This window comes from Falco punctatus (genome assembly GCF_963210335.1).
Source record: "Falco punctatus genome assembly, chromosome: 1".
NCBI classification, from domain to species: domain Eukaryota; kingdom Metazoa; phylum Chordata; class Aves; order Falconiformes; family Falconidae; genus Falco; species Falco punctatus.
In genome coordinates, this window is record NC_137580.1 from 58,748,565 (window position 1) to 58,820,653 (window position 72,089).

The following is a 72,089-nucleotide window of genomic DNA, read 5'->3' on the forward strand; positions in this document are numbered from 1 at the left end:
CTCTGTCCTTTGGCTGGATTCACTCTGTGGTCAGGCAGCTGCTTTGCTAGCACAAAAACCCATGCAGCATCGTGTGAGGGTGAAGCCTGAGGGTCCTGAGGAAAGGTTGGGCAGTTTCTTCTCGTGATGTTGCCACCTTATGTCAGACTAGGTGTCAGAGAACACTGGGCTGATCTATACTGAAAGTATATATACTGCAAATATAGCTCATGAGATGAAAGGTGCCTGAAATACACCTTGGGGATTTTACACAAAAGAAAGTCATGATATTTAAGCTCTGATAAACGGACACATGCCCAGACCTAAAGAAACGTTCTTTAAAAAGTAAAAACCTCTGTAATGAAAATAGAATGCACTTCATCAATTCAGACGAGAAATCTGTCAAGATACTTCTGTGACAGACATTTCTCCACCTTAGATCACCTTAAATCAGTGAATTTTTAATGGGTGTTTACAGCAGGGTGATTTGAATATACATTTTTATATGAATATATCAATTTGCTTGAAAGCTATGTAGTGGTCAGGAATTTTAATGACGTTTAGAAGTCAGAATAAGGGGAAGATTTTAAACATACAACAATGATTTTCTGTAGTCTACTTGTAGAACTGTCACTTGAATGCAAAGATTCAAGACTGAAGACAGATTTTTCAATCTTCTCTTCAATGTCTAAGGTATCTAGCTCATCATGCAAAGACTAATTCCAGCAGAATTATAAAGATTCCTCCTTAAATTGACTTCAGAGCTGGTCCCATAACAGACTTAACAAACTGTATATCCATTAACGGGCTCTACATTATACAATATTGATTTCTCTAATATCCATATAATTATACTGAGATGCAATTGCTAATAAAACTTAATAATCCTCCTGAAAAATTAGGAACATTAGCCTGAAAGCAGGCTTGAAATGCCTAAAGCTATTGTTTTGATAGCATTACCGAACCATACGTTAATAATCATATCGCTTTAGCTGCACGCTCCCTGCCGTTTTAGTACTTAACTAAACCGTAACGTTAAATAGTTGTTGCCAGTTTAAGACATTTATCAGACAATATAAAGATGTCTTTGTGATTGTAATTTAAAACTACACATAAGTGCACCCAGAAAGTTCCCCTTGTGAAGTTATCTCCTAAGGGCTCTGTTTATGGGTATTACCCAGAGTTTAAAGAGAGTTTTTATACCCTCAAGTCTTAACTCGGTAAGTAACTGATAAGATAGGCCCTGCTTTCACTCTGTTCTGCTACTTGGTGGTGGTAAACGGTGCCCCTTTTTATGCTACATTTGAGCCATCCAGCCTCTGCTTTCTGCGTCTTATCCCTCCCCGCAGCCAGGCCGGAGCCAGCGCAAACAGCCTGGGAACGGGCGACACTGCATGCACAGGAGGCAAGTCCAGCCCAGCCCCTGGAAACATGTCACCGGCCAAAAATAGCAATGCCGAGGAGATGCCAGCAGAGTCAGTCAGATCTTGACATTGACGGATGTTTGCCGATGCTGTGGTACATCCGTCATGCAAATCAGTTGACATAATGCCATCCTCTGCTGACTGTCCCACACCCTCCTTCCTCCTGACGGAAGCGGGGTATCTTGTGGAGACCTGCTTGGGAATCACGCCAGGCAGATGTCACCTTCTCACCGAGGGATCCTATTTGCAGGTTAGGGGAGATGCAAACAGATTTTGCTATGGGAGAGGAATATTCTGACTTGAAATAGAAGGACTGAGGGGATAGCTGTCCATAAAATCCTAAATAAGACAGAGAAAACAAGTAAGGAATACTTGGTCAATGTACTGGAAAACAGAGTGGGACATCAAGTGAAAATCTGCATGCAAGAAGTCCTTGCTGCAGGATGTTGCAGATGCTAAGGGTTTTACATGGGTTTAAAAAGCAAGCGGAAAATCCTTTAAAGGTTATTAACCATAAGGGTACGTTGCTGGTTCAAATGCCTTGCCAAACTGATCAGCTCTTAAATCATATGGCCTGAACATAGTGAACAGGGTAATAAACAGTGCACTCTGCAAGTGTGCAAGGGAAACTCTAGAAAACTTTAGGGATAAAGGGGTCCTATTTCTGCATGAAATATGCACTGCAAAGCAGCCTCCAGATGACTAGCAGCAAGCAGGGCTGGTCTGCCAGTCCGACAGTGCAACCTGATGGACTCTAATGAGCAAACCCCCTTTTCTCTTCCTTGGTTCCTGGTGCTGAAGTACAACTCTACAACTCTCCAGTATAAGGACCTATGCATATTTGAAAAGGACTTAAAATTATTAAAACCTTTTCCAACCTTTTGCTCCTCTCCCCTGCTCCGTGACAATGCAGCACTACTGAGTCCAGGCAGAGTGTCAGTCCCAACCTAAGGCCACTGCTGCCTGCTGGTCCCCATCGGCTGCAGGGTTAGAGAGGGTCCACGGAGCTGGGGTCTGGTACACCAGGAAGAGGTGGTGGAAAACAGACTGCAACCTCCAACCTCAACTGAGTCTGGGAAGAGATTGTAAGAATGACATTCTGAAACCAAAGAAATGAAACATCACAGATAATCTTTGCCACCATGGTGCGTGACATGGAAATGATCACGGGTTAGTGCAGTTCACCCAGAAGTGCAAGAAACTCTGATAACCAAACATGACTTGCATCCCTGCAGTTATTCCTAAATGTGGATGCACTGCAGTTGAAGTTGTGACTTGGCCACATACAGAGGTTATCCTGCGGCCAACTTTCTGCTAGTGAGCTTGGTGCCAGCAGCAATGGGCAACGCTACGCCAAGCAGAAGTCCAGGCTGCTGAGCCCTCATTGGTGCTTCTGCTTAGTCTGGCAGGATGAATACTACCTTATGTCTAGCTAGAACATGTTGCAATCATGCTTCTGACTGTAGTGTAAAAACAGAGTAAGACAAATAGAAGTAGCTACGTTCCCACTCCTGTGAAACCTTTGCTAATGATGCTACTGAACGTGACTATACTGAGGGAGAAGCATGAAACTCAGAGAAACAGCTCTGTGGGATGCTGAACAGCTTTGGCTCCCCCTTGGAAAACAGAATTAAACCTCAGTTCACATATTCCACCTTTTAAGAACGTCTTTTTTGACCAAGACATAGGAAACCACATGGCACTGCCATTTTTCCTGGCACCACAGGCTGTGTCTGACACTACAGCTGCGTCTGGAAATTGAATTCACTTGCTCCACCCCACCCCCCCCGAAACTCACAGAGCAGCCATCATTCACCATAACACGTCATCCTAACAAGCTGCAAGGGAGAGATACTTCACATTTGAACCAACTGGTGGCAGGTAGCGAATAACATCTATGTAACCAGAACACCCTTCATCATGAACCTGATATGTTTAACAGCTAATGAAACCTGTGTAGGGATTAGGCTTTACATTGTACAGTTTTATGGCAACAAAACCTGAGCTTCCTGAGATTACATTGACCAGCTTCTTATCTCTGATGCTGAGATGTTTATCAGCACCATATGTTACAAGCTCCCACTATGTTTCCCAATGACCTTCTAGGACTTAATCAGCCTGTATGTCAGGGGTTGAGAAGCTGAGGACGTATATTACGACACAGAAAGCAATACTCAGCCAGGCAGAATGAAAATCCAGGGCTAAAGTCCAAAAAAAGGTCTTTGTTGGTTAACTTCTGTCCCTAATAAATTTGTCAATTAGGAAGAACAAACGTTAACTTTGTTTTCCTTGCCTTTGCTGTTGCTTTGTGAGGTCCCATACTGTGAGGTAACACAGGGTGTGTACTCAAGTATCAGCTATGAGGGGAAGCCTCAGATGATTCATGGTTTGGGAATGTTTCACATAAAAATAGCAAATTCCAGCTTTATATCTGGAGGCTGTCCATGCTACCCAACCATGTTTTCAAGCCTTAGAACCATCAAAAAGAGATGCAATTAGCAGGAAATTTTAGTCCCTAATTTCAGCAGCTCTGTGATTGTAGTCTTTTTTAAGTCACAAGCTGCTTTTAGAATTAACAAGCACTCTGTCCCAAAAGTCCCCAGGCATGGTGCCTGGGGACGATCACATCAGAAGAAGACATGGAGGGACCATCATAACACTTTTTATGCTTGTGTGAAATACAGTTGCTTGTGATTGGAGATGTGTTAATAAAAGCTTAGGCAAGGACTTGATTTGCCAAGACATTGCCATGCAAAGAATGAGATACATTTTACAGTATCTTTTGCAGGGAGAAAGACCTATCTACCATGCTTGAATGACCTGTGCATTCTTCAGATGGGCTGTGTTTACACTGATAAGAGCTGACATGAGCCATCTTTGAGCCCTGAAACTGCCTGTTTCAGGCATGGTTCTGACTGATTCCCCACGTCCAAACCCATCAGCAATTACAGTTCGTTCTGGCAGTTCTTCTGAACAAGAGAATTCAACCCCATCACTGCTTCTCCCCACTCCTACCCAGGTGCTCACCGTGATATGTTTGGATGCCTAATCTCATGAGTGTCCCTTCTGTTTGCAGCTCACTGGGCTCAGATCCAGGCTGGATTTCATGGATAAGGATGCTGATCCAAAGGCTGACACTTTGCTGCATGGCTGCAGAATGGAGATAAAGCCAGGACTGGTTTGCAAAGTATTTGTATACCTGTGCACTACATGCCTGTTGTTTAATTGAGAATATCCTTTTTGAAATTTAAAGCATCTACTGAGACAGATGTGGCCTGACTGGGGTTTAGCTGCATGTACTGTGTTCAGTATGCAACAAAAAGTCCAGGTGTTTTAAAGGATGTAATGGCCATGGTCTAAGAAAAGAATTGTATTACTGGATGCCAAGTATATGAACCCATTTATAGAAACTTTGCTTGCTCCTGAAGCTGAATATATGGGGATTTTGGGGTTGTTGGTTATTTGGGTTTGTTTTTTAAGACGCTAATCCCCTTTCCTAAAGCAGATGTGTGCTAGTTCCCACATTACCCAGGCATATTTAAAATGATTTGGGCCCACAAGAGAGTTTCATTGGCTGACAAAGATTATAGGTGAGAACTCATTAGCTGAAAAGGCTGTTTTGCAACTTCATCAGTGTGCATTATGGTGGATGACTGTTTTAGAGATACTACAAACACATGAGGAAGCATCTGACTACAGGTATGTAGCACATGTTGTGTGTTACACCAAGTTTGAGAGGAAAAAAACCCTACAAAATGAGATGTCTAAACTGAACATTCTAAACCTTGGGGAGCTCCAGATCTAGGACAGATATCAATGACAGATCTCCATCTCCACCTCCGTCAGGGCTCTCCCAATATGTGGCTCAGCAGGGTACCCACGAAGCTTCTGCCAGTGCCAGTATTTTACATTGTATAATTGTATAATTATATAATTGTATAATAATTATAATACATACATAATAATACATAGAAGAACATTTTCATTGAAGAATATTGGGGAAGGAGTATGTTAAAGAATGAGGCATTGTCTGTTGAGCATACCCTACTGGCTAGACTCTTCCTTGGGAAGCAAGATAAATGTCAAATACATGCATGAAAATACAAGTCTTTCCTAGAATCCCTTACAGTAGGTCTAGGAAGCCACAAAGCCTCTCCTTTCTTTTTCTACCTGACCTCCCAGCTCCTGCTTTCCTGGCTGTAAAATGCTTTAGATTCAGGGAGAGAAATGGAGAAACATTGAAGCTTGACCTCCCACAGCCTTGTAGTTGGGGCATGCATGCATTGTGTAGAAGGAATTACGTCCCATATTCAGCCTGAGAAGAGTTTAGCGATGAGATCTCCCACGTCCTACAAAAGTGCTCTCACTACGCAGTAGCCCACGAAGGTCTCATTTCAAACTGCTATGAAGAGTTGAATTAAAGTCTGCAGTTTGTGGTTCAACTTCCCTTGCCTTTTTTTTAGCATAAGCTGTTATGATTCTTTGAGACCTGATACCCCAAGGATGGCCAGCCTTGCACTGAGAACGAAGGCCTACAGAGTACAGAAGAGAAAGCAAGAAAGTGGACAACAGAGTGAAAATGTGGGAGCTTGAAGTACAGAATTAAAAAAAGGAAGACATGGCTACACAAGAGCAGGGAAAACATTTCAGCTATTAGAAGTAAGATGGAAGAGATGCAAGTGGGAAAAGCTGAATAAAGCTTTGAGGGAAACTGCTCCTCCAAGGCAAAAGCCACAGTTCAATTAGATCAGCCATTCCCGAACTGAACATAATAAACTCTTTCAGAGGAGATTCAGTCTGTACGATCAGTCTGTTCCTCTGACCATATCTCTAAAGGCACTTACTGCGAACTGCTAAAAATCACTGAAGTTTACTATAAGTACCCACAGAAATGTTCATAGACCTGTACAGTGGTATAAATAACTAGTTATTTATGCAATTACTTCAAATAAGTAGCACATGATAAGCTTCCCTGTCAACAGAAAGGATATAAGAAAATACATGCAAGAAAAGCAAATAGATCCACTTGTAGCCCCCACCTCTAAATTTCCAGTCCCTTTTAATAAAGCAAAGTTTTAGCTATTAAAAATTGTGACCCTTGTAATGCTACAGAACACTGATACAAAATGTGAATAGTACAATATCCATTATATAATATATATATTTGTATTTTAATATATTACATTTATTTCTACATAAAGAGGCTATAAATACTGTATATGCCTTATATTCATGGTTCCCAGCATTTGACATTATAGTAAGTACAAACAAAAAAATAATAATTATAAAAATACAAAAAAGAACTCAGTAGAAATAGCTTTACATTTTCAAATCTTGTAGCCTGTGCTGTGTCTATCAATAGAGCTCTGGGACTACAAGAACACAGGTAAGAAGTTGTCCAACAACTAGGCACAATCTCACCACTCCGAGAAGATCAGAGCTGCCATGAAACCAGTCACGGATTCCCAAGAACACATCAACGGAGATCTCTGCCATTGCAAACAGACTTTGAGTTTGCAAAGTGAAAGAGTCAGACCTACATCTGAGGGAGGGGGATGAGATGAGAAGGTAGGGTGCCCTTAGGATGTCCCACCAGGACCACAGGGCTCCCCGTAGTCCTAAGGTAGATTACATTGCCTTTTCTACCTGTTGTAGAGGCTGCCCCAGTGGTGATTCAGAGCAGGGGTGTATTTTCTGCAGCCGTTTCAGGCTAGCTCAGAAGGAGGTAGGCACCTGGCATGGGTCAAGGGTGCTGGGGAGGACGGGGCCAGAGCCACCCTCAGAGGTGAGGCATGCCCCTGGCACCCACGTCCTGTCACTTGGCTTGGTGCTCTGCCTTCTTCCTACTAACCAGCCTCACCGCAGAAGTCTTGCAAGCAAATGCAGCTCCTGAGGTCTGGTACAGCAGCTTCTCTTCTCTGCCAAGGACAGAGACCATCACCCCCACCTATATTTAGCCCAGCCTATATTTAGTCTCAGGCTGTTGGCAAGTGCCAGAGCCTTGAGCTGGAGGTTCCTTTTTTTGTTTGTAGAGGTGCAAGCAGGGGCTAACTCTGAGAAACAAGAAGCCAGTGCCGTGCTGTTTCCTTCCTGGAGTCCAGCCACAAGGGGAAAAACAATGAAAAAAGAGCAAGGCTGTGCCATTATTTCGTACAACTGGAAAGAGTTAAGTTGAACATCGTGCTGCTGCCTGCATCAAGCAGATGCCTAGCATGTCACTGGGGTCCCAAAGGCCACCACACCGCCATCGGGTCGGCACAGACCACACGCTGCGGCCAGGGCTTTGCACCCTCAGCCGCCCAGTGTCTCTCGAGGAAGGCGCCCTGCAGCCTGGCACGGCATAGTTTTGCTACCAGACGCTTCTACATCCCCTTCAGGAAAAATAAACATCTTGTCTTAGTCTCACAGATGCCGTCTTTCTATACATCAAACCTGAATACCACCAGCCCAGGCAAGGAAGGCACAACCCGGGGGGACCCGGGGCCGCTGGCTTTGCCCTAGAGCGGCGGGGAGGCAAGCGGCACAGCCCCGTCGTAGGCCAGCCCGTGCGCGCGGCAGAATGGGGGCGAAGCCTCCCGGGCGCACAAGAGTTCAGTCTCCTCGCTGGAGTAGACGGTGGTGTCCATATCATCCGAATGGTACCCTGACTGATACCCGCTTGTCTGGTTGGAGGCTTCGGACATGACGGACTCGTTACTCTTGCTGGGCACCAGCGTGCTGTGAAAAAGAAGCAGAAACAGGACTGAGAGCTGTGGAGACAGACGGTCTTCTGGAGGGCAGGTGGGTGATTCCTGGTCGGCAGCTGCTTTCCATCACAGCAACAACCAAAGCAAAATGGTGCACTTAGCAAAACTGCCTTCAAGCCTTTTTAAACATGCATTTGATTATAAGTAGAGACCTTTTCATATGCCCTAACTTTAGTAATGCATGAAAAGGATATTTAATCTTATGACAATACAAAGAGTTAAGACTGTGACCACAGATTAAATGGAAAGAAAAATTTGAGAGGCTTCACAGATTTCAGCTGTGGTGCAATTGTAACTGCAGTATACCTTTGTTTGCACTGGAGTTATCCTGGAAAAAATAAATCCTGAGAAGCTCTCAGAGAGCATACGTGAGGTTTCAGCTCCACCAATGCCACTGTGCTTCCTGTGAACTGCACAATGAAACCCCTGTACAATGCTCTGAAAATACACCCAGGTACATCCTGAAAACTCAAGAGTCAGCTCAAGAAAAAGGAAAAAAAAGAGCTCTTTGTCATTGCAGACAGGCCTTCACAAATACGCTCAATTGTGTGCACCCGTTCAGCTCCTTCAAGGGGTGGTTGATGCTTTTGCAGCTGATAAATACAAGTCCCTCCTACAGTGCTGGCTGATGCTTCCAACAGCTGCATTACTTCTCCTCCCCTGGTACTAAATGACGATGACCAGGCATACAGTGCACAATTTTTCTTTGTGTTTTTAAAAATAGAGTAAGAAAAGATTTTTTCTTCTAAAAACTTTTACAAACCAATCAATCTTTTGACATACTGCAAGCAAAAGGTCATATTCAATACACACAGCCTGAGCCTTACCTAAAAGGTATTTTCACTTGTTTATCGCTCTCTTCCAATGTCTTCAGCTCTTCAGATGCAAGAACCATCCCACTATCTGTCTGGTTTTCCTGCAAAGGTGTTAGAAATGCATTAAATGGCAAGGGATAAAAATAAAACCCAAGAAAAGAAGACATAAACAGAAGGAGAAGACATACAAACAACAAATTCACCTCCTGAACAACTTTTACTGTGGTTACCAATGGGACATCTTCAAATGTTTTCACACTCACAGGGCGGCTTTTTCTTTTGCTACCTTGCCGGTACTGACTGAAAAGAAAAGAAAACAAAAAAAGGTTTGTGTCCACTATCCACAGCTTGGCTGCAAACAGTGCAATGATATCAGAATCCTTTTATCTCTCTGCAGAGAAGTTAATCCCTTTGTCAAAACATATTATGCAAACCTCAGAATATCTATTTATTGAAAAGGACAAACAGCCTAGAAAGTGACATGTTTCTGACCTTCTGCTCCTGACAACCGTGATCTCTGAGCAAATCCTAAGAAATGGCTTTGAGAAAACAGCTCCTTTCCTCAGTTACACTGGAGGGCTTCACTTCCTGCAAGCTTTGCTTAGAAGTATAATACACAGAGAATTCTGGAGCACAGACATGTGTCTCTTCCTTTGGACTGTACTTCTGAGAACCCTGGTTGGACTTGAGACAACAACAGCAGACTCAGCAGCCTGCTGCCCTTAAACCATGGGGATCAGGACAGGGAGTGCTACATCTCTGTTGAAGGCTCTTCTCCAAAGGAAGCCGCCTGGTCAGGATGACATCCATAAAAAAAATTGGACAAAGAAATAAAATTGACTTTCATGGAGGTACTAATACAGTAAACAAAACAGCTACCCTCAGCTTTCTGTCTAAGTGGATACAGAATGAAAAGGATGTTGCCCCAGTTAAACAGGACAAATTTCTGTTCCTAACAGCTATTGAAGAAAAAGCCATGGAGCTAGAAGAGAAACCTGCATCCACTTGAAGCTCAAAGTTGGAGGCAATTAAGAACATTATTCATCCCGTTTCGCATTTGAGTCTAGCTATGTTGAGTCCTGCCTGTCTCCAATCCACATTTACTTAAACTGGCGGGAATTTTACAATTTCCCTGTGTATCCTGCTCAGGTGATCAATCACACTTTAGAATGGTTTTCAAATATTAAACCCAAGTATTTTCTGCAAATAAAATTTCTTCTGTTGCTGGGGACACAGAATATTTAATTATCGCGCTCTTTCGAGCAACTTTGCATATACCAAAAACTGCTGCTATGTTCCCTCTCAATTTTCTCTTCCTAGACTTAACAAAACCAGTTCTTTCAAGAACTCTGTCTGCACTGACCATGTCTTCTGCTCCTGTTACTCTGCGAGTATTCACTTTCCCCCGCAACCCTTCCAGGGCCAAAAACATCTAATGGAAAATCTAGCCCACTTACCCGCCTGGACAACCTGACCCTGAACGATGAGCAGTTCGTTCCACAACTTGCCTTCTTAGTCTGAAAGCTCCCCATGTGCTTGCATGTAATTGCCCACACAGGCACAGAACTGCATGGCCAGGACTACAGTTACCAGGGTGGCGTGGATCTGAACAACCTCCTGGGTATGGGAGTCCTGCCTTCGCTCAGCCCAGACAAGAGTCAGCCTACATAGGCTACAATGAATTAGATCCTCCCGGTTAAGCCAAGCTGCTTGCAAACACGACCAGAAAGAGTGTGCAGGCAGAGAGAGGCCACACGTGGAGCCCACGTCCTGCCTGGTGGTGGTGAGGGCTCAGCTGATGCCACCCTGACAGTATTTCCTGACACGCATTCACATTTTCTAACAGACTGTCCCATCAAAAAAGGCCCCAAAATACCCCCCAGAAGATCAAAATCCACCTTCCCTGCTATCCATCAGACCAATTATCCTCCCTAAAAATGAAATTTAGGTTGGTGTGACTTGATTTGCTCTTGACAAATCCATGCCAGACATTTTTAGTTACTTCATTTTCCTGCAGGCATTTACCATTATTTATCTGATTGTTTATTCTGGGACCATTCCTAGGATTCAAGTTAACCTGATTTAAGGGTTAGTTCTTTCCTGTTCTTTCTGAAAAAGGCATTATCTTCACACCTCCTTAAATCTTCTTTACCTCACCTGACTGTTCTTAATGACAACCTTTATAGGTTCAGAAACTGTCTGTCTGTTTCCTAAGTCAAATACGGCAGATATTAGGAGGTTCTGCCGATTTTAATTTACCTCATAATCTAAATACTCTTTAATATTCTCTGCGATTTCCCTGGGCTTGCTTTTCCTCCTCCAGTTTTGATTTAGAGATTGTATTTAGTACTTTTATGAAGATTGAAAAAGACATTACTGAACAGATCAATCAATCTTTACTACATGTATAGCAAGATCCATGCCTACAAAATAATTTTCAGCTACCAGGACAGAAGAACAAAGCCCCTAAGTATGCCGTAAGCTCCCCACTTTGCCTCTCCTAGCATGCTTTCCCCAAGTGCTTTCACAACCCTGTCACACTGTAAGACAGAAGAGGTTCAAAGTCTCTTTAAAAGGCTGACAGATTTTACTTCTGTTCATAACAGGAATTGGATCCAAGAAAGCCAAATAGGAAGTATTAGAAGTGGAAAATAACTGTGATGTTTTCAGTGTTACATCATGCTTTTTTGTCTTCTAAATATTCATATTTTGGACTGCCCCGCTACTAAAACATGGGGTTGAGAGTTCAGCTCTAGGACCATAGTTCAACTGAAGTGTGAAATGCACTGTGCCTACCTAGCCTTTGCCAGGACCACATAAAAATGTAATCCTCCAGTACCTAAAATCATTGGGAACTTTCTTTGTGTTTGGTGGATATAATGCAAGCAGCGAGGGAGAGAGCTCCACTTTGTGGAAACCACATGAAACCTGCCAGCAGAGTCCATCTCTGCACGGATGGCTGGATCCATCTCTTTCTATCCTACTCCTTCTCCCACAATTGCAACAAGCAACCCAGGGCTCCCAGCATCTAAGTGGCTGAATTTGATCTTGGGCAGCACTGGGTGAGAAAATACCTTTCTTTTTCATGTTGTTTGAGGTCCTCACAAGGTCCAACATAAGCACTGCTTAAAAAAAATAATTCCTTCCTCATCAGGGAAGTCACTTCTGCCATGACACCCAGCAGCATCTACCACTATTGGTCCATTGTGGATGCACCAGCAGCCCACCAGAAGCAAGCAGTGGACAAAAAACAGTGACAACACTATTTAGATCGCATTCTCCTTGGCTATCAATTCATGACCTATTTACCAACATTTCACTTCAGGAGGGGAAATGCCAGATCTAATCGATCCAATGATAGATCTATCTCCATTAATATTTTAGGGAGCCGCAATACAAGAGTGTGAACACAACTGAACTGGATCAGTTAAACTTTTTATTCATTCTGGTTCTTGAGAACTAAATAAAAAACTCGCGGGGTTTTTTTGAGTGAGAGTACCAAATCTTGAAAGGGTAGCAAAAAAAAAAAAGACCCAAAAACCCCACTAGTGTTTGGGGAGGTAAGAAACTATTTTTTTCCTATAAAAACTACAGATTCCTTCTTATCCCTATGGAGAAATTTAAATATGGACCAGGCAGCTGAAGTCTCTTCCTTTCGTTTTCCCTGCCCCCAGCATGAACAAAACCTGCCCAGAGGCCCCAGTAGGATGTCCACCATATAAAATACCTAATTCCTGCTGTGTTGTCATAATGGAATTTAGGATCACAGACTTCCTCTTCCTCCCTACAGGAAGCAGGTGAAGTTGGGAGAGAGAGACCCGAATCCTCTTCCATATTCAGTGATACTGACAAAGGAAGGACAACGTAGTCTTTACCATCCTGTAAATGCAGTGAAAAAATACAAAAATTATTTAGGCTGCTGAGATAAATAAACAGCTACACATACATATGTGGAGAATGCATCAGTTTCACAGTGCTACCTTGAGTTATAGTTTCATTAAACTATAAAACGTTATACCACCTTTGCAGGAGCAGCTACGTCAAAAGAAGGAAACTTAAGAAGAACCACTGCCAAGTAGTTTGAGATAAAAAATTGAGATTTTTTTTATATGACATATTGTAGCATAATGTATAAATGGAACTTTTTATTGATGTCTTTGAAATAAAAAATGTAGGTTTTAGTAATGTTTAAAACCCAATGAAACAAAGAATATGAACCTGAGGAAAAAAAAATAAACTGAAACTTTAAACTGAAAGTTTTAACTTAAACTGAAACTGAGACTGAATTAGACTACAGTGTATGAATCAGAAAGGCTAAATTAAGTATAAGAAGTAAATTAAAAAAAAAAGAAATTAGGATAGCAGAAAAAGAAAATTTCTATCGTACTTTGGCATCTAATTTGATGTGAATAACAAGGACACCATTTTTAGAAATTTCTTCTACTTGTTTGCTTTTTGCTCTAAGGTATAAAGAGAAAAAATGGATTACGCATCCTTAGGTACTGCATATGTATTTATAGTCCCAAAGGAAAATCTTTAGTAGATTCCACCTTTTATTTAATTTTTTTTCATCTACCCCTTTCAGATTACAATATGACACATGCATAATTAGCTATTAGTTATCAGACAGCAAATCATGTTTTGTCTTTTATAGTCACAGTATACTACCATTCATGACAAGAGGGTCTAAAAATCCAGCCATACTAGATTATGAGCAAATATAAACAAAGTATGTTCTGAACATACACGGAAACACTTTTTTGCTGTGACGGTGATCAAATGCTGGCACGGGTTGCCCAGAGAGGTTGTGGAGTCTCCATACTTGGAGATACTCAAAAGCCGCATGGGCATGGTAGTGGGCAACCAGCTCTAGGTGGCCCTTCTTGAGCAGTGAGGTTGGACCAGATGACTTCCAGAGGTCACTTCCAAACTCAGCCTGCCTGTGATTCTGTGACACATAAGATTCAAGCTGCTCTTTAGGAAAGTGAAGAAACACTATCCTTTCTGAGTTTCCTTATGTACACGTAGTTTGGAAGGGCAGGTAATTCCCATCATTACCAAATAGCTCAGAAAGGGACAACTCGTTTAATAGGAGAGCACATGGCCAAATCCAGCCTCCTTCCCCCAGTGTGCTCACATCTGTTGCCCTGGCCTTGGCCACTTCCATGCTACATGAAGAGGGAGCCACAAGATGGAGAACCTGGGGGGGAGGCCCATGTACCCCACCTGCATGCAGTGGGCTCTCTTACTACAGTGCTTGCACACAAGACAAATCTTATACTTCTCTGCATGGAGCTGCTGACAGGCAGCGAACTGCCTTTATCCTCATTTTCCAGAAGTCATTAAAGGCATTGCAACCCACATCCTCACATATGTTAAGGTGTCTGTCTTTGGCACAGTAAGATCAACAGGAGCTACCTGCCAAATGCCTCTGCAGTATGCAGAGAAATCATCAGCACCGCAGGGAACTGAGCCTGCGCCAACAACTCCCCAGCAAGACAGCTAAGTAAGCTCATCAGTAGTGTCAAGGGAAGCCCTTGCTGGCAGGGCAAAGTAGCTTTTTTTTACAACAGACCTCTGCAATCTTCTGCCCACCAAGTCATCCTTCTCTGCAAGTTACCCCGACTGCCAGTCAGTAACGGGAGTGGTGTCAGAAGCCCAGGCTCCTCACAGCTCCAGCAGGCAGTACCTGACTACAAGACTTTGTGGTGGCTGGCGAAACGGGAGGGTTTCAGCAGAGAATACATCTCATGTACCTGACGGACATTGGCTTGCAGTAAATTCCCCAGGTGCTCCACCAGCTCTGAAAAAGTTGGTCTCTGCTTAGGATCTCCATGCCAGCAATCCAGCATTGTCTGGTACCTAGGAAGGACAAACCCCAGTAAAATACCAGCAAGGTGCGAGCAGGTGCTTGCTCCAGCATCCGCTATTATTGTGGGGTAAATGAGTGCAGCTGGAAGAACAATTTCTCACATTTCTGGTGTTGTATAGTCTGGTGCTCTCATTCTTGTTCCTTCTTTCAGTCTTCTGCAAAATTCCTCATCAATTTTCACACCAGGGTACGGCGACGCGCCTAAAATGACAGCAACAGCAATTGTAATGCATTAGACTCTTAAATTCTGGGATTGGTTTTCAAACAAATAATTTGCTATGGCCTGAGTTAATAAGGTAATTTAGTACATTCGGATGTGCAAACAATTTATATTTATGATGGAAACAGCAACTGATTGAGTAAATGAGGCACATCATCACATACTGAAATTCTATGAAGAAGCGTTTCAAGTCCATGTTTGTACATTTGCATTTTTAAGGAAATTTATTTTATTTTGATAAAGAAAATAAACAGGAAATTTTCAAGAAGTGAAAAAAAGATATGCTAGAGGATCCAAGAACACTGTGACTGTTTTCTTCAGACTTTGTTGTTTAAAATTTAATATGGCTTGGTAGAATTATGGTGACTCACCTAATGAAAATATTTCCCATAGCAGAACTCCAAAGGACCATACGTCACTCTGAATAGTATATACTCTATCAAAAATGGTTTCTGGTGCCATCCATTTCAGGGGTAGTCTGGCCTGAAAGCATTTCCATAAACAAAAAGGTATCATAGTTTAGCAAAACACTGAGTTTCCACAAAGTGATTTAAGGTGAAAAAACAAACAAACAAACAAAGTGTCATGACTTCATCTTAATTCTCTCTCAAATAGAGAATCTGAAACTTACATCTCCTTTTCTGACATAATCTGGGTCTTTGTAGATGTCTCGAGCCAAGCCAAAATCACAGATTTTGACCACGTTATTGTCTGACAAGAGGATATTACGAGCAGCCAGGTCCCTGTGGATGCACTGCAAAGAGAAGTAAACAACTTCATATGCCGCCTGTCGTCACAGCTCTGTCCACAGGGCTGATCTCTTTCACATATGTGCTCTCCTACGCCCAAAGGCCAGATAACTCTTAAAACCTTTTAAGAAAAAGGAACCTCGGCATCAACAGTTACTGATTTTAAGTGCTTTTTTGATGGTCACAACTGATTTGGCTCAGGGAGACTTGCGTTCCCAAGTCTAAACATACATCTGTTTATCCACTATGCAGAGAGGGCCTTTGAAGTTAGCTAATTAATTATCCTAAGAAGCTGACACAAAACAAGTTCAGATCTGATTACCTTTAGATTTACTTAGCTTCATTCAAATCTGTGTACTCCACTCTCTGAAAAACATACCATGCTAAAATGCTGATTTGATCCAACACAAACTAATCTTGACTACAGACAGAAAAGTTCATGCCTTTACCTATTCACAACAACAGTTTAGCCAAAACCCAAAGACTCAAAACTCAAGTAAAAAGCCAGGCTCTGAAACTGGCTGAAGATGTGCTTCTAGTACGGACTGGAAGTGCAGAACCTGGGAAGACATATTTATACATACACACACCAACCAGGATGTATGAAATGCAGACAAATGCATGTTTTTAGAAAAGACTCTGGAATCTGCTCTTGAACACCTTGCCTGCACTCTAGAGCACAGTTGTATTCCTCGCTTCTATTTCCTTTTCCCATTTCTAAGTACTTTTTGTTTCTATACAACTGCAACCTATTCCTCGCTCTTGCTGGAATTTACATCCTTTGAAAAATGTGCTATACATATTTAGGATCAAACTGCAGAAAAGCACTCCTCGAAGGCCAAGTTCAGGTGAGCTGCTATTGACTGCCAGAGTGTCCTTGGCAAGGGACTCTCCAAGGAGTCATCCATGAAGTTTCACAGGTGAACACTGCATCTCCTTACACTGCCCTTCCAATTCCACTGCACAAGACATAGGCAACCTCCTCAGAGTAAACTTCTTCACTCTCGTTTAGCTCTGCTTACTAGGGATTTGTCCTTAATTCCTTTAATCATCTTTGTAAGTCAGCTCCTCTCCTCCAACTATTTACTCATTCTTCTATGAACCAGGGTGACCCACAAACGCTATACAGATCACCAACATTTGTGTCAATAAACGCACGGACTGTTTCACTCTACAGTATTAATGATTTGTTATGTCTTAGGGCAAAAAGAAAGTGTTGCAGATGCCTGCTAGTCCAGAGATGAACATGCTGTTTCCTTCTATAGACCTACAGCACTATTTCCTACAGTCAAATAAATAACATGCCACTCTTCCAGAGAAGTTCCTTACTTTGCGTGAAGCCAAAAACTCCATCCCCCTCGCCACCTGGAAGCTATAACAGATGAGGTCCTCCATGGTCAAAGGGTTCTTGCAAAGGTCTTCAGAACCAGCTGAAAAAAATCAGATGATGGTCAAACATGCCCTTTGAAACTGATTTCACCCATAAGTGCTTCTTAGGTAGAAGTCCATCTTGATTTTATGCTACATTGAACTGGAGGAGCAAACTGAGTCCCTTTTTGGCTGTATAATTATCACTAACAACCCATTTTACACCAAATCAGCCCTGTGCAAAATAAACTTCAAGATGATGGGTTATACCTCAGGCCTCATTGCTTATTTCCAGAGTTCTCACCAGTGGAAAGATCTGCAAAACAGTCCCGAAAGAAAAACAACCAAACCTCAGCTCACAAGTTCCTAGGCCAGGAAAGGCTTGCTGTGGTTTCAGCAGATGAATTTGGAAACCAATGAGAGTGAGGCCCCACCTAGTCCTTTTTGGGGAAGAATATGCCATGGGGAGAAAGACTTGAATTTGGCAAAAAGCCCTGCTAATTTAGGGTAGAAGAAGCCTTCCCTCATCCTCTAGTGACCTGGAAGAATAATGTACTCAAGTATCCAACAAAGATACCTAGGCATTTAGTTCCTGCCGAAATAAACAACTCAATGACTTTGCTCAGCTCTTGATTTTCACAAGAAATCTACTGCAAGCTACAACACTGGTGGCTAAAACCCTCTTCTCAAGACCTGCTTTAGGTCTACATACTTACTACATCATGCCAGCTCAGAAGGTCAGTGTTTACACTAGAGAGGTCTGAAAAGGACCAAAATGGTGTGGAAATGCATAAAGTGCATGCCTGACATTACCTATTAGGAGCACATTGAAACCGCATCATCCTCCCTGCTAACATACTGATGTTTTTCTTTGCATTAAATGATTTTTAGTAGAAGTCAAGGTACAGATGACTAAGCTACAGCCTCCCTCCTGACCTGTCTGATCCCACTGCTTGATGAAATTAGTGGTCTCTGAAACACGTTGGCAGCACTGAGCACTTTGTGCTGCCTCTGCCAAAGGAAAGCACAGCAAATGCATCTGTGAAACTACTGCAGATGGTGTGTATATCCAAGAGAGGCTTTGAAAGAGTGGGTAATTCAGGTTTCCTGTTCCTGACACACCACCTGTACAGAGGGAAGGTAGATAAACCTTTCTGCTAATAAGCAGTGAAGCAGATGGGGTTTCGTGATATTTAACTTCTGCGTAAACACTGAGGAAATACAGGTAGCACCCTGGCGCATCCCTCTCTGCACTGCCTTTGGAGTTTGTGCTCTTCGATTTTCCCTGAAGACACTGGGACATATAAACAGAGGGATCTCCAAAAGGCGGTGCACTAAAAATGCCACCTTTTCAGATAGGACATTACCTGGGACTCAGCTGAGTGTTTAGGGATGTGAACTACATAACCATAGCTTAGGAACTTTGGTTATCTAGGAAACACCCTGCACAAGCTTTGAGGGAGCTTTGGCAATCACGCAGTCCCCAATGTCCCTCATCAGCTGCCACCGCCACCAATGACAGCTGTTCTAATACCAAGAAAAGACATATCCTACCATCCTCCTCTTCCACGTCACTCAAGGAGCGCTCCTCCACAAAGCCAGAGCTTGCTGAGCTCTGGCTGCTTGTGATGCTGTCCAACCGTCGCTTCAAGTCTGCGGAGACATCTCCGACGTAGTTCTCCTTCCCCTGCCGACACCTGGCACTTTTGGTCTAGGAATGTGAGGGGAGGGTGGGAGAAATCAGAAGCAGAAAGCATGCCAGGAGCTTCCCTGGGAGAGGCAATGGCACTCCGCATGGTCTGTGCCATGGGCCCCTCTGAAGGCAGGGAGGGCAGCCCAGTACTGGCATGATCGGCCACTCTGCTCCAGGCCAGCTCTGGCTGGGGCACCAGGCTGGCATGGTGACAGCACTGGCAAACCCCAACCCATGGCCACATGTGCTCACCAGCTCCAGTACCCGTTGCCACTCCACAGCACAGCTTTAGCTTAGTCCAGCATCCTCCCAGCCACACCCCCCAGCAACAACTCCACATGCTGGGGAAAAATGCACACTGAGAAGCTGGCCTTCTCAGCCCCCTGGTACCCACCACTCATGAAGCACACGTGGATGCTGCTGAGCCCCCTCTCATACACTCAAGCCCCTCTGTACTGCTATGGCTTTCCATCTTGCTGCTGCAAAGGCCCTTCTGCTAAACCTCTAGCTTGGCTAAAACACTAGCAGCCCTCAAAATCTGATTTATTTCCTTCTTTCTCTATGCCACCGAATGCCTCTAGGGAGGATGCCAGCCCCACAAGCTTCCTCCACTGTGTTTCCATTTTCTCCTGCTTCAGTTTGGTGACTTTTCTCCCCCGGCAGGGCTGTTTTTTTCCGTCACTGATTCTCATCCTCACTGCTTGTATTAGCAAGGGTCAGCACCCTCATGAAACCCTGCTTCTTCCTTCAAGGCCTCTCAAATATTTGTTCATCCTTTTTACCTCACAAGAAGATGCAGCGAGTTGTCTTTGCCAATATAAAATAGTAAACAATGACTCCAAGAATAAGGAAAAATAACCCCCTGGAGAACTGACAAGCAGTTGGAAGGAGCTCTGATCTAAACAAAGCAGCTGCGGGAAGACTCAGGTCTACCAGCATGGTGGAGCGTAGCCCAGGGGCCTCCCTCTTGGCTGTGGGTGAAAACTGGTAGGGTCCTGAGCATGATGCTCAGCACTGGGTACACACAGCCATGATCCTCATTCAGCAATCCAATCCTTGGAGGGGATGGATCCTCACAACCCCCTCCAGAAATCAGGCCCCCTCTCAAAGGTGTCCAGAAATGAATTTGAAAATGCCGGCCTCCATCCTCCCCCTCCTTTCAAACCAGGGTGCAGAAAGGGGGTGCTGTGATGGAGCTCCTCCTTGCAGAAGTTTGGGAGGTGAAAAGCTGAACTTAAACTCATGAGATACACCAATTATACAAAACGACTAACAGCAAATAAAATGTATAGCCTGGTTCAGCAATGAGCCAAGGGGACAGTGGGAAGGATAATCACGCGATAGAAGATGCCTATGGATATCTGATAGATGTATACACTAAACAGGGAGCGCAGTTATTTAAGGTGGTCTGGAGCTTAACTAAGAAAGGAAAAAATTCAGGCTGATAATCAGAAAAAACTTCCTGACAGATACAGCCAAGTATAGAATAACCTGCCAAGGGAAATAGTGGAAGCCCAGTTCCTTTGCACATTTTAAGCTAACAATAACAAAATAGCTACATTGCAGGGGCCAGGGGAAAGACTAGATGACCTCTGATGTCTGTGCCATCTCTTATTCCCGTGAGAAGTACTAGCTATTCCGCGTCCCCAAGGATTGACACTTCAGTCTGCACTAGAAACAGAAACATCGTGTACAGAAAAACCCCACCGAATCAAACGTTACACTGTCAGCCTCAGCCTTGACTCCTTACCTTGTACGGGACAAATTCACTCCTCTTGCTCCGTAGGTAAGCTGACAGATTTCCGAACTTGCAATATTCCACAATCACCATGAGTGGGCCTGCACAACACATAAAGCAATTCTTTAGAAAGACCATTTATATCCCGCCTTATCTCACAGCATAATTTTTGGCTAGAAATACATATGTTTCAAAAAGCATTCTACTATCCAAGGGTTTTTTAAAATACTGGTAATAAAAAAATACCTAATCAAAGCAGGGAAATAATTCCTTTTCTGCTGTATAAGCAAGGAAAAGAAAGCACATTTGAAAATCACAGGCCTAATTTCGTATGTGAAAATGTATACTGGTATGCTTATATTTAAAGTGCTAATAACTGCCCACGCTAATTGACATTGTAAGGATGTGACATACATATCTGAATGAACTTCAGTGCAATTAACCCCTCATCTGCAATGAAGTACATACAAGATTATCAATACACTTTAAGTCCTAAAATGCAGCTTAAGTCCTAAAAATTTAAAATCTTGGTTTCAGACATAGATTCCTTGACGTACAGTCCAAATGTGGGATTTCATGCTCAGGTTGCTTCATATAGGCATACGCTACAATGATACATTTCCATCCTAGCTTCCAGATACTGGCCATCCCTATTTTATTGTGGAATAAACAAGGAAAGAAATATTTTATGGATTATGTTTCCCTCAACTACTGCACTTCTGTTAAGGAACTTGACAAATTAAATTCTGATCCCAGAACAAGCCAACAAGTCAGCTTCCCTGAAAAATCATTACTGAACTACTTTACATTGAATTTCTTCCAAATTAACGTGCAGTGCTGTATTTGTTAAACAAAACATCTGTCCCTGATTATAAAGTAAAATAGGTTCATCCACCTAGAGCTGGACTCCAAAGTGCAGTCTTCCCTCCTACACACACACACAGAGGCACCCCCAGCCCATCCAAAGAGAGTGAGGGAAGTCACAACTTGCAGTTGCAATGTAGCCATTTGTTAGACAAGAATAAGACCAGTTTGTTAAATCTGGTGCTAGACTCAGACCCAAAGTCTGTCACATGCGGGGTGTCCACTATAAAAGTGGATCTGAGGTACAGAAAAGCAAAGTGATAGAACAACTAAGGGATGGATCTGGATGTAGAACTCAGGGCTTCTGAGCCCTTATTCAACCTCTGGACCTGCTCACACTTACCAGAAATTTATTTTTTTTAAAGTAAGAATTTCTTCCAACATTTGATTTTGAAACTCCATTTTCTATGCAGCAGAAAAGGCAGAAATAGGTTTTTATTAGCGGCTTCCCACCTGCTGAGAAGTTACTCACCTCCCGGCTTTGTGCAGGCTCCAAGTAAATTGACAACATTGAGATGATGGCCAATATGAATGAGGATCTTCAGCTCTGACATAAGTGCTCTGTGCTCACTATGAGTTGCACCTTCTGCAGAGGTAAAACAACACAGATCAGGAGCATCACAGACAGAGGAGTTTTCCCCTCTGCATTCCCTTCTGTTAATTTTCCAGACCATCTAGTGAGAAATCTTGCTCCTTGGTAGCCTGGGTCAGGTGTACTGCAGGACATTGATGAAAGCTAGGCACATGCATGACAGGATTGGGTTTGCTCTGCTTTTAAACATTTTCCAAAGTTTGGCAAGGGCAGTACATCAGAACAGGGACACAAACAAATCAGCAAACATCTTTTTTCCTACAGACTTTTTGAGCAGTTTGTGCTCTGCCATTTGACCCTCCTAACCAAGAATAGCCCACAGTCACTGTTGCTGGAGTTCATGCTAAGGGTCCAATGAGTCCACGGACTGTGGGAGATAAGACCAGGGCCAAACCACACCAAAAACCTGGAGATGTGGCTGGTGTCCTCATCCCATAGGTGTAGAAGGGGAGGAGGAAAGGGCTGAAGCAGTGGGAAGAGACTGGCAGAGGAAGCAGCTCTCTGCAGGCTGCCTGAGCACTAGGAAGCTGGAGGGACTGGGCTTTCCAGTTTTTATTGTCGTTCCTGCATGCTCATCCCATTGCAATGAGTTTGCAACAGGTCTTGCCTGCGCTTGCAATTGCTCACAGCATACTGTCAGAAATCCCCCAGCTTTCCCACCCTTCCTCCAGTACAGCACAGGGTAGGATACAGCCCCCAGCTGCTGGTAATCCCATTTTGCTGCCCCAGCTACATTCACTTCAGAAACAATGTGTCTGTGAACCACAGTTTTTACTTCTGTGGTGAATGTGAGGCACTTTAATATGATTTAAAATGAGAAGGAAGTTTTACAAAACTACTCCCATTGGAGCATGCCTAAGCTGTTGTCTGACGCTTGCAGAAAGCTCCCTACCAGGCTGCATAAGACAGAAATGGACACATGCAAACTGCTTGCAGGAGCAAGTTTATATTCTGAACCTGCATAGATCTACAAGCAATGGCTGAGAAATCACAATTGCACTGCTCCAGTTATCCATGAGGGAAAGGCATGTACTTTCCCTAATCATTGCTTCATGACACCAACTGTTTAGCTAAACTTGTATACACCATTGGTACAAACATTTTGATTTTTTCCTATCTAATGGCTATGGTACTGGTAATTGTCCCTATATTGTGTATTCAAGGTGAAGTTCTAGTCATTGTTTTTACCTTTAAGCATTTTGACTGCCACTGTTTTGCAGGTAGCAGTTTTGTCAATCCCAAACGCATCTGCTTCTATGACCTGGCCAAAAGCTCCACGCCCAAGAGGTTTACCTTGAAGTGAGAAGATGAACATATTCCAATTTATTTGCCTGGCACAGTGGGCAAAAGATACAGAATAAACAGCAGCTCTAAACTGAGTTTATGTATCAGAAATTAACAGAGGGCTGATAACAGGGAGAGGTTGTGTTATATCCTACAGGACCGCAGAGCCCACCCAGAGGTCCTGCATCAGGGCAGCCTCACGGCAAGCCAGGACCTGAAACACCCCCCAGCACAGAGCTGGCTGCAGTATCACTAAACGGCTCATGCAGTGAAGACACACCTAGCTTTAGCCGGTCTCTGGGAAACTCCCACTTGCTGGCATCATATGGGAGCCGTTCGCAGTGCTCATCTATAGGGACTTCATCAGGATCCATGATGATTGACAAGTAGCCAGTCTTCATGTCCCCTCCATTGGCCTGGAAAATGGTATTAGTTGTAGTTGCATGGATTTTTTGCTGGTGATGTGCAGGCGAAGTGCCACTTTTTCACTCTGTAGTGTTTCACTAGTTCCCAGAAATGCCAGGCTACCATTTCCCTACACCATGTCATTGTGAGTATGATCATCGTTAATTACTTGCACTTTTTTTTTCTTTTTTTTAATAAACAAAACCAGCTGAAACACTTTTTCTCTTGCAAGGGCCTGTTCAATTAAAAACAAATTTCTGTGCCCCTGGTTCCAGGCAAGAATGTTATGGCATGGAGAGAAAAAATGTGTCTGTTGATTTAAGAACAATGGAAAGAAGCAACACAAAAGTCCTCAAGCCAACTCTCATTTGTCATGCTAGACCAGTGCTGATAGGGCAGTAAGAGAATTTTGTCATTACCCGCTTAACGGTTCGGAGGATGATTACAAGAAGCAACCAGAAGAACATGGCAATCACTGCAGTGCCAACGAGGATAATGAGCTCCAGATTTGTTTTCTCTTCAGCGCCTGGGAAGAAATAAATGAATATATGAGTGATAGTTGGAAGCGTATTTGTTTTGTTCATTCATTAAAGTAGAGAATGGAGGTCCTTGTTCTGAAGGTTCGTTTTAAAAGTGTAACATGGAGCAAGGAAATGAAAGCAAAACAAAACAAAAAGCTTGGGGCTTTATGTTGGAATATTGCACTTAGTTTCGTGCTGTTTTACACACCACACAATTTCTTAGCATCAGCTTTGTTCCAAGGACAATGTCTGGACCTTTGGGAAATATAAAAAAGTAAAATCTCACATTTGGAAAACAAATCACTGTTTTGGAATATCCAAAATGAATGACTCTTTCTCCAGAAACCAAAAAAAATCCATCATATAGTAAATAAAGTGCTATGAGAACAACGCAGAGAACAATCTCTGTCTTGTCTCTTTACACGCTTCAGCTGGGGCATGAAAAAACATGGTTCTACAAGAACATGTGAAAATAAGGTCTTATTTACAACATCTCTTTTCCAGTAAAATCGCCTCCAGCAGATATAGCCAATACATCTATTAATGTCCAGGAGCAGCTCTCTTCTTCAGCTCCTGTTGGCCAGATCATGCTCCTACATTTCATCCTCTGCACCATACAGATTTTCCTACACAGTAACACACTCCATTACATGACCCCAAAGAGCTGCACTATGAATTTCTTGGAGTGAAATAATATGTCCTACACAGATGTCCAACTTTAGAGACATGCCCCAACCACATTTACCACATCAGCTGAAATCTACACTGATGTCAGCTGCAGATAATTTCCACCCCATGTAAAAATACTGCTCAACCTCTTCATATCCTAATGGGACCTGTAAGAATAACAGGATACTGCCTTAATTACCTTAACGGAACAGATCAGACCATCACCCTGACTTGTGAGACGGAGGTTCCTGAAGGAGTCAGTGACTAAATTTTGCAAATGTACTAATATCAAGGGCAGGGAGCTTTTAGTTTGAGGCTTCTCATTGAAATTCTTGGTGGAAAGTCCATCATGGTTCCAGCTACTCAGACTTCAGACTAATTCTTGCTAGAATTGTTCATCACTGCAAACTGAATTATTGTGTGCCACAATAGGACTTGAACAAGTGAGAGATGGGTCTCACAAATGATACTTCCAGAGCTTTGTGAACTAGAGTCCCCTAACCCCAAACTGCTACCTGTTCCTATCACTGAAATGGGACGGCAATCATAACAGACTGCACAAAGTCTTCACTCTGTTTTTCTTAGATGCTGTGACAGCAATGACATAGTTTCAAAAGTTACAACTGTTAATAAACGTAGTAGAGATGTCCCAGGATATCTGCAGGTTTAGACAGGCTCTGTTGTATAGGTCTGCATGTAGTATAGACTGATAGAGTTTTATTTGTAACCACAAATAAGGTAGATTCAGCTTTCGTTGAAAAGCACTAAACAGCATTGTGGAGAAGAGTGTCAGCCTCAACAGCTGGGATTATGATGGCTATCACAGCACACAATTTGAGCTTGATAGGAATGGTCAGGACTTTTCACAAATCTCATGGTGTATTTTCAGATCTCTGATCAGCATAGTCAGTAGATTTTCTTTTAGTGATTATAAAGATTTCAGGCACAATCTGGAAAGAAGCTGACACTAACCTTCTACTGAAAAAAAAGCCACTGCTTTTCTGCATCCAATGACATTGCAGGCAAGGCAGGTGTATAGCCCTCCATCCTCTTTCCTCACTCGACGTATGGTTAGTGTTTTGTTTCCATCTTTCAAAACAATACCTGGAAAAATCATGATTCTTAGTTCCACTATTTTTATGCCACTATGTGTTAAAAATTAAACCTTTCATGGTGAAAATCAGCAGTGAGTCCCATGAAAGAAAGCTCTTAAGTGACAGAATATTCATGGCAAAGTAGCAGTCCTCACCTGAATCTTCAACGAGGGTTTCGTTATTTTTGAACCACATGATGTTTGGGGGAGGAATGCCATTCGCTGTGCATGACACTTCTATGGTTTCACCAATGTTTGTTGTTTGATTTTCCAGATTTCCTACAAGTGTGGGTGCCATGGGCTCTGGTGGTTTGAAAATATAGCAAAATTACTGACCGTTAAAGAAAACATGCGTTTTTGCAGTAATAGCAGCTGATGGCCCAGTAGCGAAGCCTCAAATCCTTTTATAACACCAACAGCCACAGCATTCATGCTAAGATCATAGTTAAACTCCGACGACGTGAAAAAATTATAATAGCCAAGAAAATGTTAACAGTATCGATGTAACCTGTTTTAGATGGTTCATTTTGTAACTGCTTAGGCTGCTGAGGGAAGAGGGAATAGAGGAGAAATTGCTTCCCTCACATTTCTATTTCCAGGGTTATTACGAGAAGTCTGATATGGCTGGTCCATCAAACATCCATTCAGGACAGGGTAGATATTTTCCTGAATCTGCCTATCAGTCTAGACATCTAAGTCTCAAAGCAGTCATCATTATTCGTGTGAAAAGCTGACTGATTATCAGCTTGCATTGCTTGCACCTGAATACCAGCACCACTTGATGACTTTTAAATTACAGACACTACTTCAAACTCTAGAGTCAGTGACACAAAGCAGTAACATTAATGCTATGAGTACACACATGCATATACAGCTGCAAGGAAAAATATGTTTTGAAAAGTAAAATTGAGAAGTTATCATGCTAAACATGCCATTATTTGTGCAAAAGCCAAACTCATCTCCTTGCATAGCACAGTGGCTTGGTCAGTGTTTCCTCACTCTTACTGATGACATGGTAAGTCCTTGCTACCAGGACAAGCCCCAGACCTGCATGTTACAACAAATGGTCTAAATCTATTTAACGAACTGACTGCACCATTAACCCAACACATGCAAGGCCTGAAGATACCAAAACCTGACACTACTGCAGTTACTGTCATAAGCAACCACCCATTTTGGTTCACAGTAAGAGATCTGTACCTTGAACAGTGAGATGCTTCACCAGGCAGTGCTGTGTTTTAGCCTTCTTGTCCTGGGCAATGCAAACATAGTCCCCTCCATCCTGGAGGGAGATGTTACGGAGGATGAGCTCTAAGGTGATATTTTCACCATTGATATTTGAAACTGTCGCATTCAGCTTCTGGAGAGCATTGAGGTTCTTGCAAACAGGCATGGGCAGCCCTCCAAAGGGAGTCTGTGAAGCATGAGTGCTGAGTTTGTACCATGATAGCTTCTCAAAGGTGAATTTGTCTGCTGTGCATTGCAAGGACATGTTATCCTTCTCTGTGAGTTGATTCCGAGGCTGGAGATTAATTTCAAGACCCCCTGTGATTTAAAAAAATAATAAAAAAAATCCTATTAAGTTGCATATTTTATTGCCAACATTAACTTGAAAAAGCCGTTTTACAAATATAGCCTTATCCTCATCCAGCTGCAAATAAGGAAACAAAACAGTGAAAAAAATCAATCAATCAATCATCTAAAAAGTACAATCTCATTAAAAGCAATACATTTAAAATGGACCAAAGGAATGCCTATGTGGACACAGGTCCTCTTCCTGTAGAAACTTACAGCAACCTAAGATGATTCTTAGCATTATCTTATAGTTAGTTCATTTTTAGATTTCAGTTAAAATAATATTTCAGCATGTGAATATGGGGACTGATTTTTAAGAAGACAGAAGTTCTTTCCCACTAGTTTCCCAGCTTCTATGGTACGTCTTTACTCATTTTGTGACACCACCATAATCTTTCTGTAGCTCTTCCAAATCACTGTGAAAGCCCAACAGTAATCACTCTCAGGGACAACAGTGCCCATTCTGCATCACTTTCATGGGACTACCACTCCACTGAGCCAGCAGAACTAATCACTTGGCTGAAGTTAGGTGGTGTCTTTAGAGGCTGACTTCCAAAAAGCTTAGGTAAACTTAAAATTCTAAAGGATTAAAGGATTTTATAAAGGACAGCAATTAGACAGTGGCATTGGTGTGCCTATCATTAGTAAAACAGATGAAATAACATTAATTTAACATGGCTGTCCTCAGCAGGGTGTACTTACTGGTCACATGAAAGGAGATAACTCTCTCATTTGACCCAGCTCTGTTCATAGCCATACATCTATACAAAGCAGATACATTCGCTGCTTGAATCACAAGGGTGCTCACAGTCTGCAAAAGAACAATCAAGCAATTTCATACCACATCAGTGCTGAAGTACGTATGTGAGCCTAACCATAGGCTCTGCAGGTATCTGCACAACCAAAACTCCCTCCAAAGCACAAATCCATGGCACCGCAGGGGCACAGTCCCCTCCTGACATTCACATTTTTGTCCTTAACTCTAACAATCAGGCAAAAGAAAACAAGAGAAAGGAGCCTGCCAGAAGGCAGACTTTGATATATGTGTTAATAAATACAGCACCCGCAACTTCTTCTGCTCTTTGGTCTCTCCAGCTTCTTCCTATTACAGTTAATCAGCAAGATTAACTCACCTAAATTCAGACCACTGAAGTGTAAGTTACGTTGCTCAATGGAGATTTACTTTGGATCAGTGTCTTGAAAGTGTGTACCACTGCCTATTGGCTTCAGTAGGAGCACAACCAGATGAGCATATATCACCAAGTTTGATGATAGGTGAAAGGAGTCTCATCTCTATTGATAAATTTCCAGATACATGGACTGCTGAACAGGGCTAATCAACCCCAACCAACAGAAAAGAAAACCTGCTCACCTTTGTTTTCCCAGCAATGGTAACAACTCGGTGCTTAATTTCAACCTGATTCCCACCCTTTCTCTCCGAGATGGCTTTCCATTTCCTGCATGCATACAGATTGGCTCCTGAGCGAACTTTCCTGAGATATATGTAAAGACATATGCATTAGATAAGATGAATATTCGTCCTTCAATACAGTGGGTTTTTTTGTTCTCTTTATAATATGAAGATATTTGTCTATAAATCAGATGCAACACCAGCTACAGCCTGTATCTGGGAGGGAAGAGTTTCTGCAAATATTTCTATTAAATTGCACCCTATACCCTTCTGAGACCTTTGTGCACTGTAAAATAAGAAACCCCAGGCCTAAAGGTGAATTTCCTAATTAATCTGCCTGTGTCAGCTCAATCAGGATGCTTGGAGGGAAGCAGCTATTCTGGGAACAAACCTCCATTCATAAATAGATGATTCAAGTTAATTTAGTTCAAAGGAAGACAGAGAGACATAGAAATCACTGAACTCCCTACAAGAACTTCTTGAGGACAGTAGCCATTGCGTAGGAAGCAACCAGGCACCAAAGGAAGAAACTAGTGGAAATCATTTTAAAAACAACAACAGGAAAGAAGAAGGATTTTTATTTTTTTTTTACTGTGGCTTTTTTTTTTAAAGGAAATCTGGGCTTATGGCAGGCCCAGATAAGGGAAGCTGTGTGAATCTCAGTCAGGCACTCTCTCTATCATTCCCCAACATCAATCAGTGCACTTCCTCTGAGATACACTTTCACACAGATAAAGAGCACCATCACGCTCAGCACTTGAGCGTAAGAAAAAAAACACCACCAGGATCCATAACCAGCATAAACAACAAATTTTCTTTGTTTGGGATGGGGTTTTGGGCCTGCAGCCCATGGGGAGATCTGAGGGGAGGTCACACAGATGCATTTGGGATTCCGTGCAAGTCAAGATGCCCTTCAAGAAAGCAAGACAGCAACATGCAAGTGCTGCCAGCTCCTCGCTGTGGTGGCCCTTGCCTCTGCCAATAATGACTTTGGCACAGCCTGCCTGTAACAATCTGCCTGTTAGTACAACAGTTTTTCTTCATTGGCCATTGGGTTTGCACTCGGTGATGAGCCTGGGCAGGGGATGCACCCAAAAAACCCCTCGATCCAAACATCCCTCAAGAGCTACATAAACTGCAGAAGATGGTGAGGGCTTAGCACTCACTGGGGGTTGAAAGTGCACTCCTCCTCCAGCTGCCAGTGCCAGAGGACAGTGGCGGGTGGCGGGACAGCATAGATGGTGCAGGTGAGCGCCTGCGTCGAACCGTACTTGTAGGAGTCGACAGGGGCCAGCAGCGCGTTCTCGCCAATCTGGGGAGGGACTGGAGGAGAAAGCAGCAGGTTACGCCTCCTGCTAACAGCTGCCCAACACACCGCATGCATGCATTACACCCACAGCAACTAATTCACACTGTGCCTCGTGTCCAAGTGCAACGCACTGTCTCCAAGGATATGTTGGAAAGGGGTGAACCTGCCCAACACCTTGAGGATCAGGCCCTCAAGATACAATGCTTAGGATCTCCTATAAAATCTCCCTTCATTACCCCCTGGTTTAAAATGCAGCCTTTAGACTCCCACCACAATGTCCAACCATGCATCCCACTGCACGTAGCCTTGCTGCCCTGTCCGAGACCTGCTGTCTTCAAAGCATGGGGCTAGGCTGTTTCCTGAGGAGCAAAGGGGTGGAGGAAGAGGAGGAGGAAGAGAAAGGGGAAGAGGAGGAGGGTTGCATAGGGCAGGGCAGAAGAGGAGGGACAGCCTGCATGGGGTAGGAAGGATGTGCGAGGTGGGACAGGGCCAGGATGGAGCAGGATGGGGGAGGACTCAGGCAGCACAGCCAAGCAAGGAGGGCAGGAAAAGAGCAGGACACAGAGGCAAAGAAATAATGTACAGAAAACAAACAAACAAAAAAACCCTACACACACAAGGTATCATCACAACAACAACCCCAGGAGCTTGCAGCCTCTCAACCGGCACATCCTGGAGCCAGGAGAGACAGGCCACTTCTGCCCTCTCCTCCCGGCCACCACTCCCACTTAAATCTTCACAGCTCTGGGATTAATTTCATCCTAAGAATGGTAACACATCACATCCACACGTGAAAGAAAGGCACCCCTTTGAAATGCCACTTACCATTCACAAGCAGCGTAAATGTATGCCTCCTCTGCATCTTGTTAGTAGGGTTTGTAAGGACAACAGTGTAATTTCCAGCATCCTTTTCAGTTGCTTCAGTAATCACTAACGTGTAGCCAAGTTTAACTGTATGATTTGCATTGATGGCCTTTACATTTTTATACCTGAAGAAAATATAGAGCACTTTGAATACTTTAGAGGTTTACCTGAACTAAGAATAGCTCAGTTTTTCAAACCCATTATGTCCCAATTCTTACCATTTCACCTCTGGTGGAGGATATCCTTTAAACTTGACAGGAATTTTGACTGTATCACCTAGTCTTGTCTCAACCAAGTTCTCCATTCTCTCCAGATGTATAAAAGGACTTTCTGGGAAAAAAAAAAAAAAAAAAAAAAAGAATTAAACTAAATGTTCTTTCCATGTGGACAGAGGTGGAAGTGCTCTCCATTTGAGTTACCACTTAACAGCAGATGACAAATAGGGCCCAGTGACAGGACACCACTAGTAAAGCACAGTTGGCTCCAAATTGGGCTCTGGAGAGATGGAAACACCATGAAAACCCAGTCCTTTTTCTTGCACAGAGGAATGGACCAGTTGCCCCACTAAGGAGCTCTGGAAAGCAGAAACAATGCTTAGCTCTCTGGATGGTGTGCCAACTGTCAGATCTATAGATATTTATACACATATATATACACACACACATATCATAAACCTGACCAGATCTACTCAGTCCAGGAAATAATAGTATGCATGTAATAAAGTTAGATCCGATCCTTTCAGCCTCTTCTGAAGTATGTATTTGAACCGTTGCAGTCACAGAATACTTTGAAATGATTTGCATTACTTGCTATAAGTTACAAACTTGCATTCAGACTAAGACAGCTATTAGCCTTTTGATTTAAGATTTAGGATGGTATAGACTTAATATCTGGTACACTCACTATAGCACATGATTTTGTTTTGGCTTCTGAAGAGAAACAGAAAGAACCCAGGAGAAAATTGAGTTGTCTTGAATCACTGTGCCACATAATAAAGTCTGAATGTTTGGTGTTTGTTTTTTTTTAAAAAAAAAAAAACATTAATATTCTGGCCCCTAAAATCAGACCTTGGGAAAACCAGCCTCCTTCGAAATACAAACCCCTTTGTCTGACTCAGTGATTAAAAATGGGCCATTCTCATGCTGGCAATTTTTTTCTAGAAGTAAGCCAGTGGAGCCGCTGGGGCTGTGCCCAAGAGGGGCTTGAGAAAAGGCTGTAGGATGTGGCCTCATACTTATCTATGCACTTAGCCATGTTTCCTTTGCATCACTTCCGTACAACAAAAACTCCACTTGATTCATCTATTCATAACGTAAAAGCTGAAAGTTTTATTTTCCTAGCTTCATTCATGCTGACCCAGAACCCCACAAAGCCACCAGAATCTAGCCTGAGTTCACCTGGAGTGAGAACAGGCAAGCCTTACAGAAAGTCATCTATACAAAACCAGTTTTACAACACCTCAAGGAGGTCAACACAGAAGAGGACTGCAGGCTTACCTCAGTTTATTTTACTGCCCATTTCCCTATGGGATTCTACAGCTTTCATTAACATACCGGATCCTTTAAAATCTTATCATTAACTAACCTTGTGGTACAAAAATAATCCTATAGTGGGTGCAGGAGAAATACTGCAGCTGCAATTTGGTTGATTTCTGTCACTTGATTCATCACCAAGGTGCCTCCTGCAGCCCAGTAATCAATCCCAAACCTGAGGCAAAAAACAAAACTGAAGTGGAAGATGCCATACCATGGATAATGAAGTAACTGCTGTTTTTCATGTTCATACGACCACTGGATGCTGCGCAAGTATATCGACCTTTGTCACTTAAGGACACACTGTCGATGGTAAGAGTGCTTACAAACTTCTTTACTTCTCCTGCAGTGGTTTTTAAATCCCTTATGGTGGCACGTTTTTCCTGTAATAGATAAGAGACAGAGGTGTTTGGGAATTCTATTGTTATTCCTGCTGTAACCTTTTGCACACCCATATATACTAACAATTTCTTTGTGTATTATCATCTGCTTTATCAATATTATAAAGGGGGAAGTGACATTATACCCAAATCAAATTTCACTGTGATGTTAGTGCCTTGAAGTTATTAGGGATTTACCTTGATGGAAGGGTAGTCCCATTTAAAATCAATTCCTACATTCAGCTCTGTCCTTACAGTGCAATTGAGAACAAGTTTTTCTCCCACTGCCAGCTCTACTTGGTCATGTGGGTTCATTGTCAGGTCATAAATTTGGTATCCTAGAGGAAGGAAAAGACACACAAAACATTGAGGTAAGAAGAGGTTTCTTTACCGGACTCAGCACCAAATTTCCCAAGTGAATTAACTGAATTCCCACCAAATTCCCAGCTACAAAGAAGCCCCTAGATGTCCCAGTGCAGCATGAAGACTGGCATACAAAGGAGGCTGGAGGGAAGAGATGTGCCTGCCCTGAGCACTTCCCACCTGACAGCCGCACCAGAGCGGCGCAGCAGGATGTATGCACTCGATCTGAGCCCCCAGGGTGGTGGGAGCAGGCAGGAGACAGGGACCCCACACAGTTCCTCTGCCTTAGACACCTACTTCTTACCCCTGTAGACCTGAAACAGAAGGAGGTATATCCCCCTCCACAGCAGTGAGTGGGAACTTTCTTAAGAATAACAACCTGGCATTGGCAAAATTATCCAAAGTTTACTTTGTGCAATAAAATATTTTAAATATTCCCAATCAGAATATTCTGAATGCAGAAATTCTGAATCAGAGGACTCATGACTTTGGTAGAGAAGCAAGAGCCTGCTGCACAGATTAAAAGGTGGAGGGCTGCTATGCCTTCCTGCTAAGCAAGGTGAGACTGCCTTGGTGCCACTTGAAGTGGTCACCATGTCCTTAGCCAGAAGAGAAATAGCTGGAGTTTCAGCTCAGGCTTGAGCTTCCACAGAATCATCATGCTATTTCTGGGTTCTGATGAACAACTAATAAAATATACCAGGAAAGCATAAACCCCTGTGAGAGTCAGGACATAGGTCCGAAGGAGACAAGACAACCAAGCTCCTAGTGAGACCTTCAGATACCCCATTCCCTTGGTACGCCCTCAGAGCAATTCCCTTCCTTCTGCTGCTGACGGGTGTCTGCCTCTAAATCCCTTCAACTATGACTTGAATCCTGGCTATGGGAATAAAGTACAGAACAGAGTGATCTTAGGAAAAAGGCTTGCATTGTCAGGAAAAAAAATAAAAATCCCTGGCATCTATGCAAAACACTAAAGCACTTAACCCAGTGATCAACCAGAAAGAACACAATATGTTGCATTTAATAGAAAATTAATATATATCACAACATCCATTTTGCATTAGCTATATTGTCAGTATTGAATAACCTAGAGTCCAACCAAATGTAATTGGTTCAGTATGTTGTAGTGAGCAAAATAACATTGCCTTTAGAGAAAAAGAAAAACTTTGGCTTACCTACAACTGCAACTATGTATATCACAGACTGGTAGCTTTCATCATCTATTTTAGCTTCGCAGAAGACCATGCCCGCATAGTTGATTAAATGACTGGGTATCGTGAAGCCTTTTTTATTATTCCATGAAATTGATTTACCATCAGGAACAAATATCTTTTCTGGATATTTCTGTTTGAAATGTTGATAAAATACATAGTCAGATTTCAAAAAGTAAACTACTCTGAATTTTCAAGTCCAACATTTTCCATAACTACAGGGTCCCAGTTTTAATGTCCTAGCTCAGGCAATCTCCCTTTCACAAGCAATCACTTCACACTTTGAGAGAGCAGGATCATGGACGAGTGCAATTACAGCACTCACCTTGTAATCACAGGCTGTAAAATTCCCAAGAATGGAAAGAAGTTTTTAAGAAATGTACTTATACTTCAAGCAATGTATTTATGTCACAGTGATTTCAACTAACTCTTAAAATAATAATGGGGTTTTTCCTTACCGCATGTAGAGATACATTGAGATTTGATACAGTTCCAAGGCACGGCACTACCACAGTTTTATTCTTAGTGATGTATACAATGCCAAGCTGATCACTAACTGAAGTCACAAATGGAGATCTGTAATCTAGAAGAATATTCAATCAGTAAGTGGATATTATTTGTCATGTGGTTCTGGAGGAAACTTTTCCAATTTTGTTCTTTCCCAGTTTGTTTCTTCTCAAATCAGTTTTATTCTTTTCTATGTGGTAAAACACTTTAACGATGAGACTAAATAGGGGGTACATATTTTGACAGACACCCCCCAGCTTTACAATATCATTATTCTCAAAACAGTTTTCAGCAGCAGTGCACACTTCGGAGAACAGCTTCCTGCCACCGCAGTCTTTGTGCTGACAAAAATGTGATTTACCCTAGTGTGACTTTCCTTGCATAAGTATTACAGGAAATACCAGTTAAAAGTAGTGACATGCTACATTGGCTCCTCCAATGGCAGCATCCTTTACAAAGTCAGAACAAACAAAAAAAAAGTTCATGATCTTATAGAACAAGCTAACCCAGGTACATCATAACATTTCATTTTTCAAAATCATAGCTATACATTAATAATAATAAGGAAACAGGGAGCACAAGAAAGGAGTATGAAGCCATCAGTGCAAAAAGGCAGATTCTTCAGTGAATGCACTTCCTTAAACTGAGCATACACTAGGAGGATTTACAGTGCCTGTGTGGCCAACGCAACTGACAACCTGAGTTTGAAAACTTAGCTCTTACACTCTAAATAGATTTTACCATCACAGTCAGCAAATGTATGACAGTTTATGTTTTTGGCTTGTTGTTTTTGGGTTTTTTCAAATGGTATCAGATAGTACAAATTGTAAAAGGGATTGGATCTGCCCTTTTTAATAAATACACAGTCTCTGTAATCCTCCCTCGTATGAAACTCCTGCTGAGGTCAGTAATAGCTCTGCATTCGTGAGTACAGGCTCAGAGCACAGCGGAGACACGTATGCTAAGTTCTGGCTGGAGGAGAATGGCAGACCGAGTACGGCATACGGCAGGTCAGTTCAAAATTACAGGTACAAAGGCTTTTCTGTTGATGGCAGCTACCACACTGGCATGTAGTTACTCAATGTGAAAACAAGAAAAATAACAGTTTTGCAGAATCCAGAATTCTAAGATTAATAAAATTTAATGACAAAAACATTTTGAGATACTTGATATCCCTTTATTCTCTTGAGGCTAGGGGAAGAGCCACGCAAGAGCTGTGTAAGCACTTACCTTGAACGTAGACATAAATGGTTGTAGCTGCCTGGTTGTCCCTGTAAAGGCACCTGTAGTCCCCCGTGTCATTGCCGATGACTCTGAGGAGAGTAAGTGTCTTGCAGTAGGGGCCATTGCTGCAGTCTGTCACAGAGATACGCTTCTCAGCACTGCTCTGGTTGCTTGGCCAGGACCACTCCAGAGGTCTCTGACCGCTGTGAAAGCAAATGTTAAGAGGACCGTGAGCATGTGATGAGCACCAACACTGATGCCAAGGCGGTGAACCTCAACCTGGCTAGTCTCTATGGCTATGGAGAGGAACAGGCTTCATCCAGTCAAATAGAACATCAAGCCACATAGGATAAATTCACGTAAATCAACCTGTTGCTAATACCTATAAGGAAGCTACTTGAGATTTATGTTCTGCTGAATCTAAGTGACACAGAACACAAAAGGGAGCACCAACAGCACAGCTCACCAGCGGGCTCCACAAGGACCCAGCTAACGCTTCCTCCTCCTGGCCACCGTGCGCTCCCCAGCTCTCCCTTGCTGCAACCCTCTATGGTCATTTCTAAAGTCTGTCAGGGAAAAGCGAGGCACAGGGTACAAAGGGAGTGGGGAGAACAAGAGTGATCATGGGAGAGAGACCGAATCACCTGCGTTTCTGTACAAAAACTCACTACACAAATTATCCCCATCAAAATCATGCTGGACAGACTTGCCCTTACCTGCAAGTAATATTTAGAGTGTCATTTGCAGTTATTGTGAGGACATCTTTTTGGATGCTAAGAGTTGGCTGATCCAGACAAATAAATAAACCTGTGAAAACACATATAAAACCCCTCATATCAACTCAATAGACAAAGTAAATGCTACTGAATCAGAAAAGCATTATATACAGGAATATGCTGCATGTTTTAAGCAGATGATTTCACATCACCTACTTAGCAGCGACGGGTAAATAATGACTTTTCACACATCCCAGAAAGTTCAAAAACTCTGTCATAACAGGAAGCAAAGGCAGATGGTCAGGAGCTAGCTGCAAAGCACTACAATTCAGCCAGCCAGGGTGGAGTTCCTGTTTTCTTGTGTTGCCAACTTCAAGGTCTAACAAGAGGATGTAGGACATTGAAACAAAGTGAACCTTCATCAGATGATCTCACTCCCTGGGGAAAGGGATTACCAGCTTCTCTTATAATAAATTCAATATACTTCTGTTCTTCAAGACCGCCGATCAATGAATTACGTGAAGAAACTCTTTTACAGTTTGTCACATATTTGGCATCCCAAAAATGTATTTTATCCCATTATTTTTTAAGGTTATCTCTTTCCTTCGAAGCACTTAGGCAAAAATCTATTGCTATCAGACTTTATTTGCGCGAAGGCTTGCATCACGCCCGCCCAAGCCACCCATGCTTATGAGGGCTGCCATCTGGGTGCCCCTGCTTGCTCTGAGGCTCCAGCCCAGTTGTGCAACTTTTGGGAGTACCACAGGGAGAGGTTTTCAGTTCCCCCTGGATGCTCCCATCACCATCAGGAATCCCGCCTCACCGGGACAAGCCAGCAGTCCCAACTGGGACAGCTCGGCCACCTACAATGGGCAACAAGAAAGTATGGCCCAACTGGGACCTTCCCCCTTTCCCTAATATTTCCCTGGCAGTCCCAAGCAGGTACTTCGCTGATGACGGGTTTCCCGGAGTTGGCTCCAGGGACAGTTCGCTCTCGGGAGGGGTGGCTGCTGCTGGAGCCAAGCGAGCAGAACAGCATGCCACGGCAGGCAGCCCTGCCCCACAGGCCAGCACCGGCCGGCCAGACGGGAGAGGGCAGGAGGCCGGAGTGGACAGGACAGGACAGGACAGGAGGGGACAGCAATCCCGCAGCGCGGGGTGCCCCGTCCCACCGGGGCTCCTGCCCCACCCGCCCTACCAGCCCCGACAGCCCCAAGGGAATCCCACCCGCGTCGCTTCCGGCACCCGATCACCCCCTCGCCCCCACTCCTCGGGGCCCCGTGGGGCTGCCGGAGCCCGACGGCTCCCCGACAGGTCGGACGCCGGGCGCCCGGGGCTCCCCGAAGGCTTACCGGGAGCCAGGCAAAGCAGGAGCGCCAGCAGCTGCGCCGCACCGAGCTCCATCCCGCGGCCGCCGGGCGCTGCGGGGCGCGAAGCGAACCCTCTGCCCGACGGCGCCGTCGGGCCAGCAGCCGAGCCGAGCCGAGCCGAGCCGCGCCGCGCCGAGCCGAGCCGAGCCGAGCCGAGCCGAGCCGCGCCGCACCGCACCGCACCGCACCGCAGGGATGCGGGACCCCGGAGAGCAGCACCGCCCCTCTTGTGTCCGGGGGCGGGGCTTGTCACCGATACCCCGCCCCCCTCGCCGAAGCGCCGCCCTCCGCCCCGCCCGGGGCCCCGCAGCGCAGCCCGCCGCGGATGCCGTGGCCCGGGGGGGCGGGCCCGGGGGCTCTCCGGCCCGCTCGGCGGCAGGAGGCACTCGGCCGGAGGGGACGGCGGCGCTGACATTCGGCGTCGCCTGGCGCTTCAGCGTGCGTTTGGGGTTTCTTAAAAGCCCCTCAACAGAAAAGACCCCAAAAACCAGCCCTATGGGGCACGTGCCATGAGACGCAGCCATCCTTCTGCTGGGTGTGAAGCGTCCGGCGGCATCGGTGCTGAGTTCACTACATGGGGGTCCCCCAATGCAGCAGGTACCCACCAGTCTAAGTGGCCACATCACATCCAACAGGATCCAGCAGCTGCCTGTGAGGGTCACTCTTCCCACCCCCCAACAGCCCCATCCTGCTCTCTGCGGGATGCTACCCAGGGGCAGCAACCATTCCCTGCTCACACCACAGGTTTGGTTTTTTTCCAAAAATGACACACACCTCCAACCGGAATGATACCTTTTAATCAAAAGTATTAACCAGTTACTGTTGAAAGAGAAGTTTGTGAGGTAGCACTTTGAGAAAAGCAAACACATGCTTATTAATGCTTTATCCATACACATAACCATAAAGCCTCTGGGGGAAATAAATACATTTGCCTAGACACATATGTAGAAAAATACATAGATAATCAAATAGATGGAAACACGCGCCTATGTACGTAACCATGCATGCATATACATATATGTACTTGTACATGCTACATTTTTCTCTTTTCCTGCAAAACTGCATTTGAGCTTGTCCACAAATGACTAAGTTAATGAAGCAGTGATTTTATTTTGCACGCTATGCAGTTCCAGCTGTTTTACTGTACTGGGGGATGAGTGTAATTTCCTTTGAAATTACACCCCTGTTGCTCACAGAAAGATACAGGGAACAGTAGAAGCCAAATTTCTATACTGATTTTTCCCAGAGATCCAATAAAATCCAGGGAAAGTCAAAGAAGACTCATGTGATTCAAGAGGCAGCAATTCGGCACTGTGCAAATAAAATGTGTTCTTGCTATTCTTATGAGCTTTTAAACCAGAAAATTGGTAGCCCTCATTAATATCCCCACCTCCATCATGCTGCAGGTCAGGTCACTGGTATTTCTAAGTGATTTTGGGAACTCTGGCAGCAATTACTAAGCAACTGACCCTTGCTGAGACTAGGCTGCACGTAGGGTTAGGAGGCAGTAATAAATACCTAGTGAGAACCAAGGGTACCTGCGGCTGAAGAGCCACTTTTTATAACTTTATTTGTGGTGGTGCTGGTTTTGCTGGGCTTGACTACAACAGAAAAGTTTTGATGAGGGGTGGATGCCCTGCAAGAATTGTTTGCCTCCAGAGCAGTTTAGCTAGTGAACAAAGCAAATGCCGTTATAGAGGTAAATTGAAAAATATTCACATGAAATTATTACAGGATCCATAGAACACAGTAAAATCACTAGTAGCTCACTATAGTACTTTCTGCATTCCTGCACGAGTTTCCAAAGATGCAATCTGTAGAAAACATATTGATTTTAGCAAGTGACTTTTCTGAAATGTAGTCGGAAGATGTGCAACTCAAGCTTACTGCAATGCCAGCCAGGCTCTGTTTTCATGCACAGTTGGTGCTATTAAGTGAGTGGTTTGGAGGGGTGTGGTTGTTGTCATTGCTGAAAATTATTTTGGTGCCTGAGCTTTATGGGAACAAATACCCACTGTTTGCCCTGAGCATATCTAAGCAAAGATAGACGAATGCTAGCCCTCCCCAGGCCCTTTGGTGCTTGCCATGGCCCCTGCTTCCTTCTCCCCTGCAGTGTCCTGAGGAAAGGAAGAGAAGGAAAGGAGGGGGCTGACCCCATAAACACATATACTTCCTGGCTGGTCAGTGCACACATCAAACCGAGCAGCCGGCAGCAAGAAGCTTGCACATTGTGAATGTTGGGCATCCACAAGGAAGTGCACATTTCAAAAGCACGAAGTGTTTTTATCTCCCTGTGTGATTCCAGTCTTTACATTGTGTTTCCTAAATGGGACACAATCCTTCAGTACTTTGCCTGGCTGTCAGTCTAATCTTGTTAACTAGAATAATGCTGCAGGAACTGCTGCTTCACTGTATGAATTGCCATCCCTATAGTACCAGGGGCATTTGTGATACCAATGAGCAAATCGGAAGATAACTGCTTTACACTTCAGGTACCTGAATGGGGACCCGACCCTGTAAACATTTAAGCACAAGAATAACTACTATGGAGAGTCATCCTAGACGCAGGGCTTTTTATCTGAATCAAATTGCTTATACACCTGGTGTTGGTGGGACTGATCCTCTAGTAAGATCAAGTAAAAACTATAACCAAGAGTCATTGGGAACGGTAGGTGTCTGGGAAAAGTGAGAGCTAGAAGAGATGCAAGGTGACTTTACTGACACAGGATGTATGGTAATATACATGCTTTGCTACACTGATTTGTCTGGTTTGAGCTTTGGTGGAGCTTTCAGTAGTGGATTGGCACTGAAGGATGCCATGAGGAACCTCTGAGAGAAAAATCAACCTAAGCGCAGTAGAAAGAGAGTTGCCTAAAGTCCAAGAGAAAGATTCCTCTAAATACACTGCTACCATGATAGCTATGGGACAACAGATGTGTGTTTACAAAACCAAAACTGCAGTGCTTAAAGTGACGGCAGCTTTCTTATCCAGCCTTTTAGGCAGTAGTCTCTGCACAGCCTTTGTGTCATCCTTTAGGCTTGTAGAGTATCTCACATAGCTCAGCCTGTACCAGAGACCATCAGTGCTGAACCATGGGGAGCTACTTGGAGAAGCCAAATATATTCATGTCATTGAGTGAGCACGGGGTGGGATTTCCTCCCTCCCTAGAGACAGTTTCAACCTGGGAAACGTCCTGGGATCCTGACAACAACGTGCAAAACCTTCTAAAGCTACGCCACCCTCTGTCTGAGCACCCTCACCTGCTTTAAATAACAGGCAATCCTGTCAAGACATTTCAAATCCGGCTTTGTTCAGAAAACTGCCCCTGCCTTGGCCAGACAATACCAGTTAAGAAACAAGGGGCTGGAAGGAGCTCCACCAACGTTCAGCCCTCTTGCCACACTGAGCAGATCTCAGCCCACTGTGGGACCGGACCTGGAGATCTGCAGGAGAGCTGGTAGCTGACAGAGAGGATACAACCAGATCACATGCATGACTGTGTTTCATCAGATCAATTCCCTGCTCTCACAGCATCTCCCAGAGCCCCTCAGAAAGCAGTGACCATCCTGAAATCAGTGTGTTCCCAGCCCCTGGGAGAGTAACCACTCTCCTTCCCTGTAGCCTCTTTCTGCTGCATCCCCGGGGCAGGGGAAACTGTGTCCGTGGATGGTCCCTGGGAACGGTCTGTGCAACGGGAGGAGCACCAAGGCTCGCCTTGGCCAAACAGGGCCAGCAAGCTTTTGTTTATCCATCTGCTTCTCTGGTCGCCAACAGCTCATTAAAAACAAGACACAAAGAAGCAGCAGAGGAACTGGACAACCCCCCTCCGCTCTCCTCCCCGACCTGTCACGACTCACCCGTGCTCACCGGCTCTGTCAGCGCCTCCCGGGCTGCGGAGAAGCCAGGCCAAAGGAGCAGCCAGGCTGCCTTTTGTTTGCTTAATTATTCAAATAACAACCTGGAGGGAGATAAGGGCTGGCACTGGGAGCCATGATTATGTGCTGCTTTGCTCGTGTAGCTCAGTAAGTTTGCAAGTGGTCAACATCCCGTACAGAATAGAATACATCTGGGATGCTGCAGCCAGCAGCTGAACCAGCTCAGGTCACACCTCTGTGCCACAGCTGGGGCTGTAAGCACCTCAGCATCTAATGCAAAGGTGGAAGCTACCTTCAGCTCTGTCTACATTGCAGGTTGCACTGTTGCAACAGCCTGCACCTTGCAACAACCACTGGAGCCAGGCAGTATGGCCTTAGTGTGGCTTTCATCAGGCATGCTTCACTAGTATGCCCATAAACCTTCCTAAGGCAGATGTGGAAGCACATTCAAGATGCTGCTACAAGAAGAAAATGAGAAGGCATTCATTTAACATTGAAAGCCATCACTTTTCATATAAACCACATGTAAAATCGGAAATACATTTAGCATGACATGTACTCCATGTGTAGACCCCAGAAAATGTGTTGGTTTGCAAGTGACACTGCAAAGCAGAAAATCTATCCCTCCAGCTAGAAATGAAATTAACAACTGCCCCAGGTGAGAACAGGCATGGAAGCAAGAATGAGAAACCATAAAATCATTCATTTTCAGACAGAATTGCCTAAAGGTAGAGATGTGAATAACCCTCTTTTCAGAGTATGCCAAAAATGTTAAGACCTTTGCTGGAATCTGTGGACGTGTGACTTGTATTTGGCTATGTCCAGTTATAAACAGGAGGTGTGAGTTTGGCATGTGTGGACATCTCCAGAGCACCTTTATTCTAACTTGGCTGGATGCTGATGGTAAAACTGGAGGAGCAGGTTCATTGCTGTCAAGGCCCAGACTAGTTAACTTGCCTGGGATATGTCTCTCCACTCCAAGGCACCTATTTATGGTTGGAGGCATGTGGAATTTTAGGGACACACCTCTGAAAAATACAGTTTCTTTCACTGTTTATTTGCTTGCCCCCATCATGTCCTAAAACCCTGTATAACTGCTTATGCCAAGATAGGGTCCTGTGTACCCTCCATTCAGGGAGCTATTGATTTTTTCCCCACCAGGCTGGTGTTCACCACTAAACCCTCTGTGGGGCAAGGGCATTGTGGGGAAGAGACAATTGCCTTTACTTGTTTATGTGGTTGAAGTCCCTGGAAATTTCTCTCCCGCTTGCAGCAGGAAGGCAGGAAGCACCTCTGAAGCATCACTTTCTGAGCAGGAAGCAGAGGGTAATTCAGTGTCTGGGCCCCTGGACGTGTGGTCTGTCAAGCTGATGGATGGGCAACTGCTGACAAGGACAAGCTACGGATTCTTACACAGAAGTGGCATGCAATATTATTTTTTTCTCCTTTTTTTTTTTTCTTCCTTTTTTTTCCTTTTTTTTTAATGTCTTTTTCCCTTTTTTTTGGAGGGGGCTTGAAGTTGATAGTCTGTGAAAAAAGTCTCAAAGACTAGTTGGCAAAACTTCTGGATAAAGGACAATATCTTTTTTTTTTAATAGCTCACCAGTGCCATGTGCTCTCACTGCATCCTCTCTGGTGAAAAGATTTGCATCGCAAAAGGGTACCCTCACCTCCATGCTGCAGGAATGGAAAGCAGCATCCATAGTTGCTTCATCCATGTGGCTGCGTTTTTATGCCAATTCCTTTAATATTCACTGAAGGAGAAGGAGAACAAGGGAGCAAATGTCACACTATTCACAAAGAGGGTCCTGGAGGAGAGACCTGCATTCTGGCCCTCATGCCTACAAATGTTGAAGGATTTTTATTGATGTGGAAAGCTCCAGCAGCAAACCTGAAATGCCCGTCCGCTATAGTGTGGTACCTAAGGCTTTCTGCTGACTTGAAGCCACACCTTCCACAGGTGAATTTCCACAGTGGTGGAAGTCTAACTGCTTGGGAAACAGTCTGCCAAAAATACATGTTACTGGTTTGTTATGAAATAAAGAAAAATAATGAATGTATCTGACAGGGAACTAGCCTATCCAACATATTCTTACAGCCAGACATCGCGTTAGGAGTAGAAGCGATGCACCCTAGCTCCCAGGGTGTTTGTGTCCCCATATCACATAAGGAACAATCTCTAGCTGAAGGGTTTTGGGATGTTTGTAGCACCTTTCATCCATGGAGGTGCCTTCGTGTCTGCAGAGGATTTTATCATGTCGCAGCCTTTCACTGGTGAGGGCTCTAATGAGATGCGTCTCCTACATCCTACCACTTCTTAAATGAAATATATATGGACTTAATATCTTAGAGATATTTGACCACTGTCATGTTTGCTTGAAAGTGGCAGAAGGGTTAAAAAATTATGAGCCAAGTAGATAGAAAAAATAAACGGACAGACATAAAACATGATTAGGTAAGTCCCATTTCCCTAGGAAACCAGCTTAAAATTTACAGGTAACTCCAACTGGAAAAAACCACCAGCACTTCACAGGACAGGATTAGAAGCTGAATCCGGAGGCAACTCAAAGGAGAGCAAAGTGCTGTCAGGGATTGTGAAAACCCAGCCTACAAGGGAAAGCTGAGAGATTTGAGACTGTTCAATCTAGAAGAAGCAGAGATCAGACGGATGAGTGTGATAACAGCTTTCCAGTGGGGAAGGGCTGGAGGTCCCTGATCAATTATCCTCATAGCCACCAAGGGTAGGAGGAAATAATCAGTCTAATTTTCTGGACAGGAGATTTATCTCAGATAATGTGGAACATTTTCTGACTTTCAGGGCAGTTAAGCACTGAATGAGGTTGTCTGGGGAGTCTGGGACTGGCATCAATTGAGGTGTTTAAGATCAGGTCTGACAGATCTGTCAGGGATGAAATTTAATTCTGGCTTACAATAGAAGTAGGTATTAGATAGTCTTCTCAGGTTCATTCATGTCCTGTGTATTCATGATTGATAGCAATACAATTTGTGGTTTCCTGTTCTTTCATAAAACATCCCCAAAATGAAGCACTTCTTTCTTGGGTCAAGTGCAACATTTCATGCAGCCTACAACAATATTTCAGTATTTCTTTTCAGTTGGGAAAACTAACATGATCAGTCTGAGCTGATGCCTCTTCTGCTTCTTTTTTCTGGAAGGTATCTTGGGGTGAGTGGATTTGTTGTCATTTTTTTGTGTTCAGCAGCAAAACTAAAAAAACCCCACCCAACCTCCAAACCATTATTCACACAGCCATAGTTCCAGCTGGGAACTCCTGGGAGAGACCTCAGGGCACAGGTTGATGGGCACTTCTGAAACGTGTCAACAGTTGCCAAAGTACAAGCAGCACTTTATAGTGGTGGCTCGAAATGATGTTCAACATCTTTCCGAAATCAGTGCCCATGGCAGTTTACAGTGCATGTGTCAATAGCGCATGGCCTCTTTCTCAACTAACACTTGCCAGTCCATTTAAACAGCATTTAGGGAAATATCCAGACTGGTTCCTTCCAGGTAATTAATTTTCTTTGCAAATATTTTCATAGCTGGCATAACTGGATGGTAACTGAATAGTTTTATGGGACTTAATGTAGGCTCCCCACGATGTAGGGGTGTAAGAACATAAAGAACCATGAGATCCAGCAAAGGGCACAGCAAGGGCTGCTACAGACACAGGAGATATCTCCATCACTCTACCATTCTTCTAAAGACTTTCTGGGAGCACACCTGGCTCACACAGTCCCTCTGAAGAACTACCTTTATCACAGCAGTGAGGAAGCCTTGTTTCCAGTACTTTATGGTCAAAATTTATTTGCACAGCAGATATCTTAAATGTAATTAACCGCTTTAAAATTGTAATACACAAGTTGATTTTTAACACCCATGTCCCAAAAGCCTTTTTCTTACAAAGCTGTTGTGGTTTAACCCCAGCCAGCATCCAAGCATCATGCAGCCACTTGCTCACTTCCCCCCACCTGCAGGGGTGGGGAGGAGAATCAGAAAGGAATGAAAAACTTGAGGGTTGAGATAAGAACAATTTAATAATTTAAACAGAAAAAAGAGGTAAGAACAGTAATGATAACAATAACAATAATAATAATAACAATTTTAATGGAAAGGTGGGGGAAGAGGGTAAAATCCAAAGGAAAAGGGAAAAGGAAAAACAAATGATGCACAGTACCACTGCTCACCACCTGCTGACTGATGCCCAGCCAGTCCCCAAGCAACGATCCCCCCCCAGTTAACCCTCCAAGTTTATGTACCAAGAATGATGTCCCATGGTGTGGAATACCTCTTTGGCTGGTTCAAGTCACCTGTCCTGGCTATGTCGCCTCCCAGTCTCTTGTGCTGCTCCAGCACTCTGGCTGGCAAGGCCCAAGAAATGGAAAAGTCCTTGACTTAGTATGAACATCACCCAGCAACAACTAAAGTGTGTTATCAACATTGTTCTCACAGCATAGCCAAAACACAGCACTGTACTAGCTACTAAGAAGAAAGCTAACTCCATCCCAGCTGAAACCAGGACAAAAGTGTAAAAGTTCATCACAACTAATTGTCTATTTGCCTGTTAATCTTTTTACTTGTTTTACCTCATACTCACTTTTATGAGATAGGGGCCATCATTTGTCCCAAAGAAAAGAACTGTTCCTCTAGTGGCAAGTTCAGATTCTGTTCAGACTCCCCCTCCAGGACACTAACCGTTCAGGTTTGGAAAGGAACAGGGTGAATATCTCAGCTTATTTGCTGATCAAATTCTTCTATTTACAGAGGTTCAAATCACCTTTCAGCAGTCTGGGGAAGCAGACTACCTCAGTTCTCGCAGCCGGAGTCTTCACTCCAAAACCAGAAACCCTAACCCAATACTCTGTTTTCTACAAACACGTTAACTGTTTTATTAGACTTTTTTTAACCACCTGACTATTTTCTCACACATCTCATCCAAGCAGAAGCATCATAGCAAATATCACACCACCTTCTCACTGTTTTCTGCTGTAGCTGTAGCTACACAAGTCCTCTGAACATGTAGCTGATATGTGGCAGTGTGGCTCCCAGGAGAAAAGCATCAACAGGAAAGGAAAGGAAGTGACCAGGCACTGGCTGTATTCCCCACTGAGTTTGTCTTGCCAAAGGTTGTCACCAACCAAAAGTTAAAAAATACATTCCACTTTGTTTTCTGGAGGGGGACACCCAAATAAGCCATGCACAAAATTCATAGAATCATCATTAAGGCCAAAAGGAAATATAAGGACATGTAGTCTGACCTTTGAAAACTACAGGCAACACAGAGAGCCCACTGGGACACCATTCTTCATTATTTAAGTGCAAATTCTGTTAGAAGACAAAAGGAATATTTACTAGCAGCTTGAGCCTAGCCGAAGTTAGAGCCAGATGGTGAATAGTTGGTGAAGGGCTCAGAGCCTGCACATTATCCAGGAGGATTTTAGGATCATATATAATAGCAACTTGAGCACTGTGTTGAGATCATTTTAAAAGACAAACAATAACTGTACACTCATACACATGGGGGCTATAATATATACTTATGCATGTACTTTGTGGGAGGTCAGGAATATTTCTGGAATTTAACAGTATAGCATTTATTGACTGCACAGTAAACATAGCTGATAAGTATTTTGGAATTATTTCATTTCACTGAATTGCTGATTCAGTGCTTGTAAGAAATCCATTACCAGTCCCGTCCTTTCAGTTGTAGGAGCAGACAAGGTGACCCTTCCCAGTAACGTTCATAGCCAGCAATGAGGACACTCCTTTCCTCCTGCCCAGACTCAGAGTGAGCTGATTAAAGCTAATAAGGCCAAAGTAGCGCTAAGGAAAGCCCAGACCCTTGGGAGAGTCTGGAGGGTTTCCCAGAGACCCATCCTGCAGCTGAGGGAGCAGCCCGGGGAGAGCCCAGCTCTGTTCCTTTCCATCGTCGGGATCATATTTTCCAGGCGAGCCCTGGATACAAAACACCACAGACCAGGAAAACTATACACAGGAGGCCACGTGGTGGAGCACAGCCAGGCTGTCCTCTGGGATGTTGCTTTCTCCACAGAGGTTGTGATTCAGTGGTAGCATTTCCATCTGAGACTAGCACAGTAATGCTGGGCAATGGAGAAGAGGTGAGATGGGAATTGTGAAGCCGAGAATGACATGGTACAAGCTACACAGGTGCAAAAGTAGACAGGGAGGCCAAATCTCCAGGCTTAAATTGGTGGGAACGACTTTTCTCCTGAAGCCACAACTATCACCATTAGAAATGAGTGGTGCAAGCAACCATTTAGGGTGAAAACTTCATAGGATGGTCACAGACCTCAGATTATCTGTTTTTGGATTTTTGTCCATGAAATGCCACAGGATGAGAGTCAGCAGGAATTCTCCATAAGCCTGAAATTAGACCCTTTATTGCAGGAAATACTATGCCAGCACTGAAGTGTTGGCACCACACACCTCCTTATTCTTTGACATCTGCTGACTGTCGTGTGCCAAGAAAAAGGTAACTGAGCAGTTCAAGGAAGGAAGACATTGAGCTCAGGGTCACTGATACCTGCCAACAAGACTTAATTTATTTTAGACTAAGAAATACGGCAATATTTGTTTTATGAAGGGTGAGAATTAAACCATAGAATCGCCGTTTCTAAATTTTTAAAAATCGCAATAATATTTTTTTCACCCAGAAAATGTAGCAGCTGGTGTCTGTGAAGAACAAAGCTCTAACATCCAGATGTATGAACAGTCACTCTGGTAAATAATGCTCTCTGTCTCCTCATTTTCTTCCCTTTGACTTATCCATGCCATTTACCTTAGTCACACAGTTTAACTGTGGATTGGCTACCTTCTTGTCATCATATCAGTCACGAGATTATTTTCTTCGTGTGAACCTGTGAAAATATTTTGATTGAACTGGTGCAAAAATATTTCAGGCAAACCCAAGGTATGGTTGTCAACATATGCTAGGAGAATGCATCTACTAATATCTAATAACATTATCCAATTATTAAAGGAAGTGAGTGGGAAAATATAGGTATATAGTTTCTAGCTAGTAGGGGGAAAAAATTACAGGTCCCGATTAAAAGCTTTTAAAGCACTTTGCATTCTGCTTTACTTCCTTAATCCATTTGACCTACTAAGTATGGTCCCAGATGGCCAGGAGAGCACAGATAAGTAGGCAGGTTTACCACAGTTGCCTGGTGCAGTCAGCGAAAGTCACTTTCTGTAGCCTCTAGCCTTCCTCTTGGATATGCATGTCATCAGGAAAACTGAGTCCGGGCTCACTACTTTCTCTTCCGCCCCTTTAGCTCCACATGTTTCCTGACCCTTGGCTCCTCTGCTGAGAGGGCTTGCCACCTGCACACCAGCTCTGCTAGCACAACCACATCCTGTACCTTCCCTGTGTCCAGGGTTCATTATTTGCACCATCCCGTACGATAGCTGTGAGATAGGAATGTATTTGGGTTCAAACCATCCTTGCGATGGGAAAACAAAGCAGTGTTTCCACTGCGACGTGCAGCAGAGATAACTGAACGGAAAAAAAGGGACCAAAAAGCACATGGCATCATGCTTTCTGCCTCTTTGGGTAGGATGATGAATGCCTCATGGGGATGGGGACCTTGGCCTTTGCAAAATTACACACAGTGGTGACAGTACCTGTGAAAAAGCAGAGCTTCGGTTCTCCAAATGCTTCTGTCCTCTTCTTCCAAGGGAGAAGTTGCCATGAGTGCCAGGAAAAAAAAAAAAGTCATTTGTACTTTCTCCAATATTCCAAATCCCATTTTTTCCCCCCAATTTTTTTGTCTGGTAATTTTTCCAGGATAAGCATCTCTCCTTATGAGATGCTTCTTCTGAGAAAACAGCTGGAGGGTGAGCAGGAGACATCATCAAGGAGGTAGTTTAACAGAGATACACCAGCTTAAAAAGGCAGGGCCAGGAGAAGAAATGTATCTGTCCCCAAATGTTCAGACTTGGAAGAAAAAAAAGTCTCTTCAGTCCCATTAGAGTTCAACCTGATCTTTTTCTTACCTTTAGTGATCCAGCTTACAGAATGGCTGCTATCCTGGTGCTACAGCAAATGAAGTTACTGCCCATTTGCTGTTGTTCAGGCTGCACCATTGAAGGACCATGACTGAGCAGTGGAGACGAGTCCCTCCAGATGAGTCCCCAGTCCTGCGTTCCCCAAGAGAATAAGGCAGGCCAAGGAGTAGTGCAAAACCCTCTGGCTGCACAGCAACTTTGGAAAGCCACAGGAGCCCAGAATATGTCAATGAGGGCTTCACCACAAAACGCTCCTTTGCAATAGTTACTAATTTGAGTCCCTCCAATCTTATCACCAAGGCACTAGGACTAGGACTGCACCTCTTTCGATGCTGAGGTCATCTTCAGAGCACTTGTGGCTACATGTGGACAAACTGGGTTTCATAAATGAAGCAACTGAACTCGGGAGGAATCGAAATTAAGCATCGAGAATACTCTCAAATCAGAGATCATTCCATATCTCTCTTAGGCCGTACAACCCATCCTCACCACTGTGAGAAATCCTGCTGCTCACAGCTGGATCTCTCCCCCAGGCAGAACTGGAAGTGGACTACTATGTGCTGACTTGCTGTTTCTTCCATGCCCAGTTCAAACTGGGAAAGAAACAAAATAGCACAAGCTGTTGGAAGAGATTTCCGCTCTTACGGAGACTTAACCTGTTGTCCTAAGGAAAAAAACTGTGCCATGACATTGTTTGTCCATCTGTAAGTCCCACTCTCCTTACGAGCTTTTGGATTGATTGGCCAATTTCTGTTAAAGTTGAAAGGCAGTTAGAAATAGCACAGATAATTGTGTTTGTGGGAACTGGCAGCTAGACGGAGTAGAAAGGCTCAGTTCACTATCCCTCTAGGGAACAGGTAATCTCTTTGACAGCAGCCAGAGAGCTAAAGGGCATACACATACCAGCCTGCCAGTCGACTTATTCCTCACTCCTGGCCGCCTGCAGCACAGGTACAGCTCCATCCCAGTGGGCATGGGAACGGGCATGGGAGCTGGGGTCATGCCGCAGGGGCTGCTGAGAGGACACAAGTCCACGGGAAGCTAAGCCTTGCTAGTTCTGCTGCTCAAAACCCTGATGGGTTAATGCGTTACTATGTTCAGATGTACTTCAGATGCCAAAGCGCATTGGATTTATTTATCACACGTCATAGCCAAATGAAAGGCCCGTGCCTTCCAAAAAGAAACCACAGTGCTTCTAAAGGAACTACACTTCTGTCAGTCCAGTTCTGACCTCCTTTGTGCTAATGCAGGCTGGAAAAACTCTGCATGAGTATCCTTCATTGGTTAATGTTGGCATGTGTAAAATGACACTTAAAACTAACTCCCCGAGAGTGCCAAAAGACACAGAAAAAATCCCCAACATTTCTGATAGACTTATTCTGCTCTATAATCCTTTTGACAGTAACCCAAATTCAGTAACCTTTAATTTCTTTGAAGTCGATAATGAATTTGGCACAGTGTGATGAAAGAAGAAATGCCAAGTAATTCTTCATCTGAAATATGATCTTCTGGTTGCAGTGTCCAGAGTCCTCACACAGACACTTCCACCAACTAGTAAAAGGAATTTCACCCTTGAGCTGATGTCAGATCTATTTTCTTAAAGACAATGGTCAGTGTTAAATCTGAGAAAGGACCTATGCAAAGGATACTGACTTTCATCTATCATGAAGTGTTTGCACAGCCTGTAGAAATATGTTGGTTTCATAAAAAGAAGAATCACCACTTAAAACGTTGTTTTCTCAGGGCAGGAACACATATTTAGAATTCAGCTACAACTGGTTTGAATATATTTTAAGGTTATTTCCACTGGTGGAGTTAATCTAGATTTCTTCAGTATGAACAGGTTAGATTCCATTCTTAATGATTGACTTTCATCAAGTATCTACAAGAAGTCATTACTTTTATCAATTGGAGTAGAGAAAGATGTAATCCTCTACTGGAAGTGTGGTGGGGCTTTTTATACAGTAGGAACAGAGACATCATTTTCTTCCAAGTGAACATCAACAACACTTAGTGATAGACGGGTGAGTTTCTGATGCAGGAAAATCCTCGTCTCCAATTTTAGAGGTGATATTTGGGGACAGCCTTAACCTGGAAGAGATTTACTTTGGGAGATGACATGGCACAAAAGCAAATCAGGCAGTTCCATGCTTCACCCATCCCACTGAAGGTTTTGTACATTGACCTCCTCCGGGGGTAGGTGAAACTGCCCCTGTCTTTAGCACAGTCACTGCAATCATCTTTAGTGGTAGCCATATAGCACTTTCCTGTGCTTTATATACATATATATAATTATACAAAACGCAGCCTTTAAACTTTGGAGGAATTGGAATGGACTATGTGAGGAAAAGCTTTCAACTCAGTGTCAGGCACCAGGAAAGGCTCTGCAAAATGAACTTTTATGAAGGCTGGGAACCTCTGGGATTGGTATTGTTAATTTCAGTGGTAGAAAAATGGTCAAGTTGTGAGAGAGGATGTTATAGGGGGAAAATAACACAGTATCTGAACAGTTAGACAACATTCTGAACATGGTAGTGAGAAAAATCTCTCATGACCTCTCATCTTATTGGCAAAAATCTTATAGGCACAGAAATTTTTCCCTCTATGAAACTCTTCATGAAACTCTTCTCAAAATGCCACTAGTCAATCAAGAGGTCATGTTCTTTAAATATTTAGCTTTTTCATGGGTTCAGTTAGAGCCCGACAGTAATAATCCAGTGTTAGCAACTACAGGTTTGAATTACCATTAACCAGAAAGGGCAGAAAACCCAAGCCACCCACTTCTTGGGTATGTGAGTTGACTACTGCATCATACATAAAATGGGCTACCATGGGTGACCTTCCCTAAAATAAAGGCTCTATAGTCATTTAATAGCCCAGTGAAGCCAGCATGGGAACAGAGACCACTCTGCCTGGTTTCTGAATCACACTGGAGGAGAGGAGTATGGAGCTGCTGAAGCCAGCATTGCCCTGACTATGGAGGCAGCACAACAAGCCAGCCTGGCCTGATGTCCAGGTCCAACAGGCACCTTCGACCCAGCTCAGATGTCAGACTGAGGTGGCTGATCAGTGGAAGTTCTTTTAAATCTTTGGATGGAGAATCCATGTAAATCCTGTTTGAGGTGCATAAGTCCTTTTTGTGCTTCTGGTCCTTTGATGCACAAAGGATTTAAAGAGCAGCTGTGTATTTATTTTACAATGCATTCAGCGTGTATACTTTTGAATGATAAGATGGTTTATCTGTAGTTTGCTTAATCTTTTCCTGTCATTCATGGAGATTAACCACCATTTTCATTGTAAACATTCCCTCTGCTCCCCTCGTGATTCCCTAAGGATACACCAGTTCAGATATCCCTTCAAATAATGAACAGGCAAGGACTAACAAATATTTCACACATAAATATTTCACTCATAGCAAAAGGCTTTGATAGCCCCCTTCGTTATGGGGGGTATTTCCATTTGATTTTTACTTCTTGAATCCTTTCTTAAAACTCAGAGTCAAACATGGATTTCCAGTGAAAGTGGCAAGCCCCAGATAAAATGAAATGATGGAAAATAAGCTGCCAGGAAGCAGAGCTTTTATTTTGTACGCAGTTCCACCCCATCCCACTTCCTATAGTGCATTTTAAAGAAGGGACTGCTCTATATCCCACATCAGTGAAGGTTACCACACATTTCTGCACTATCATACAAAGCACACAGCACTTTCAAGACTAAAGATTAAGTAAGGGGAAAGTGAAAACATAATTTATGGCAAAATTTCTGAACTTTTCAACTCTGAGTAAAAGTAAAGAAAGAAAAATCCAGGAAGGCTCATCTAATTTTCCCTCAGCTGGATATTCAGTAAGAGTTGCCAACCTATTGCATTTCTAGTCATCAGAGAGCAATTAATAAGATGTAACGTAAGTTAAAGCATTGCAAGGCTTTGAAGTAGAACTAGACTTACAGAAAATACCAGGTTCTTCACAGATAACCCAGCACACTGCACAACTGTACCTGTTTAAACATGGTACATAAATTAAATTTCATGGACCAGTTACACCTGTTTGGGGCTCAATTTATTTGATGGTGAAAAAAGCTGCAATCTTGCCTTTCACTTCAATGGTTCTGATACATCCCTAATGCTCAGTCTGGGCAAAAATTATGCACAAAACTTTGTCATTTTTTCCTGCAGTTTGAAATTATTGCTTCCTCTGTTTTGCCTACTGTGCAAGTACTCACTATCTGACCAAAAAAAAAAAAACATTAGAGGAAACTGTAAACATTTAATTCCTTTTGAACAAGTTTCTTTCAGTATCTTTACTTGAGGGAAATCTGTCCACATATACCCCAAATTTTCATCACAGAATCATAGAATGGTTTGGGTTGTAAGGGACCTTAAAGGCCATCCATTTTCAACCCCCCTGCCATGGGCAGGGACACCTTCCACCAGACCAGGCTGCTTCCACCCAACACTGCCAGGGATGGGGCATCCACAGCTGCTCTGGGCAACCAGTTCCAGTGTCTCACCACCTGCACAGTAAAGAATTTCTTCCTAATGTCTAATCGAAATTTCACCTCTTTCAGTTTAAAGCCATTACCCCTTGTCCTATCACTACACGCCCTTGTAAAAAGTCCCTCTCCAGCTTTCTCGTAGGCCCCCGTGAGATACTGGAGGGCTGCAATAAGGTCTCCCTGGAGCCTTCTCTTCCCCAGGCTGAACAACCCCAGCTCTCTCAGCCTTTCCTCATAGGAGAGCTGCTCCAGCCCTGTGATCCCCTTTGTGGCCCTCCTCTGGACTCTCTAACAGATCCATGTCCTTCTTATGTTTGGAGCTCCAGAGCTCAACACAGTACTCCAGTACATTTTACTCATAGTCTTGTGTTAAAAGAAATGTGAAAAATAAGAAAAACGGGAAGTGGTGCTATTTCTTTGAAAGAAGGTCTGATTCATGGTTGAGAAGTTTCTGGTGGTCTCTGTCACTTCTTTCTCAGAAGCTGCTGCTTTTTCTGTAAGACATCACACCAGCTCCTGCGACAGCTTTTGGATCCTTGCATTTTACAATCCAGCAAAATAAAATATCTCAGAATGAGTGCCTATTTTGTGACAAGATTATAAATTGCAATGGTTCAGTAAGGGCAAGACCCTTTGGGAAAGAAGACTGAACAGATTGGGACCTGGACACCTAAATCCATCACATCTTACCAGATATGTATCCTGCTCCTGAGGTCTTTCACAACATGGACTTAGCCAGAGACCTTCTGTCCACGTGAAAGTCACATCCAGCTAAACACCTGCAAAGGAAGATGAAGAATCACTGAACACAGAAGTGGTTTTGGAGCTTCCCCTTCCACTTTCTTACATGTTGCTGATACCAAGTCATGCTCGCAATTTGCTAACAAAAAGTACTGAACAATCAGTCACTGCCAACTTGGGCACAAGACCTTTGCATTCACTCAGCGGTGTGCTGGTGATGCCATGGCTTGGTCCCTCATCTTCCTTGTATGTAATACGGGCCACTTTGCTCCCTGTCATGAAGGGAACCACACATCAGTATGAATTTACATCTTTTGGCAGTTAAAAAGATTTTTGACCACATAGCTGAAGTAAGAGCCAAATCTTCTAGACGGTCAGCCTTCAAAATCTTGTGCTTGAAACATTCACCATGACATACTTGTACTGACATTAATGGAACAACATTGGTTTAAGACCTGTGTTTTGCTAGTAGTATTCATCTCAACTGGACACAGAAGCTTTCACCTACATTACCCACAAACAGCAACAGTTTCAGGCCCTGGTGTGGTGGCTTCACAAGTGGGGTGAGCGGAGACTGCTCCTAGGAAAGATGGTCCCAGCTTTTTCCCCAGCCTCAGCCATGCATCCCTGTGGTTTTCTTGGGGCCAGCATTAGTGCTACAGCCCTAGAGGAAGCACAGATCACTCCCACCCTCAACACTGGTGTCCTTAGTCCTGGTCTTGGGGCTGATCTGACCACCACTGGTCCAACTGATGGCTCAGATATGGCACCTGAAAATTAAGCTGAATATTTCACATGCTCTAGCATGATCCAGACTGCACTGAAAGGGGTGAATCCCATGCTACATCCGCAGGCATAAGTTGTCATTGCTTGTCTTTACAGCCCTGATCACACAGTCACAGTGAGTTGGTGCATTGAACTCATCTGACAAAACACAAACCCACTTTCAAGAAACAGTTTTCCATCAGTCAGCTCAATGGACCAATGCAACCCATAACCATGCAATTGCTAGAGGTTAGGGAATGCAGGACAAAAACTGGGAAGCAGAGATCACCCCCTTGTTGGCAGTGAGCTGTTAGGTCAGATTTGGTAAATCATGTAATTGCACTGTAATACTCCTGTCTCAACTGAGTCTAGTGGTTCATTCTCCCTACAAAGCTTCCTGTTTTCCAAAGAATCATCTCCAGACCTGGCAAAAGCAGCAGTGTGACTTGCCTTTCCAGACTGAATCACTTTCATGACTCCCACTTTGTACTCTCCCTTCCTGAGGGCACTGAGTCTGGAGGAGTGCTCTGCATCAGCTTTCACCAACCTTGACTTCATACAAGTTTTGCTTTTCTTTCTCCCTTTTGCAAGCTGTTTACCTGAATAAGTTTATACACTACTAAGAAGCAAAGTCTTGATTTGATACAATCACATTTCAAGACCGTGCCAACGGTTGGACTTGATGATCTCAGAGGTCTTTTGCAACCTAAATGATTCTATAATTCTGTAAGATTTGTCCGCTTGCAAGCACATCATTACAGCGACCTGGTTCCAAGTGCCAGCAGGCTCTGAAACAAAGAGGAGACCTTTTCAGCAAGCTCTCACCAAGGTGTGCAGGGAAGGCAAGAGCAGATGGGTAAAGACACAGCTCTGGGGCTCCTGGCCTGTTTGATGGAAATGAAATAACATCAGCAAATTTGTAAGAGCTGACTGAGGCCTTTTTCAAAGAAGCACAACAGCTGCAGGGCTGGCTTTGAGGCTGTCATCCTGTGCTGCGTGGTGCACTTTGACCGCGCTCTCACAAACACTGTCTTCCGATTACAGGCAGGCTCAGTCACTTTTCTGGAGAAAATACTGGGTGAAATGATACACCAGCACTGCAAAACACCCACCCGCTCTGCATATAGCAGTTAGCAACAAGCAGATCCACAGTAAGAGTAATAACAATGAGGATTTTCGTAACCACTAATAAAAGCAGCAGCACCACGGTGCAGCAAGAAGAGGTGGGAGAGGTCATAAAATTTAATAGCGTTCATTGACAAAAAGCTTGTTTTTTCAATAAGCGACTTTCTTCCCTGAGGAATGGAATTGAATTTGGACATCACCTCTAACAAGAGCTGTGCTCTGACCCCACGCAGGTCCAGTTACTAATGGTTTCTTTCAGCTTAGTCTTGCAAGGTCTTGCCCTTACTGCTCCTGAAAAGGTTTCAGCATGTGTGCTCGATTTTAAGCATATACATGTCTCCCGAGCCTTCCACGAACAGGGAGAGTGTTTTGAGGCTGACATGCACTGCGGGACCACAGCCTGGACACTCAGCTGCAGCACCTCGTGAGATGGAGCCTTACATGATTAAAACCTGTGACCTAACCTGTTGTCCTTCTAATATGGTCTCATTGGACTTGGGGAGTTGACACTAGGCTCTGTATCATTTGAGGCACAAGTGACTTTTGCACTGAGCAGGAATATGTCTTAAGGAGTGATTAATTTTGCTGCATGCTGCAGCTTCCATTAAAGTGCTTTACTTCAAGTGCTGTTTCTTGCCTCAGGGAATATTTTCCCACTCTCCAGTTGTTTATAATAATGAAAAGGCGGGTCTTGATTTGGAAAGAGCAATGTGCACAGATAAGATAAAATTGCTGCTGAGGAACCTGGAGCTGTCCTTTCTTTGCATTACCACTTGCCGAAGGCCTGCACTCTCACATCCAGCCTCCTTCTATCTCAGGAGCAAGCAGCAGAGCCCCGCGCTGTAGGTGCTGCTCAGCCAGTTTCCCAGACATCAGGAAATGAACGTTTTGACAACTTAGCCAAAATAATAAAATAGCTAAAGTTAACAGGATAGCAGCTGTGAGGTCTCACATGGGGCTTACCCACAACTGTTGTTGCACGCTGAGGTGGAATGGTGGGATCCCAAGCTCTCCCTTAATTTTATGTATTTATTTGTAGAAACAGTTTTTGCAGAAGGGTATAGGCTAACACTCTTGAACTTCAAAGTCCAAAGCCCTCTGATTGCTAACAGAGAAAAGACCACGGCAGCCTTTCTCTATTGCCACACCAGCATTTTCAGTCATCATCCAAGTGCCTACATTTGGAAAGTGAAGATTAAGTTCTGCTTAGTAAGTCAGTACTAAATCTAAAGTTCTTAGCAAGAGGTTTTTTATTTGCTGTTGGATTAGGTTTTTTTGAAAAGAGGACAAAGAGGAAATGGGGATCTCTCCTTCTCGAAGCCATGCTCCTGCTACCACACCAGGCAGGAGCAGGGCATCCCCTGTTCCTTACTTCCCTGCAGCAGCGTGATAAACAATGAGTTCCCAGGGCTGCAGCTCAAAAGGGAGAGACCAGGAAAATCCTGCATCCCTGTGAATCATGAAGACAAGATAGGAGGGCAAAGCCTGTTGTTGAAGGGTTGTGAAAGTTCCTGTACATCAGGACTACCTACACCAACACAGGACACCTCGTCCCCCAAACTCAGACAAAACGGCACATGGTCTCTTGCTTCACCAGCCATCATAGCAGAATTTGTGGCCATCTGTCCTGCTGTAATGGCTGTAACGGGGAAGCATATCCATGAATACATGACATCACCACGTGTGACCATCATTCTCACACAGAATGGAGGATGATTCACTGCAGCAATGAGTTTTGCCCAGAAGTAGAAAGTTAAGATGTTGGAAGAGTATGGAAATGTTTAGCCTATAGCTCTGGAATTAGGAGCCACAGGTGGCAGTTAGGGAGGACTCAACATCTTGAGGCTGTGTGGTGGATGAAGTAGGATGCAAAATACTCTGCCAGAGGCAAGGGATTCCCAGACTCATCCTCATTCCCAGGCTGGTCACACCTAGCCTGGGTATTTCTTTACCGAGTTCCAGAGCACAGCATGCTCCTACATGGTTTTATAATGTCCATCATCAAACGCCTTCCTGAGGTAATCAATTTTAGAAAGGGTCAAGTTTTCACTTATACTGAAGGAAGAGGAGTGTTGTGGGAGAAAGCTGGAGCTGATACAAACTGGTGTCATTTCTTCAAAGTTACTGAAATCACCTCCATTTATACCAACTGATTTGGCCTTTGAGGGATGAGAGAATAGGTTAGCCAGTGGGAAGCTCAATTAGAAGAGATAAATGGAAGGCAGAATACTTAGCTGTTTATGGGATGGTCTTTATGAAATTCTCCCAACAATTCTCCAACATTAATGAAAAACATCTCATAAGGTGACAGTGTTGACAAGCATTATCCTTGGTCCTAGCTATGCTATAACGCAGAGAGGAGAAGCAGGGTCTGGTGTGTGCGATGCAAAGCAAGTCCCTGGAGAGCTCTGCCCATTCTACAGAGGCTCCTTTCTACTATGAGACTTTTGCAAAGCAAGAAGCATTTCTGAAAGGTGTGACTCATTCATTCTAGAGAGTTGCAGAAGCTCTCACAGAGGTTTTGTAGGTATTTGGCATTTCAAATTGATAACCTTGTCTCTTCAACTGCCTCAGACCTTAGGGACTTCATAATGTCACTGTCCTTAGGACAAACCACAGCCCTCTTCAGGTTGTTGCTTTGTTAATTGTTTTCTACCAGCTCCAGAAAAACAAAGTCATATTTCATATTATGAAAAAAAAGCTGCTGTGTGGTGTGATCCTGCACCAAGAGAAGAAAATATTCTGGTAAAGGCTATTACAAATAAAGGACATTTGGCACTGTAGTGTGCCCTTTCCTTTGTCTTGGTATGAGAATGAAGTTGTGTTTCAAACATCTCAAAATTACTCCGCTTGGACCCAACCAGGAGGATGCTTGTCTCATGCTGGCTGGAGGTTGAGGTGGGACACAATGTTTTAGGAGTGATGGAGAAGGTGAAGAGGCCTCAGGGGTCAGGGAGCACAGCCCTCCCAGAGCCACTGTGGTTTTGTCAGAGAAGTGGGGCAGGCAGCACTGGGGCAGGGGCTGGCCAGGCAGGGGTAGAGATGCCACAAGCACAAGGCCAGGTCAGGCACAAGACTAGTGCTGTGGCATCACTTTCAGGACAAAGAAGGGACACACATTTTTTCGTGATCATATAATCTTCAGCCAGCTTTACTGGTCTTTCTGTTACATGTGCTCAAATTAACTTTGGCTTGACTTCTGGGGAACTAATCTTGTCCTTAAAAATACACATAGGTGTAAGTGTTTTTTTGAAGCAGACACAGTGTGCTAAGACCCTGGCAGGATCAACCATCCACTAGAAAGAAGCTGCAGAAAGTAAATATAGATTTTATACACACAATGATTTCTCCAAGAAACCTGATTATAGGCGTTATATTCATCCAGCCAAGACAGCAGGAATTTCTCATGCAACCTACAGCAAATCATCTCAAATAGCCAAACTATTTGCAAACGATCTGCAGCCAAAAGTTATCTGCAGAAACCACTCAGCTAAGAATTTATGGCAAATAAATCTGTTTACCAGTCATTTCTCTGGGAAATAAGGGGCCAAGTTCAACAAGTCTTCCAAATGAATTCATATAGGTTTGTTTCTGAAAAAAAAGCTGCTTGCTGTCATGCTGGGAATGTCAGAGCAGGGGCCAGAGCACATGTGTACATGTGCACGCAGGGTTGAGTATAAGCAGAATCGTGGGCTGGGACAGGAGATCCTCAGAACCCGTGGAAAGATTTAATCAGCAATAAAATCATCAAGAACTGAGAAAAGTCATGATGAAAAGGCAAGATTCAGAGGGCTGAAATAAATATGGGGTTTCTTATTTTAACTAACCACCCTTTGTGACACCAAAAGAGTATTTTATTCAATTGATCTTGACTGAACTAATTGTAGTCATTTAACTGTAGTTATTCTAATTAGGCTTTTACTCCAACACATATTCCACTAAAATCCCTCCCCGCCCCCCCCACCCCACCCCCCCGCAGTGCACAAACACAGGCTTGCCCAAATTCACCTCATGCTGCTCCTGAGAAACATCACCTGCACCACAGCCCAAAGGTCCTGCTTCCCTTCTCGCACTAGCTGCATCCCCGCTGAGCAGCTCCCATGGCCTTTGAGACTTGCTTTCCTCACAAACAACAGGACACTACTGTCTCCATCCCACGGTAACAGCCCGTATTTGCTCCTGCCTGGAGAGAAAGAGGCCTTCATGAGTCAGCGTGGGCCCATTAAGCACTTGGCAAGATGACATTTTCTAGGCATAGTACTCGTAATCTTGCATTCATTTTACTGATGCTTTCACACTCGTGGTGCGAGTCACCTCTGGTAGGGCACCCAGCACTGAGTCCCTGAAGCCTGGGGTGCTGATGGGACAACGTGAGGAGGTCAACTGATGGGCCAAGGAAGGGTCTGGATGAACCAGACAACTGGTGCCTCCAGCTGTCCCCAAGCCCAGTGCAGAAGGTGACAGTTGTTTTTCTCGACCATAATTTGACATGCAGCTGTGACACAGCTGCACAGAAGGCTTGGACTGTGTGGGGGTGTATTTTATTACCAAATAACCTTGCTGGACTTTACCCAGCAGTTACTGTCTGTTGTTGGCTCTGTAGCCGCTTTCTTGGAATATGGCAGGAAATTTTAATAAATAGAGTCTAATTTCACCATCTTTCTTAGCTGCCATCCTTAACTTCAGTGCATGCCCACTGGAGGTAGCCTTGCTTAGTGCCTGGCTATTGAGTGCCTGTTTAGCCATCACCTTACTGATACTTGCTGGAAAGAGCTATTGTTCCTGAGCTTCCTCATCAATAACAGAAGTTCCTGAATTTCTACTTGTTGTAAATTAAAGAAAACACCTCTGTACAAAGCATTTGGTTCCGATTCATAACTTTCAAAGTTTTCTGACTGTAATCTGTATGGATTGTTTTAATTTTTTAATTCATAGCCTCTGAAGCAAACCTCTTCAGGCAACATTATGGAGCACCTCGCAAGAAGAAAACGCCAAAACAAAAGCAACCAGCAAACCCATGTGATTGCCCAGAGGACCCTTCAGTTTTGAAAGATGCGTAGCCCCACATCACTGTTTGGAAGAAGAGAGCAAGGTGCTTCTCAAGGGATGTTTTCGATGTAGCCAACATGTTTATCAGCTTAGTTAAAAGGAAAGGAACACAAGCAAAAATGGATCATTTTAATTGATGAAGTTGATAAGCACAATAGTTGCCTGGCTCAACATAATACAGGGCACACATCATACAGTCATTTGCCAATACTCTTCTGGCGCATTTGACTGGTTTACAATGTTAATACTGCTGTTCAGCCAGGAAGGGAAAGAGGCTACGTCTTCTGGAAATGAGTTAGGAAGAAGAGAAACAAAGATAGAAAGCTGGAGAGGCTTACTCTAAAACTCAAAAAAAATCACCAGGTTAGATGGGAATTTGAAAGCTGGGTAAGAATGTGTCATTTTTAATAAAGCAGAGTCCCATGTGTTACTGCATTTTGGTAAGAATTTTTCTGCAGGCTGTGCCCTAAATATATAGTAGTCTTCTTTATCTGTCTGACATTGGAAACATGGAATTTAAGTAGTTAAATGTGTTCAGATAACAAGAGTTTTGCATGTAAGTGCTGCTCTCTTATAGACAAGCCCTTCGCTGAGATAATGAGTGATTTGGATAAAAGACGGGCATACTGTATTGACTTTGAAGGTACAACCTTCATTAGGAAATTCTGCAAACTGAAACTAAACTACTCTTCCAATAATTGCACAACTCCAGGAACATTTCGATAGATAAGTGCAACAGGAACAGCTGAAAGCTGTTAAGCTCCTTGGCTGCTAAAAATGTGATCTACACGACATCTACGTAAAATTACAAACACACATCATTCATGCCAAGCAAAAAGAGGCCATAATGTTGTAAAACATTTTGGCATTGCTTTGGGTATTTTCATTGGTAAAGGTTAGGAGCTTCCCACACAAGTGAAGATGTTACTATTGCCCAGGTTCATTATATTCAAGCTTTTAGAGGCCCTGGTCATGGTTCTGACTGTGTTTTCCTCTCAGGAAAACACAACTGCACAGCCCTGTGCACAGCCAGATAAACAGCACAGCACAGGCACAGTAAGTCTGGCATGTACAGTGTAGTTTATCTGTAGGTGTGCAATAGCTGGTTTTCCTGACAGCCTCCAGCCAGGACTCCCAAGCATCTGGAAAAGTGGCTGGTTACTGCAAAAATACAGGAAAAGATATATCCCATATGCTTGTCATATGGCGCATGAGATTTGACCATGCAGTACAGGAAATGCTACGCAATATAAGCAGCCCGGCAACCCTGGCAGTAGCTAATGGGTCTTGGGAGCGTGTATAGAGGGAAAGGGGTGGCTGAGCCTGGGTTGCTAACCCATAGGCTCATGCTTTGTGGTGGCACTGTCCCTGCCTCCTCGGGGTCCAGCAGTACCAGCACCCAAGCATCCTTCCCCTGGAGCCAGCAGCTCACCCTGCCACTCTCACTGACTTGAAAGAAGCTCCTCATATGCTTAAAATTAGCCCTGGAGCCAGGCCAGACTTCTCAGCACATTATGGGACAGACCTGTTGACAGATGATCTTAACTTTCGTTTGTGAGAAGTTTGTACACACACTCAGCCGAGCTGCAGGACCAAGGTCTTAGTCTCACATTCTTGCTGAAGAGCCTGTGGTGCTTTTCACAAGAATTAAGATGTGAGGCTCAGTCAGATCAGATCAGATCAGATGCCAACGTCATCTTCCCTATCCTCCCTGGGCACCTATAAACAGCTGCAGTGAACCGGTCTGCCTCACTTCTCCCCAAGCAATCAGACTTTAAAACAGCTTGGCATTAGTTTGCCTTTAGTATCAAAAAGTGGCCACGTGGTTGGTATTGCTGACAGCTGTTTGAGTTTACATGTTTTGCATTTGTAGCATATGGAGACAAGTTGGAGAGTACAGCAGAGGCACTTGCAAAAAGCGAGGTGCTTATCTGGTGGGATTGTGCCAGCAAGCATGTAGTTGGGTTGAAAAGTTAAACTGGGATAATATTTCATTGGGATGGTTAGCATATTTTTCTACTGCTGTTAATTTGGGCAGAATAATGGAGAGGAGAGGAGAGGAGAGGAGAGGAGAGGAGAGGAGAGGAGAGGAGAGGAGAGGAGAGGAGAGGAGAGGAGAGGAGAGGAGAGGAGAGGAGAGGAGAGGAGAGGAGAGGAGAGGAGAGGAGAGGAGAGGAGAGGAGAGGAGAGGAGAGGAGAGGAGAGGAGAGGAGAGGAGAGGAGAGGAGAGGAGAGGAGAGGCACGTTCTGGACTTTGCAATATGAGTACAAGTCTGTTGTCTCCCACAGTGTTACACTGCATCCATAGAGTTACAGTCTGGTTAAGAAGGAAGAGCAAAGGAAGGAATGTTTGGGGCCAACAGGACAACAGGCTTTTGCCTTGCTACCCTTTCAAATTCACTGAAGGTGCTATGAGATGCCCAGGCAGAAGTACCACACCAGGCAGCCCCTGCCCACAGCAAAAATGAAGGCTGTCTGAATTAGCAGTATGGAGCATGTTTTGTTTCCTGCGCATTTTCTTATCTCACTCAGGTTTTTGATCTATGGGTGACTGTGTCAGGAAGTGGCCTGAAGACACCCCTTTTGCCTCATGTGTGGAAATTTTCTAATTATAGCTCTGCATCAACAGGCTCCCACTCCTGTAATGACACTTGGTGTTGTTTATGTTGTTTAAACAAGAGAGGCAAAGAACCCACCTCCCAAAACCAGTGCAATAATGAGGAACAAGATGCCCTCTTTTATCTCTCTGTCAAGTGAGGCAAGTCTATTATCTGCCCCAGCCTGAGGCTGGGATCACCGTCTCCCCCAGAGCAGCATTTTACAGGCTGATTAGTGTACACTTCCTGCAGTAAACTGTAAAAAAAAAAAAAAAAAAAAAAAAAAAGTAAAAATAAAAAACAACAGGGACTACAACACAGGAGGAGAAAGAGAAATTCAGGGACAAGATTTAAGCTCTGCACTGTATACATATTTAACTGATGATCCATGCATAGTGTATGTACGTGCACACACAAACATGCAAGCAAACACAAAATAACCTACACAGGCTCCGGGAGTCACTGCTGACTTTGCACACAGACTGATGCTAAACCAGGAGGAACTGAACCAGCTGGCTTTGAAAAAAGGCACCCCTGGAGCAGGTTGGTAGAAATGCCAGACAAGTTTGTGGGACAGGGCAGGAGCGGTGTAGAGCCCTGGGCTTCAGGTTTGAAAAGACCGAGAGTCAATGCAGTTGGAAAGAGCTTCTCTTGCACTAAAAAAAACAATTAGCTTTTAATATTTCACATTCTTGGAAAGTAATTATGCCACCTTGAATTAGTAAAAATTTCCTTTAATAATCTTGTTATCTTTTCATTAGAAATGCTGTTAAAAATTGGCTAACTGTAAAGATACAACTGGACAAATATATTTGTGGCAACAAGAAGCATCTAATTTGTATGGCAGAACAATGATATGACAGTAAATTTCTTACACCTCCAAATTGCTAATGCTCTATTACACGTGCTAATGGAGACTTGGGAGGATAACATACAGCTTTAATTTCTTTGAAATTAAAACATCACCTGTGGTTTTGGGTGATAGCTGAGTAAGATAATACCTCTGTCTGCATAAATGTAGGGTTGAAGCGAGTGAGGGAGTGCTTAGAAAAGACACAAGTTGCTAGTATTATAATTTTTAGGGGTTTCTAGCCCTATCACTATAGCCAGATGCATGGCTACATTGTGTAAAGCAGGACAGAGCTTAAAAGTAATCAGGATCTTTTGGCTTTAACCACAATGAATCTTTGAAAGACTTGAAAATAAAATTGGGTGTCAAAGTACGGACTCTATGGAGTCTGTAAGCACTGTAACAGAAGAACTGTTGCAATGAAAGATGAGCAAAAAAGTGGTGTTATTACCTAGAAAAGCTTTCTGAAGATGTCTCAGCAATGGAAAGAAGTGACTTGAAGACTAAATAGGAGCAGCTTGGAGCAAATGTCTCTGTACGAGCTGAGGTAAAGTGCACCCAAATCAGCTCTGGTTTTGTGGATGCAGCTCCTGTAAAGGCTTAGCAGGAGGAGTTTGTCTTCACCGAAACCAGACAGATAATCAGCTTTCAGATTCTGGATGTGGTTTTGTTAGGTGCATTGATCTTGATTTGAAGATACACTTCAAATAAGCCTTTGTAATAGAAGTTAAAGACCCCAGAACCCTGCTGCCTCTTATTTATGTGTTATTAGCATCGTTATACACTATATTTGCTCAGATGTAAATGTTTATTCCAGGTAAATAGGATAACCTTGGAAACCCACAGTGATGATACTGTATGCATTAACTCTGTGCATTCTGCAGCTCTCATTTACTTCAGATGTTTCTATATCATCTTCACTGAGACCATCACAAAAATGGGTAATTGCATTGTTCTCCCAGGTAAAGGTGAGTTAGCATTTCTCCCATTATCAAACTGAATCCAGTGGGCCACCAGCATTATAAAGGAGACAGCTTGGGTGCAGACCTTGGATCAGCTCCCTGAGCTCTCAGCAACCTGGGAGGTGCTGAGAGGTGCTGCCTTGAAGAATGGAGATAAATGAAAAATGAGCAGCAAGATAGTGGAAAAGATAAAATTGCACAAAACTTCTCTCTCTTCTTCTCAATGAGCTTTAACATCCACTCACCTTGAACTACTTGGACATGCAAACCTTTCACACATCCAGAGGAGAATTACAGACCATAAAATCTGCTGGTCTGAGGCAGAGAAGTTGTCCTAGATAAACTATTTCAGCTGTTTTCACAAGGAAGTGCTGTTGCAGGTATTGCAGCTCTGGCAGGTAGCCAGACTGGACATTCCCTTCGCGTTCATTGTCATTTGGCCCCAGTCTTAAATTACCATTGCCATCTTTTGTAAAGGACATGTCCAGTATTTTTTTAAGAATATCATTTTCACAAGTAGATTTTCCTGACAGAAAGTTTTCTAGATGTCCTAACTATTGCCAGCACCATACTGAGAGTATGCGTGCACTCCCAAGCAAGGTGTGACATAGAGAAAGCAAATGTGACTCCAAAACATTGTCAAGGCAGGGCACTGACCCATCTCACTGCAGCATCTTGCTCTCTCCCTGTGGCAACTCCAAAACAGAGCAAGTTACTCCTGTTTACTGTAGAGGCATAACATGAGCATCAGCAGCTCCTGCAGACCTGCCTGTGGTTGGCCCTCACTCATCCGAAACCAGGGAGGGCAAGTTCAAGGAGAATAGTTTGCCCAACTTCTTTTTTTCTTTTTATTTCCCCAGAAGTGGGGCAAGCTAGCTGAGGGCAGGCTGGGGCACTGGGAGCAGTCAGGGCATGGGACTGCAGCTCAGGGATCTCACCTCCCCGTGTGCTCGGACACACAGCTCCCTGCCTCACGCTCCCTGCCTGCAAAGCAAGAGTGCTGGTGCACACCCAGCTCTATGAAAAAGAACCTTCAGATCTACACACCTGAACGGCAGCAGGACTATGATCTCTTTAATCATGTTAATGTTTCTGACTTTGATATGAGATGAGATTTTTCAAGACAATAAATGCTGAGCAATAGAGGCTGAAGAGAGAAATCACAAAGATCCCTTCAACAAAATCTGAAATAAGAGCTGGACAATATACTTGGCAGAGGAAAGGTTGGTGGCAGTACAGAAGCATCTCCAAAGAAAAGGGCAAACATTACCTTTTTATCCTTTCAGACATGAAACAGAAGAGGAAAGAAGGAAAAAATAGACACATCAGTTTTAAAACTTACTAATTTCATTTACAAACTCAATACAACATGAACTTAAGTTGCAACTGTTCTTTCTTTTCTTTCCAATGGATTGAAGAAATTATTGATTTGCCTGACAGCAACAATGAGGACTTTCAGAAAATGAGAAAAACCTGTATCACTCATCAACCCAGCACTTGCTAAGGGAGAAGAGTAGGAGAAAGTGTCTGGACAAAAGCTGATCTAAAGCCATCAGAATGGGATCCTATGAAACCATCCTTAGCAACTCCCTAATCGGTTCCTGCTCAATAATGAAGTTCCTTACTGCCTCCTCATTCTGCACATGGCCAGTAAAGGATTGGGGATTTACAGTTCTTTGGGATGTATCCCTGAATTACCTGCCTTTTTCGTAGAAAATACATGTGTATGCTAGATATATAAATTTTTCAACCTTGTTATACAGCAGTGGGTGCCTTTCCAGCCTAGTGAGTAGAAGAGACTGACTTACATCCGGTTGTACTTGAAAAAAACACCTTCACTTCCAGAGTATCTGGGAATGCAAAAAGGCAGCTGAGAATGAGACTTTTCTTACTTAGCTCCTCCTAAGATGAGATGAGATCGCAGCAGAGCTAGAAAGCATTGTTTCAATTCACGTGTTCCCAGCAGAAAGCCTTTGTGTGGTTAACTGTGCCTCAGATGTAAGCGTTTACCATAGCATGGCATTGGGTGGGAGAAAACCGAATTAGCAGGAGGCTTTCCTCAGTTGGATTCATTCATCGTGGATCTGGCAAAATGGAGAGTCCGTAGCATATAAGTCAGCGTGGTTTTGGCACATGAAAAAGGTCAGTGCTCACTGTGATAATAATCTGTAGTGGATGGTGAGCGTCGGTTTCCAGGGTTGGGAATTCAAGCTTTTCACTTGCGCCTGTGTAGAGTGACTTCTTTTTTATGAGGCAAATCTGCAGAGAGCCACGATTCAAACATCGTGTTTACCCAGCAGAGATAGAGACTTTTATCTTGGAAAGTGCAAAAGGAAACAGGTTTTTCTCATAAGACTTTGTTCTGTCTCCAACCCCGGACAGCAGCCGGTCCCAAAATTCAAGTGCCACAGCACAACATGGAATGAACTTTACTCAGGGATGTTTTTTTAATTTTTGTGTGGCTCCCTTATGTTCCCAAACCATTTTCCACTGGGACAGTATTTCCCATTGAACAGGGAATTTATCTTTAAAAATATCTGATGACATGTCTTGCTCAGGGGGAATATTCAGGTCCTTGAAGCCTGGCCAGTTACACTTTGCAGCTCATGAAACGAAGGCTTTATGCCTTTTTTTTCTAGGGAACAATTTACTGACGTAGATAGATGGTTCGATACATGCTGTAGCGCTCAAAACACCACCATATTTTTTGTTTTGTGGCCACTAGGTGTCAGAGCACGGTGACGTGGGGTATCCCGTGAGGACCACGGAGCTCACCACAGCAGCAGAGGCTGAGCCAGGCTCCTCAGCTCAGCACAGCGACTAGAAACATTGAGCTTTAGATACTTCTACATGACGAGTACCAAGACAAAGGGGGGGGGGGGAAAGAGGAAAAAGAGGAAAAGTTAAAAAGTAAGGAGAGGTCATGTATCCCCTGGTATCTGCAACCCATTTTCTTCCTGCTCCACGTGCTGGCTGCTGCCTCATGATGCTCCACGGGGAGAGTTTTGCTTGCCAGCATTTTGCAGCTTGCTGTCTACGGTGGAAAACTTACACCCCAAGTACAGTATGATGTCAAATCCACATGCAGGGACGCCTGGTTTTTTCTACCCGGCTGCTTACATTGGCAACCATCAAGGTCGCTGCTAAGTGGCATTGGCTGCTTAACAATGCAGTTTCATCTCTGTGTCACATTCAATTTGAATTAGAAACTGGCAATGTTTTCTCAAGAAAATGCTCCAATTTCCATTGGGATTTCTGCTCTTCTGCATTTTATGTGAACTGCATCAATGCTTGGATCTGATGATGGGAAGTGTACAGGATCCTTCTCTTTTTGAAACAACATTAATTTAGGTCCCGCAGGAAGAGCTTAACTATAGAAGAGTCTATATTTAGAATATTTTCCTTTTGTGTACAGCTGAGTGTATTTCCAGATCCCTTGAGTGTTCATCATGCTGTGGACAACTACAAAACATATCCCACCTTGAAAGTCATTCCAAAGGCAGAAGGAAGGCAAGAAAAGAATAATTAGCTCCAGTGATCAAAAAACTTAGGAAGAAGTCTCTTCCTTCCTCTGAACACAGATATACCTTGTTTGACAGCACAGTTGTTGATCTGCTTTCAATATTTTGTTGTGATTATTAAAGCTATCTCATAGAAGCACAAAAACATTGAATAATTTAAGTTTAGAAGGGACCTCTGGAGATCATCTAGTCCCTTGCTCATGGCAGGGTTAGCTTCTAGGTTAGATCTAACATGAACATTACATCAGGTTGCTCAGGGCCTTTTTAGTCCAGTGTTTAATGTCTTTGAGGACAGAGATTAATTACATGGCCTTTCTGGCCAACCTGTTCAAGTGTCTGATTAGCCACCTAGTGAAAAACTGGAAAATTGGTTAAACTAAGTATAACAAAGATTTAAATAGAAATAAACCATTTGGTGCTATATGAAAAATAAAAGCTTTTTACCTCCTCAAGAATGCATCAATGCCAAAGGCCTCAAATGGGAAATTTAGCATTGTCAATAGCACAGAACCATAGTTTTTATAATTAAAAAAAGAAAAGGTTATTCAGCTCATACTCATGGCTCTGTTCTTCTTGATGGCTCTTTTGATCCAGTCAAATACTTGCGAGAATGAAATTTACGGTCTCCAGCAGTAATATTTTGAAGACCAAAAGTACATTAACAAATCTTCCTCTCCTCTTTAACAGAAAAGAGCTTTAGGATGTGATATTCCAGAAAAACAAAACAGTTCGGTTTTAGCTTAGCTGAAAATAGTAGTTTTAACTTCTGATTTTTATTCTAGTTTTTGTAGTTACAATTTTCCAGATGGATTTTCTTTGTACTTATTGTTCATTATTTCTGAATGCTGTGATGAATAATAAGAGCTATACTTGCTTGTGCAACAAAGAGTAATACACAGCAGAGTAAATGTAATCTTTAGACATACTCGTTTCAGACTTCTATGAACCCTTCAAAATCAGTTAAGCATAGAGTAACATGGTCAAACAGCATCAAAGATATGAACATATGAAATTCGGAGGTAAAAACGTACTCACACACTCATCTTCAGATGGGACATATATAGTCTCATTTAGAATCTCAAGCAATCTCATAGTGGAGATGATGTAAAAGATGAGGTCATATCCACTTCAAGGTGACCTTACTGAGAGGTTAAATGTCATCCTTCACATGATCTTGTAATTTAACCAGTGCTCTGTCACTTTTTCTGAGCTATTTTTACTTGCACAATCCTAGCACTCTGGTTTTCATATGCCATGCCACAAGTTTGACCTTCTGGCTGCTTACAGTTTTTTTAGGTTTCTAGAAAAGAATTAGCTCTTTCCTTTGCAAGATGTGGAATGTGGTACAGCTGAACAGGATCACAGAACCTTATCTCCATTGTTAGTGACAAAATAAACTGTCATTACTAGCTTCAGAGAAAATAAGCTCTTCTGTAAGCACAGCAGACCCCTAGTCTACCAATTTACAAATATAAAACAATGCTTTAAGAAGGAAAAGTGCCAGAAAAGCAATTGAATTATCCTGTTGTTGAGGAAAGAAAAATCCTTACATAGCAGACACAGGCTGA

General features: G+C 43.5%; 1 protein-coding gene across 2 annotated transcripts; it reads right to left on the bottom strand.

Moving 5' to 3' along the window:
• Positions 1-6,546: 6,546 nt before the first annotated feature.
• Positions 6,547-38,812, bottom strand: KDR (kinase insert domain receptor). 2 transcript variants are annotated; one of them, XM_080385371.1, is made up of 30 exons: positions 38,480-38,812; positions 37,128-37,218; positions 36,418-36,614; positions 35,139-35,263; positions 34,645-34,813; positions 33,302-33,441; positions 32,938-33,106; positions 31,410-31,521; positions 31,153-31,316; positions 30,185-30,341; positions 28,980-29,100; positions 28,310-28,418; positions 27,233-27,577; positions 26,189-26,335; positions 25,912-26,043; positions 24,169-24,275; positions 23,625-23,760; positions 23,249-23,353; positions 21,941-22,054; positions 20,617-20,705; positions 18,728-18,884; positions 17,135-17,235; positions 15,688-15,810; positions 15,428-15,539; positions 14,938-15,037; positions 14,721-14,826; positions 12,692-12,843; positions 9,168-9,264; positions 8,977-9,065; positions 6,547-8,120 (listed from the first exon to the last, which is right to left on the bottom strand). In XM_080385371.1, exons 1-30 carry the CDS (start codon positions 38,529-38,531, stop codon positions 7,901-7,903), a joined length of 4,038 nt encoding a protein of 1,345 aa, XP_080241497.1. In that variant the 5' UTR covers positions 38,532-38,812; the 3' UTR covers positions 6,547-7,900. The 2 variants fall into 2 exon arrangements, with proteins under 2 accessions (XP_080241497.1, XP_080241496.1); XM_080385370.1 differs by having other exon boundaries at positions 9,153-9,264.
• Between the last annotated feature and the right edge of the window lie 33,277 nt (positions 38,813-72,089).

Coding starts and splice junctions, on each gene's coding strand:
- KDR (XM_080385370.1), bottom strand. CDS start 38,531: ATGGAGCTCGGTGCGGCGCAGCTGCTGGCGCTCCTGCTTTGCCTGGCT. Junction 29,101..30,184: donor GAGTGCACTTTCAACCCCCA/GTGAGTGCTAAG, acceptor CATATATCTCAG/GAAAGTTCGCTCAGGAGCCA. Junction 22,055..23,248: donor GGCAGTCAAAATGCTTAAAG/GTAAAAACAATG, acceptor TTACCTCTGCAG/AAGGTGCAACTCATAGTGAG.